We start from the raw sequence: 72,089 nt of genomic DNA, 5'->3' as shown, positions 1-72,089 counted from the left end.
AGTATTATTATTTTTTTGTAGTATCCATTGTTTGTATTGTATGAACATTCTGTTTTTATTACGAGTAATTCTTTTAGTTTCCTTTGGATGTAAAGGTTCCCGATTTGTCAATTTGTGGAGATTTGTGATTGGCTAGTCAATTCTTAAAAAAAACTTTTTCAATTTTGCTTAGAATAGACTCGTACTATTTAATTCTAAAGATATATATAAACATATATTTTTTTTGTCTGTGTAAGGATATATTTAAGTTCAAAGTTTTGATTAGATCAAGATTAAAAAAAAATCAATTTTTTTGTTCTTGAAAAGTTAGGCTGGAATAACCACTCCCATCAAGGTGACCCTCCTAAACCAATGGTGAGGCAAGTCCAATCTGATTTGAGAGCTAGAGGCTCTACTAGCAAGGAATCTACTAGCTCCATAGTTTCCTCATCATTGCTGAATGTTAATCAAGATGTTTTGCAATGGTTGCCTCAAAAATTTGAAACTCTAACACTTTATGATAGTGGTTCTAATGACCCTAACAGAATGCTGATTCTTGGAAATAGAGATTTGTTAGAGGTGTTAGAGAATGCTGAATTATGGCAAGGTGATGGAACATTTGACATTTGCCCAGCTGTTTTCTATCAACTGTACACCATACATGCTAAAATTGGAAATAGTTATCCTCCATGAGTGTACTTCTTGTTGACTAACAAATCTTAAGAGACATACATCAGAGCATTAGAGCAACTAAAATTGTTCATTCCTAATGCTAGTCCAAACACAATCCTTGTTGATTTTGAAAGGGCTCCCATCAATGCATTTGGTCAAGTATTTCCAACTTCAACATTGAAAAGATGTTATTTTTACCATGGGCAAAGCCTTAACAGAAAGGTAGGTGAATTGGGCCTTAAAACTTAATATAAAAATAATGCTGAGTTAAACCTATCAATGAAATATTTTCAAGCACTCTCATTTGTGCCTGAAGTAAGGGTATTAGATATTTTTCTAGAGCTAGCTGACACATTTCCTCAAGACATAGAGTTAATGAACTTTTATCTTATTTTGAAGTTACATATGTAAGAGAAAGAGAAAGAGCTATAGTCCTGGTTTTTGGAATCATTATACTGATGTTCAGAATAATATTCCAAGAACTACAAATGCAGTTGAAGGCTACCATACTGCTCTTAATGCTATCTTTTTATCCAAACATCCATCCCTTTGGAAACTATTAGAAGGGTTGGAAAAGGACATTGTGCTTCACTTAAAGACCCTAGCTGACGACAGTGTAGCCAACAATCCTCCTCAAAGGCAAAAGTACAAAGTAGTACTTAACCAGAGACTAGCAAGCAAAGTTGCCACCTTTGAGAATGCAGCTAACAAGATGCAATACTTGCGCTCCATTGCTCACATAAATAGCTCTGCTTAGTTATTGGTGAGATTTTTTTTTGAAAAAAAAATAAAAAGCATTAAATTAATGAAAATCACAAAAAAAACAATAAGAATTTTTTAAACAAAAAAAACAAAAAAATGGCTTACTATAATACTTGACCTCCTCGTGGTGTAAGCTGGATTTGACCAACAAACTTGCTCTTTAAAACTATTTTTTTCAATTTCAGGTGAAATCCTGGGGGCAATTCCATGTGGGTGCAGTTCAATAGTTAGAATCCTGGATTTTGGGTTCAAATCTGTTTTTTGTGGAATCATGTTTGGGTGCAATTCTGTGGGTGGAATCCTGAAGTATGGATGCAATTCCTTGGGTGGAATCCCATATGGGTGCAATTACATGGGTGGAATCCTGTATTGGTGCAATTCCATGGGTGGAATCCTGTATGGATGCAATTCTGTGGGTGGAATTCCATGGGTGGAGTCCCATATATGTGCAATTCCATGGGTGGAATTCCGTATGGGTGCAATTCCGTGGGTGGAATCCCATATGGGTGCAATTCCGTGGGTGGAGTCTTGTATGGGTGCAATTCTGTGGGTGGAATCCGGTATGGGTGCAATTCCATGGGTGGAATCCTATATGGGTGCAATTCTGTGGGTGGAGTCTTGTATGGGTGCAATTCTGTGGGTGGAATCCCGTATGGGTGCAATTCGGTTGTGTGCAATTCAGTTGGGTGGAGTCCTGCTGGGTGCAATTCTGTGGGTGGAATCCCGTGTGGGTGCAATCTTGTGGTTACCATGTTTTAGGAATAAAAACCTGTAATATTTGACTTTAGATGTTCTTTTGAAGGAAATCTCTAGACTTTTACCATCCTCCACGTAGAAGGGGGTACTTCTCATCTCCCCCCTGGCCTGGCTTTGAATATCTAGGATTTCATCTGGAGCAAAGGTAAAGGATAGGTAATATTTTCAGATAAATGTTGTGCAATCAAATTGTATTATTATTATGTTGGAGTATCTATTGTATGTATTGTATGAACATTCTCTTTTTTTTTCGAGTAATTCTATTGGTTACCTTTGGATGTAAAGCTTCCTTATTTGTCAATTTGTGGAGATTTTTGATTTACTAGACAATTCTTTTAAAAAAATATATTTTTAATTATATTTCTTAAAAACTTTTTCAATTTGCTTAGAATGGATTCATAATATTTTTCTGATTCTAAAGATATACATAAACATATATTTTTTATGTCTGTGGAAGGATATATTTAAGTTCAAAGTTTTGATTAGATTAGAATTTAAAAAATTGATTTTTTTGATAATTACTCAAAAGAAATTGAATAAGTAAGGTGTCAAATTATAGATCTTACTATTTTTGTTCATAATGGCAATTTTCTTCTTTTTTTGTTGCGTTTTAGTACCTTAAAACCGACTTAAATTTAAAAAAAAAAAAATTAAATTACTTCAAAAGTAAGATGTCTACAAAAAAAATGATTGCATATCTAAATTCTATGGACCATTTTACATCTACTACTTACTAAAAACACCAACTAGCTATTTTAAATAAAAATAAAAAAGTTAAGACACCTTCTTTAAGGAATTCTACTTACAAATATATACCAGTATATGAAAAAACGTTGAAATTATAAGAATTTTTTGAATTTTTTATATTAATTCGACGAAAAAGGCATATTTAGAAACTTGTAATTTTGTAAACATTTTCTTAATGTACTTTTAAATTTACAGAATTTGATGATTGTTTACTATGTTATCTTATTTTGTCTTTTTAATCCAATTTTGCACAATAAAATGCTTAACATTTTTTTAAAAAATTATTAGAACCACAGTGAAACTTAATTTTTTTAAATATTTATAATTTATTATATAACTTTACTAAACATAAAGCTAGTATGTTCACAAAAAAAATATTCATGATCACAGTTGGAAGGTGCTTTAACGTCTTGCTCTCGTTAGTGTGTAGTCCCCTTTTTAAAACAAATCCACATTGGAATATGATTGGCACTTTTTTAGGCACATATATGTTTTAGGAATAAAAACCTGTAATATTTGACTTTAGATGTTCTTTTAAAGGAAATCTCTAGACTTTCATCATCCTCCACGTAGGGGGTACTCCTCATCTCCCCCCTGGCCTGGCTTTGAATATCTAGGATTTCATCTGAGGCAAAGGTGAAGGATAGGTAATATCTTCAGACAAATGTTGTGCAATCTAGGAGAACTAAACTTTTTAGCCAAAGCTAAAAGGTCAACTAATGACAAACTTAAGTATATTTCTTATAGTAATTTATACAACTCTATATTAAAAAAAAGCAAAAGCCATTTACTATAGAGAGGCAATTGAAAATGCAAATGGGGACAGCAAGAAATTTTGGAGAACTATTAATGAGGCATTTAATAAAACCAATAATTTAAATAAGACTGATAAATTAGATGTAAATGGTGTAATCATTAATGACGAAACTGAAATAGCTAATGCTTTTAATAATCATTTTTCTCAGATAGGAGAAAAAGTTTCAGCTTTTATACCTAATAAAGATATTGATTTTAGACAATACCTAACAATTCCCACACTTTTTTTAGCTACTGTTAGCACTGGAGAAAACACATATTTTTAATTTGTTAATTGAAAAAGGTATTTTTCCTGCAAATCTAAAGACCTCAAAAGTTGTGGCAATTTAAAAATTCTGGCTCTCCGCTTGATGTTACGTAGTATAGAGGAATAGCAATCGTAAAGTATTTGAAAAATTGATTTGTAGGAGGTTACTAAATTATTTGTACACTAATGATTTCTTTGATGAGAATCAATTCGGTTTTCTTAAAGATAGGTCAACTAACCATGCAATTCTTAAAATAATTAACTATATTACTGAATCTATAAATCATGGAGACTATGTTGTTGGAGTATTCCTTGATGCAATGAAAGCTTTTGATTCTGTTAATCATGATATACTTTTATGTAAGATTGATAATGCTGGTATATGAGGTAATGCTCTTAAATGGTTCAAAAGCTTTCTGAGTGGCAGAAACCAGAAAGTTAAAGTTGGAGAATCTTGGTCTGAATTACAAAAAATTAACATTTCTTCAAGGTAGCATTTTAGGCGTAATCCTGTTTATAATATTCATTAACGATTTTTATAGAGCCTCTGATAAAGCCTTAACTGTATTGTTTGCTGATGATTCAACACCACTGTTTTCACATAGCAATTTAAATGAACTAAATGTATTAGTAATAAAGTAAAATCTGTGACTGGTATAGTGCTAATAAGCTTGCACTGCATCCAGATAAATCTAAATTTATTTTATTTAAATCTAAATATGACAATTTGGAACAATTATCTATTAACAATGCAAGCCCATATTTTCCCCTTTACCTTAACATGAATGACACTAATGAATGTAACATAACTAAAATTAAAATGATAAAGCATGTTCCTAATTCTGATGAAAAAAGTGTACGTGCACTAGGAGTTCTATTAGATCAAGATCTCACTCTAGTAGAACATATTAAATCCCTACATTTAAAATTATCCAGAAATTTATATTCCCTTAGACAAATAAGTAATCTATTTGCTACACCAATATTAAAACTGGTATATAATGCTAATTTCCAATCTCATATCAATTATTGTTCAAATATTCTGTCTATGTGTACTAAAACTACACTTGATCCTATTATTAAAATGCAGAAGAAAGCTATAAGATTAGTCTCAAAAGTAAAATATAATGAAAGCACTACATCTCTATTTAAGGAACATAATATCCTTCCAATAATGCAACAAATAGAATATTCATCTCTTATGACTATGCATGACTATTTAAATGAAACTCTTTCTCCTTCTCTTTATCCAACCTGGATTAGAAATAATCACCTAAATGGTAACTACAATCTTAGAAATGGCAATGATATTCACATAAGGCCTCATAGATATGAATATCTTAAAAAACATCCAATTTTCAACTTTGGCATCCTTTGGAATAATCTAAGTGATGAGCTTAAATCTATTGAAGATAGAAACTTTTTTTCTAAATCTATCAAGTCTAAACTAATTAATGCCTTGCAATAGCTATTTTTATCAAATAATCTAAATCTCCAGCTCTGTAAATTTTGCAATCTTTTTTATGTTATTTTATTTTGGCGATACTACCTAGGTTCTGAATCTGTAAGTTTAAAGGGATCCAGGATACCTTTGTTAAATATATTTTGGGCAAAGTAGACAGATCCATAGTGATCTATTCATGGTTACCTGGGCAGAACTGATTAGGGTTTAGGTTGTTTATTGTTATAGTAATTTTAATTGTATTCTATATATTTTTTTTTGATTTTATGACTATGTTTAATTTTTATGCCCAAATAAATATGTTTATATTTATGTTGTTTATGTAATCAAATTGATAGGCGTTTGACGATGAGATGAAATTAAATTTCCGAATGTGTACACAGTTTCCTTGGTGTTTCCTCATTCTATCTCAATATTTACTACTAGTTAACTTATAAAAAAATTCGAAATTTGAATGTACAAAGGATTTATACATTCAAAATTTAAATTTTTCAAATTTTGTTTTTTTTGTGGAAGTTTTAAGCTTTTTTAGCTAGTAGTAAATATTGAGATAAGATGAGGAAACACCGAGGAAACTGTGTACACATTCGGAAATTAAATTTCAGTTCATCCGTTTGACAACTTAACATCAAAGTTGCTGTGTAGCTATTTAAGAAATCCATATCCATGAACCTGACCTATACAATGTGAGGAATAAATGTAGAACAACTAGATAACCTAACCCTAATATTGGGCAAATAAAAAACACAATGTAAAGACAATCCCATTGCATTATTTTTACTTTACTTAACGAGTGACATTGCCGCTCCAAACCGGGGTGAACTGGATTGCCCCGGTTCAGCGCACCACTGAACGATTTAAAGATCCAGCTTAGCTGTTTTTTTTTTCATTTCATCCATACAATAAGTCAACTATGTATAGTAAAAATTGGAAATTATATCATCTAAAATTTCTTCGCTCGTATTATAGGATTAATTGATATGACTAAATTGAATTTGTAAGTTGGACACATCATTGAATCTAATTCTACATCCAGAGTAATAAATCTATTATGGAAGGTAAAAACAAGTTCATATATCCTTATATCCCTGGGTAAACCACATCGTGTATCATTTCAATAACTGGTTCAGAATTTAGATGCTCTAGCTTAAAGGGTCCCAACTTTAGGTAGGGGTCCTAATTGATATGGCAAGTTTTAAGGTGTTTGTAGCAGCTTAAATATACTCACAATCAACCGATTTAATGTGGTATCCTCTCTCTATGTGTTGGTTAAGGCTCGATTGGGTTAGAAATAGGAGAAAACCTACTGTAAAAATACCAGAAAACCTGCTACTTTGTTTTCTGTCCATGATCCGAAGCTTGTTATTACTGAGCCACTTATTTAAGGACAAAATAAATATTGTTATCATCTCAAGACGATAAAACTTGAACCATTCCTTGAAATGAAGGTCAGAGCAAATATTCTCATTTTTGGGGGTAACGCTAAAATTGGGTTGTACATTCAATTCCATAAACTTTATTATATTCGGAAGGTTTGATAGAAGTAGTTAATTCTTATGAGAAGGTATTCAAGGGGGTAAGACAAACCCTAGAGAAGTTTGATTTTCCATTGACAATAACAGAAAGACCAGCGGACCAAATGATTTATAAAGAACCACCCTCTGTTGTAATGAAATGGGGTTCTAAACATTAGTTAATGATTTGCTTAGTTAGTGCGGAATTGGATGTTAACCTGAGTTGTGGCTCAGCACATAGTTTTGTCGTAGTCCCAAATTCAAACAGGGTGTCACACAAGCTGACAGCCGAGTTTTGGCCCTCGGCAGTACACATTTTTAATTTCTCTGCCTCAAACACAGATCTAAATTATAGATCCTATGAAATAAGTTTGTAGATTTAGGTCTCTCTCTAATGATCTCAGAAAATACTGATCCAAATTTGGTGTCCTTTTTAGGGATGTTTAATAAATGTCTTAATTGTAAATTATGTACATACTTCCCCCACCTTTCCCAGGGGGTTGGGGCAAAGCAACTGGTATTTAATTAATATTTTAATGAAACAAAAGTATGGATCATTAATATTTAACATAAAATCATTTGACTTAAACTCATTACATATAAAACGTTTGACACAAAATCACTTCACATAAAAGTACATATGCGCTAAGGGTACATTTCAATTTTGGTTTTTAAATTATTTAAGAGATTGTGCTGTCAGCCGTTAGCTGTTTGTATAGTTATTTAGTCAGAATAGTGACCTTGTAATTTGGTGTTTATTTTTCCAAAATCAAACTTAATGAAAAAATAGGCTTTTCAGGCATAATATGTTGAAAACTTTTAAATATTTCTTCATGAACAAAGAAAATAAGATATTGATTGTCAATTGCAAGTAGGATAAATAAAGCAATAAATTGTTCCATTAAAAAAACACACTATAAAAAGAAGCAGGGTTGAATTTAGTGATTTTTTCTCCCCCAAATATATGATGTGAATGAAAATTTATTTAACGGAGGGATTGTTGTGTCTGATTAATCAACTAGAGTGATAAATCCATTGTAATTCTACCTGTAATTATAAGCTTCTTTAGGAGCATCTGTGTTGATAGGATCCAGGAAGGTTGTGGTAAATTTTTCCAATGTAGATTTGACGTCTACCAGAGCAAGGTCATGCTCCTGGTTACACACATTTAATATTAATTAGTATTCAGGAAAATATAAAGAAGTCCTCCGAGATGGGTTCTTAAAAGATAATGCCGCGTTTTTTCGACATTTTTTACGCTATGAATAACAAGCGCGGCATTCGCGAAATCTAAACATAATATACAACTATTTATTTAATCATTTCGCTTTTGTTGGTACAGCCTTTATAAAAGAAAAACAAATTATCTTAAATCCATTTTGCGGCATATTAATTGATATATCTTTTTAGAGCTATATTAGACATTATACAAATGGCTAAAGTAATAATTTTAAAATTTTGAACTCTTAAGTTGTATACTCTGTTTAGATTTCACGAATGCCGCGCTTGTTATTCATAGCGTAAAAATGTCGAAAAAACGCGGCATTATCTTTTAAGAACCCATCTCAGGATTTTTTTTCTGGACATTATAAATTAGAAGGAAAGCACCAGTAGAACTGCCACCCCTCCATCCCCCCGTAATATCCCATCCTCCAATTCATTGCTCTGCACAGGGGTTTGCCAGCAATTTGACATTGACAACCCCCTTACAATTTTTGAAAATCCCTTTAAACCAAAATGTAGGGGGGGGGGGCGGTTGAACAAGTGTAGTTTTATCTTATTGTCAGGGGGTGAGAGATTTAGGGTGTTCTAATTCAAATTGCTTAAAAAAGATGTCTTATAGTTAAGGGAGGGGAATATACACAAAAAAAAGCCTAAGCATGAAATAATATACTTAAATATAGTTATTTATTAAGACTGACTGACAACTACGGAAAAAATAATCTTTTATGAAAGGATTAGAAATTTTTTTTACACCAACCACATAATTTAAAGGGAGGTGTGACTTTTTACTTCATAACTCCTTTGGCTGCATTAAGGGGTGTAGAAAACTGGCAATAAAGGTGAAGGGGGTTGGTCCTCTAGGTTTGTGTATCAACCCCCCCCCCCCCCCCTTCCTCGAGATTTTGATTTAAGTTGCTGAGACAAAATGGTTCTGGTTTATAAATTGATATTAAATAACTTTCCTTGGTAGCTTCAGCATATTCTTCTATTAATTCTGGTAAAGCTTCAAGCCAAAATATTTGGTTACTCAACCAAAAATTATTTTTGGCCTCGGCTGCCAACATTTTCACGTCATCAGCTGTTAATTTTGATATGGATTTATACGTTCTGCCGCCATATTTGATTTCCCCATTGATCAAGTCTACAGGGTCGAAATTGTGGAATCTTTGGATGTTTAAAAGTCCGAGGGCAATTAATTTTCGACAAACAGACCAATCCTGGTAGTATGCCTCCAGAATAGTTCCTAAATTTAGAAAGTTTTTTTTAACAATCGTCGATTTTTGCATTAAATATTTGTCCATTCAGCGTAAAGAATAGCAAAAACTTAATTATCCTATTATTTAAAGAATACCAATATGAAACTAAATAACTATTCTAGCCATATGAAATGAAAATTGTGATCTATATGAAAACCAGTTACAATATGAAAAGTGTGGCATCTTTAAAAATATGACTCAAAAGATCTTGTCATCGTCATTGTTATATTTCTTACTACATTTAAATTTCTACAATAAGGTATTTTATTTAGTTCTAATGAAACAAGGATGACAACATCCATAAAAGCGAAGCATTGAAACGGTAGGACAAACGTGCATTAACACTTGTACAGTGTCAGAACTGAATAATCAGAATAAAAATATATAAGAGTCGAAGCAAAATTGTAAACAAATTTGATGAAATACTGCTGGATACAGGATAATGTTTATGGACATACTTACATTTTAGGACTTGATTATAGAGTTGCTTCGCTTATAACATTATACAGGAATCAACATATCAAAAATCAGATCAATCGGATGATTAGATCACATAAAAAGAAAGTAAAAAAATCAACATGTTTAAAATGGACGTACGGACATTCTTGTAATGATTATAGAGTTGCTACGCTTTCTAAATTGTACCTAACTACTACAGGAATCATCATCCAAAGTTTGGAATCGATAGGACAATTCTAACCTGTTTAAATTAACGAAAAATGCTATCCGTTTGTGACGGACGGACGGACCGACCCTAATTATAGAAAAGCTTCGCTTTTAAAAATATGAACTGTATTGAAAACATATATGATGTATGATTTCTTAGAGATTATCTACGGAAAGAACACATAATCAATAGTTTAAACCATATCCTGGTGGTACTGGAGGTCAAAGAATTAATTCTATGATTTTTCATTTTCCTATCCGCGGACAATACATTATATATAAAAACTGTCTAACCTAAGATATTTTTAATTCTTTTATCCTCAGTTTTCTCCTGAATAGCCTTCCAAGCTAAAGATATTCTTTTTAATAAATTAAAATTATCAATAGGATGGTTGGTATCACTCTTCAGTAATATTTCTACTGTAAATCCATGCTCTGCAATGAAAAATCTTTTATTTTTATACTTTTGTTGCTGTTGCCAAACTTATTTTGGCGGTTGCCCCTTAAAATGTCTAGTCGAGTACAGAATTCTCCTCTTATTTTTAAATATATTTAATGTAAAGGGGGGGGGGGATTTTTTATTTGTTTCTTTTTTGCTTTAGGTCAGATAGGGTTATATAAGGTTCTGGGTAACCCCGCAGAATTAGGGCCACCCGCAGGGATTAGGAATAGGCATAGGAATAAAACTAGCCCTTAAAGTAGACCACTGTGATTTGTACTTTAGTTTAATTTTTTTACTGCGCAAGTCATATTTTCTTTCAAACTTGCAAAGAAATATTAAGGATTTTCATTTCTCGTATTCATTCGAATCCGGTGGATAGGAAGCGGTTCTCATTCATACAAAAAAAAACTATGTCTAGCACCAAATTATATCCAGCTTTCTACGAATATAAAAATGTACAATCATAAGATTAAAACCAGTTTTAATCTTATAATTGTACATTCTATATCCGCGGAAAGCCGTTTATAATACGATGCGAGAAATAACTATTCTATCACTCTTTATTCTATGCTACCCCCCTCCCTCCCTCCCTTATTAATTCAAGTATTAAAAAATATCTTTAGGTTTAATAGAAGTGGAGCAACTCTATAAGTTATCATCCCTTTGAGTTCCAACAAAAAAACCAAATGTGTGTAATAAATAAGAGATTTTCCTTCAAAGACTTTATTCAATTCTTGTTCAGACAATTCTTGTAGCAGCTCTGTGACCGCAGTGACTTCATTTTTATGCAGAATTTGAATATCTTCATTACTCAGTGCCATATGTTTTCTTCAAAGAAAATATATAAATTAACAAGTAGGTATTGATTCTTATGAAAGCTTTTAAAATTTTAACAAGGATAATAACATTATTGGCAAAGCTAGTAAGAGCATGAATTGTTTACTTTTACTATTATTGATATAAAAATATTTAGATTTAGAAGAAGTTACTACATGTTTTCTTTTTATTAGGTTTGCACTATTATATACCATGAAAATATTTAAACTTTCTTTAAAAAATCAAGATTAAAGATTTATTTCTTTGATTTCCTTTTCAGTTCATCAATAAGACTAATATCACCATCTCCATAGAGAGCATAAAAATCATTGTCCTCAGAATTCTCAAAATCTTCTCTCCATCTGGTTTTCAAAAACATGCATTTTAAATTATGAGTATAAATACTATATACAAATTGAAATAATTTGAAAAAATATTTCTATTTTTATCTTACTTCGAATAAACTTAATGTATTATCTTGATCCCCCCCCCCTCTCCTTCTATAAACTGAAATAATTTGAAATAAGGGGGGGGGGGGGAGATAATTTTTCGCTTGCTCATTATTACTTTAGGTCAGGTTAGGTTGTATTGGATACTGGGTAGCCCAGGAGGTTCATACCTCGCAGGGTTAGTACGTTCCGAAGGGATTAGAAATAGGAAAAAACTACCCTTCATTTATTTTAATTTGTTTCAAAGAAAAGGGTGGTAAGGGGGGGGGGGTAATTCGTGCTCAATAGGCCATTTGTGGGAAAGCTCCATAAGCTGTCTTTTCTATATAAAGAGATTTATATTGAAAACTGGTCATGATTTCAAATTTACAATTCATTAAATCTTTAAATAAAATTACATAATGAGTACTTTTCTTTTTAAGATGAATATGATTTTGTCATTGAAGTGGGAATTTTATGATTAATTAATTAAATTTTATATTGAAAAGATTGTTTAGTATTTGAAAGTAAGAATTTTCTTATTATAATGCCCTTTTTGGTTTATTTTACTTTTTAAAAAGGTGTTAAAATAGACATTATCTATTTTTTCTCAAAATTTTCGTACAATTTACCTTAGACTACATGTCAATGAAACAAACTTTTTCTAAGTCATCATTATGAAAGATAAGACTATTATTCATTAAAATGATTTTCAATTAAAATGGATATTTTCCTAATTTTATCAACCGTCCACAAAGTATTTTTGTAATTTTCTTCAGTAACATAATCTTCACTAAATGCAGCTATTTCCTTTTTAATAGGTTAGGTAATGGTTATAAATTAGGGTTGGGCCGGATATCCGGTTTGGCCGGTTATCCGGCCGGATACCGGATATTAAAACTATCCGGTTCCAGGATATCCGGCTTGTTTTTGACGCCGGATATCCGGTTATCCGGTATCTGGCCAAAAAAGTATCCGGCCCAACCCTATTATAAATATTCTACTCTGTATCTATGTCTGTTCGTTTGTCATGCATATAAAATTAAGAGGTCTCACTCCCAACTCTTTCCCCAAAGAAATAGGTTTAAATCAGACGAGTATCTCTAGAGATATATAGAGATTTATTTACAATGCCTGTCAAATTATTAACTTTTTATTTGTTCCTCATGACTCGATTGCACGAAAAAAACTTTGCATTTCTGTTCTTTCTCATTGAAATGCTTTTATTGTCCTTGTTAATAGCAAATCTGCTCTATAAAATATTTTTAAAATCGCCCAACCATTCCTTGAAGTTTGGTCCGCCAAGATACTCTGGCATCCATTCGCCAGTCACTCCAAGATAGGTTTGGGTGGCAACATTATACATCTAGATATAGTTAGAAACATATAGCTAGATAGCTACTCAGACAAGTAGATAGCTACTCAGACAGATAGATAGCAACTCAGACAGATAGATAGCTACTCAGACAGATAGATAGCTACTCAGACAGATAGATAGCTACTCAGACAGATAGATAGCTACTCAGACAGATAGATAGCTACTCAGACAGAAAGATAGCTACTCAGACAAATATATAGAGACTCAGACAGATAGATAGCTACTCAGACAGATAGATAGCTACTCAGACAGATAGATAGCTACTCAGACAGATAGATAGCTACTCAGACAGATAGATAGCTACTCAGACAGATAGATAGCTACTCAGACAGATAGATAACTAATCAGACAGATAGATAGCTACTCAGACAGATAGATAGCTACTCAGACAGATAGATAGCTACTCAGACAGATAGATAGCTACTCAGACAGATAGATAGCTACTCAGACAGATAGATAGCTACTCAGACAGATAGATAGCTACTCAGACAGATAGATAACTACTCAGACAGATAAATAGCTACTCAGACAGATAGATAGCTACTCAGACAGATAGATAGCTACTCAGACAGATAGATAGCTACTCAGACAGATAGATAGCTACTCAGACAGATAGATAGCTACTCAGACAGATAGATAGCTACTCAGACATATAGATAGCTACTCAGACAGATAGATAGCTACTCAGACAGATAGATAGCTACTCAGACAGATAGATAGCTACTCAGACAGATAGATAGCTACTCAGACAGGTAGATAGCTACTCAGACAGGTAGATAGCTAATTAGACAGATAGATAGCTAATCAGACAGATAGATAGCTAATTAGACAGATAGATAGCTACTCAGACAGATAGATAGCTAATCATACAGGTAGATAGCTAATCAGACAGATAGATAGCTAATCAGACAGATAGATAGCTACTAATTGAAAAATTTATCGTGCAAAGTAGTAAGTTGCGCCTGTTTATAGGCCAAGGCATTTCCCCTACTCTTACTATTTATGTCGCGCACCAGACATAGTAGCAATAGGAACAATTTTGACGTTTTTAGTTTCCCTTTCATTCAAAAACTTAATAGTTTCACTTTATCCACAATCATTTTTAATCCTGAGAATTGTCACCTGAATAATCTGATTAGGTCTCAATTTATCTGTACCATTATTTTTTCCATTAATTTTTTCCTTGGCAAGAAAATAATAGATTACTGTTGTGATTTATATATTAACCATTTGAGAGCCAGAAAAAACTATAGCCTGTTTATTGTAAATTTGATACTATTATATAAAACAAGGATGACAACATCCATAAGTAGCGAAGCTCAAAAAATTTTAATGGATATTGGGAAAAATTTACTATTTAGCAGTGTCATAAATTAATCATTAAACCTGATAAAATAGGGAAATCACGAAGCCTTTAAAATCACACAACATTTGAAACTTAAAATCTAGAAATCGATCTAGCACCGAAATTAATAGACAAATCTTAAAGAAACTTGATGGAAATATGAAAAATATAAGCACAATCAATCTCTGGTAATTTCAGCCGTCAATCCTGAATAGAAATAGAGAAAATTACAAAACCTTAAAAATCTAGGAATCGATCTAGCACCCCAATTAATAAACAAATAATAATAAAACTTGGTGTAAAACAAATTAATCTCTGAAAATTTCAGTCTATTATCTTGAGAAAATCACAAAATCTTGAAAATCTAGGAATAAATCTAGCACCCCAAGTAACAGACAGATGGACAAAACAATGTATATATTAGATGGGCATAAGTCATAGGAATCTTCACTAAAAATTTCAGCTGTCTATCTTGAATAGGAGCAGAGAAATCACGTTTCCCCCATAGCGTTACAGACAGACTGACGGACAAAGTGAATTATTGAGTAGCTTCGATACTAAAAATTAATGTTTTGTTTGTATATAGCCTAAGATTTTTACAACTGCTAAACCGATTGTGTTCTCCATATTAGTGAAGCTTTACAGGTCCAAGGTTTTTTTTAAAAGGATGCTGGATCCAGACTGATTCATATAGGGTTAGAACTGATTAGGATTTAGGTTGTTAATTGTTATAGTCATTTTTATAGTAATGACTTTGTAGATTTAAATCTTGATAATGTTTTCAGCCTTTTTTTCTTTTCTTTCCCATTCCCTCTAATACAGTGCCCCTAGATACTAGGGACGCAATTGCTAGTAATTAACAAATAAAAACGTTGGAACTTGAAAATCATATTGAAATTCTTCTGATGAAGGCGTCTTAACTTTTTAAATTTTTATTTTAAATAGCTGGTTGGTGTTTTTAGTAAGTAGTAGATGTAAAATTTTCCATAGAATTTAGGTATGTAATTGTTTTTTTTTGTAGACCTCTTATTTTTTAAGTGATTTAATTTTTTTTTTAAAATAATTAAGTGGGTTTTAAGTGGGTTAAAGTAAGTGTTGCCTGTTTAATATAATATTTTAGGCCATTTCTTTAATTTAATTTTTTTTACTTATTTTTCAATTTTGCTTACAATGAATTCGTAATATTTTTCTGATTCTAAAGGTATATATGAACCCATATTTTTTATGCCTGTGTTAGGATATATTTGTGTTCAAAGTTTTGATTAATCCGAGGTTTTAAAAAATCGTTTTTTCCAATAAATAACTGACAGAATTCAAAAAGTAAGATGGCAAATTAAAGATCTTACATTATTTTTGTTCATAATGGCAATTTTCTTCTTTTTTTTGTTGCGTTTTAGTACCTTTAAACAGACTTAATTATTTTTTTTGAAAAAATTAAATTACTTAAAAAATAAGAGGTCTACAAAAAAAACCGATTGCATATCTAAATTCTTAGGAAAACTTTACATCTACTACTTACTAAAAACACCAGCTATCTATTCTAAATAAAAAGCAAAAAAGTTAAGACGCCTTCTTTAGAAAATATGTTACCTTGGAATAGTTATTTCTCGTATCGTATTATAAACTGCTTTCCGCGGATATAGAATGTACAATCATAAGATTAAAACTAGTTTTTTTGGCCCCGAGGTGCCGAAGGCACCGGCTAAAAAACTGGGTTTAATCTTATGATTATACATTTTTATATTCGTAGAAAGCTGGATATAATTCGGTGCTAGACATATTTTTTTCGTATGGATAAGAACCGGTTCATATCCACCGGATTCGAATAAATACGAGAAAACAATATTATTAAAGTTATTATTATGTTTACAAAAAGGGGAAAAATTTACAAAGATTAGGCTACCTGACCCATCATATAAAGTAATCTATGTGCCTGTGGTAAAATTATAATTTTCCAATTTGCTTCAGCCTTTGCGTGCGTTTGGTCTAAATCTGAGGATACTTGATGTAAGGATCTTGTTACTGGTGCTCTGAAATATTTTTTTTAGATGTCCAAAGTGGTTTTTTAATAGAAGATTTATAAAAGAATATATTATTTGAGTTTTAGAGATTTTCAACATTATTTTTGAAGATTTTTTACCTAAACAAACTTGTAATTTGGCTATTAAATATCCAAATTGGTTTTGCCTAATATCAATACTAGCCTAATAAAATAAAAGATAAAATTTAAAGCCTCCTAATGCAGCATAAAAGTAAGGCTAAAAATAATTTACTAAACATAATATCTGCATAAAATAACTGTGAAATACTTACTTATATTTTCTGACTTCCAGTCTTGTAAAGAAAGCTTTATTTGATGTCAACTGTCATAATTCATGTTCTTGTAAAATTCATTTAGAAAATATTCATTTTTATTGATTATGGCCTTTCGGTGCTTTCCCTCAAATCAATTTTTGATCAATGACAACCGCCCCAACCCCTTTTTCTCAAAAATACAGGGGGGAGGATGATTTTTTTTGTAAAAGTGATTGAAAACTATTTTAATTTTAAAAGTTACAGGTATGGTAATCCTAAGGACCCAATCTAACCTGACCATACCCAGAGTAAAACCTAAAAACAATTACTTTTACAAAAAAAAACACCCCTTCTTTCAGAGGGAAGGGGTGGAATTTTGTGGAATAACATTTGTCAATAATTAAAGAAAACCTTTTACTGTTTGTCCGCTTATCTAGGGAACCCAAAGGTATAATCCGCTTGATTGCATTACTTTTGTCTGTAAGTCCTAATTGTGCATGGTAATAAGTTGCACTTGCTTTCAGGACAAAGAATTCTACCAACTCTCACTATTAGTGTCCCATGCCGGACATAGCAGTAGCAGGTACCTTTCTTAACGTCTCCAGTATAACAAAGTATGGTCTAGACTTAAACCTGAAACCTTCCCGACAAACAGCAGACTGTGCGTATTGAGATGGCATAATGAGTGCAGGGATGGAAAAGTATAAGAACATTCCTGAATAACAGAGTTGTTGGCAAACAAAGTATCATTCCCAAAACCTGGATCCAGCATATTGTCATCTTGGCCGGGCAAATTTACCTAAAATAATACAATGTTGGCATACTACAAATAAATAATGCATATCTATCTCTAATAGGAGCTAGAAAAATCACATAAAAAAGAAGCCCCTTTTCCACTCTAGCATAACAAACGGATGGGCAGATAGTGTAAATTGTGGAGTAGGTGTTATTTAGTTCATTGTATTATAGACAGATTTCCGTTAATATTAAAATGAAAGATTATCAGATTAATTCCAGTTTAGTTGGACCCTAAAAAGTATTGATTTGATTGTCTATAAGACGATACAATACTTTATTTTTAACTACTAGCGGCTTCGCCCCTAGCCAATAGATCAAGAGATCAAACCAAATTTTCGTATTTTAGATTTTAAATATGAATGTAAAAAAAATTTCTTTTTTTTTTGGGGGGGGGGGGCGGGGGGTAGTCCATCACACTATTTAGTTTTAGTTTTAAAAATATATTTTTTTTTTGGGGGGGGGGGTATTTTTCATTTTTAGGGCGGTTTGGAGTGTCCTACCCCCCAAGAAAATAGTTATAAACCTTCCCGGGACCTATAACTAGGCTACCCTGTAAAGGAGAACCCGATCGGTTCAGCGGTTAGCGAGATACTTCGCTACAAACAAACAGACAAACAAACAGACAGACAGACATCGTTCTACTTTGTATTATAGATGGCTGAGAACCACTTTCTAATCCATTGAAAAATCATTAAAAATTTCAGACTTCCATCTCTTACAGTAGCCGAGAAAGTAACTTCATGACAATACCGACAGACAAAGTGAGCTACAGGGAAGCTTTACTCCTACTAACATACCTCAAGAAGAGGCCCATCCTGTTCGTACATCCAAAAATCATCGAAATCTTTGATATCAGTTCTCAGGTTTGGATTTATCCTCTCCGGGTAGGTGGGGATACAACCAGCTATTGGCCTGATAAATAAAGGAATATTTACTGGAGTAAAAGGTTAGGCTCTGAAGCATTAGAAATGTGGCTCGACTCTAGCTGCCTAAAAAGAGCGGCAAAGCAAAAAGGTACGTCTTGGCCATGGACAATCCTATATTTTTTTTTTTTGGGGGGGGGGAGGAGGATAGGGGTTACATCTTTATTTTATTTATCTATCTTTCTTATCTACATCAAACTATATCTAGTTATGTACCTAGCTATCTTACAAAAACCCATGACTGTGGCATAACACGTAGCCCATCCACTCATGGTTATAAAGGCATTAGGTTCGAATCTTGGCCCCTCTCCATCCATGTCATAACTGAAGACGTTAAAAATAGTGTCACCTTGCTTAATACCCTGGGTGATTTAGCGCATTGCACTGCAATTCAAACGCAGAGTATGTTCTAGGTGGCGTGGAGAGGACTTGTACCCGAAGTGTCACGAAGCCCCCAATAGATCATCTATGACACACAGAAAACTGTCCCGAATTTGTATTAATTTTGAGGAACAAGACTCCAGTTACGTCATATTTTTCTTTCCCGAAAAAGGGAAGGGGGAAAGAAAAAAAAGGGAAGGGGGAAAAAAAGAGATGGGAGAAAAGGGGGTTTTCCCCATCTCTTTTGAAGAGATTTTCTTCCCCCCTTCCCTTTTTCGGGAAAGAAAAATATGACGTCACTGGAGTCTTGTTCCTCAAAATTAATACAAATTCGGGACAGTTTTCTGTGTGTCGTCATCTATCTAACAATCTATCTATCTATCTACCTTTGTCCAGAAAGGCTGCCATCCTGATATCTTCCACGATAGGTTTCTTTCCTCATCTCCAGCCAACAATCGTTATGCACCGATTTTATCCTTAATAGATAGAATAGCTTAAACATTGCAAATCAGGGCTCGTCAGCTGCAGCTGCACCTGCTGTCGGGCGTCGCAGCTTTAGTTAGCTTGTGCGGTTTACAACCAGAGCCGTTTTCAAATACCTAGATAGCATTTACTTACCTATCAAAAAATATCTATTATCTAACTATTTTTTGATAAATTGAAAATATGGGAAGAGGGAAGAGGGAGTTTTTCATTATTTATTTACTACTTTAGTTCAGGTTAGATTCTGTTATACTAGGTAGCCCTGTATTCCAGTATGGCTTCCAAACTAATTAATATTCGCTTGACCAGAACCGGTTCTCAGCTGTAATGATAAATCATGTATAGCATCGTGTTACAAACAACACTGGTTTTAATCTCTAATTTTTCATTTTAATATCTATGGAAAGCTGTCTATAATACGATAAATAGCTATTATCTACCTACCTCAGCATTCCTCCAGCAAAAATAGCATTTTTAACTGGAGAAAACAACATATCTGGATATATTGAACCAGCAACAATCTAAAATTTACAAAAAAAAAAAAAAACTAAGAAATTTAAGCAGAGATGGGTTTTTAAAAGATGCCGTGTTTTTTCTCAACAATTTTTTACGCTATGAATAACAAGCGCGGCATTCGCGAAATCTAAACAGAGTATACAACTATTTATTTAATTATTTCGCTTTTGTTGGTACAGCCTTTTTAAAAGAAAAACAAATTATCTTAAATCCATTTTTGCTGCATATTAATTAATATATCTTTTTAGAGCTATATTAGACATTATACAAATGGCTAAAATAATAATTTTAAAATGTTGAATTCTTAAGTTGTATACTCTGTTTAGATTTCGCGAATGCCGCGCTTGTTATTCATAGCGTAAAAAATGTTGAGAAAAAACACGGAATCTTTTAAAAACCCATCTCAGGTACTTTAGATAGCTAATTAGGGGACATAAGAATTTGGTCATGTTGTGAAACCAACTTGTGAAAATCATTGACGAGAATATGAAAGATATTATAAAAATAATATTCATCCCAAAATTCTCAATACAATTTTTAAATTTAGTTTACAAAAAAAACTTTGAGAGCTTTTTGGAAGATATAGCAGAACAAGGATGACAACATCCATAAAAGCAAAGCACTGAAACAGTAGGACAAACGGACATTAACACTTATATAGTGTCAGAACTGAATAATCAGAAAAAATATATAAGAGTCGAAGCAAAATTGTAAACAAATTTGATGAAATACTGCTTGATACAGAATAATGTTCATGGACATACTTACATTTTTAGGACTTGATTATAGAGTTGCTTCGCTTATAACATAAAACTTTGTTGTCCCAGGAATCAATATACCAAAAATAAGATCAATCGGATGATTAGATCACATAAAAATTTGTTGTCAAAAAAGAATAAAATTCAACATGTTTAAAATGGACGTACGGACATTTTGGTAATGATTATAGAGTTGCTACGCTTTCTAAATCGTACCTAACTACTAAAGGAATCACCATGCAAAATTTGAAATCGATAGGACAATTCTAACATGTTTAAATTAACGAAAAAAGCTATCCGTGACGGACGGACCGACCCTAATTATAGAAAAGCTTCGATTTAAAAAAAGTTTGGTTCTCTATTGGGTATTGTTTTACCCAGTTACTTTAGGTGAATTATGCACTAAAGTCTTTTGATGATCGATTAAGGTCAAAAAAGGATCTTTATCTAATATCTAACACTAGCGGCTACGCCCCTAGAGGCCTCTAGTGGCACTTTAAATGTTTGATTTTTTTTGTTCAAGTCTCTACGATTTTGCGCTCAAGTATCTACGATACCTTGCTATGTTGCGTAGAAGTCTACGAATATTTAATGTTTTCTCGAATTTTTTTGTGATTTCTCTTGGGAGGGTGGTGGTACCCTCCTCCAAAATAATTACAAACCTTCCCAGGACCTATGAGAAGCTACCCTGTAAAGGAGAATCATATCGGTTCAGCAGTTAGCGAGATCCTTCAGTACAAACAAAAAAACACACAAACACACACACAAACACTCAGACAAACATCATGTTACTTTAGTATAAGGAAATCAGCCTAATACCCAACCCAGAAAAACTTGAAAATAGGGGGGGGGGGGGGTGGCCAGGAAAAAGTAAACTGGAAATAAACGTTGGGTGCTTTTTATACCTCCTTTTTAAAAGCGAAGCTTGTCTATAATTAGGGTCGTTTTGTCCGTCCGTAACGAATAGCTTTTTTCGTTAATTTAGGCATGTTAGAATTGTGCTATCTATTTCAAACTTTGCATGGTGATTCCTGCAGTAGTTAGGTACGATTTAGAAAGCGTAGCAACTCTATAATCATTACCAAAATGTCCGTTTTAAACTTGTTGATTTTTTTTTACTTTTTTAACAACAAATTTTTATGTGATCTAATCATCCGATTGATCTGTTTTTTGGTATATTGATTCCTGGGACAACAAAGTATAATGTTATAAGCGAAGCAACTCTATAATCAAGTCCTAAGTATGTCCATAAACATTATCCTGTATCAAGCAGTTTTTCAACAAATTTATTTACAATTTTGCATCGACTCTTATACATTTATATTCTGATTATTCAGTTCTGACACTATACAAGTGTTAATGTCCGTTTGTCCTACAGTATCAGTGCTTCGCTTTTATGGATGTCGTCATCCTTGTTTAATTTAAATTTAATTGTGAAGTCGGTTTTTTTCCAGTATCAAACGCTACAGTAGAACAAATTCTTCCTTGTTAAAAATTATTTTAAAAAGACCAAAATGATACTTACGTAAAAGTAATTTATAAAAAAGATAGAAATGTAGAACTCCATTTTTATTTTAGTATTTTAACATATCACAAAATAAAATCATAAGCTCTGAAAGAATATAAAACACTATGAAAATTAAAGATTAAAGCTATCCGTTACGTACGATAATTCCGACGCACAGTCTAACTGACGGACCGACCCTAATATTAGAAAATCTTCGCTTTTAAACATTCTTAGCGACTTTCCCAAAAAAGAACTTTTTTGACTTGTTTAAAAAAGAAATTGAGTATTTTTAACAGTTATAGGGTTTTTTTTGTAGGAGAGAAAAAAAACAACAAAATAAAATATTAAATATATGCTTTTTAGCTTTTAATACATTGAAAAATATAGGTATAAATATCACATAGAAATAAATTAAAAACTACACCATCACTTTTTATAAATATCACGTAACATTATATTTACATTTATGGTTTTGGCTTAATTTAAACTGAAAAATGACTCGCCAATCATAAGAAATTTCTCTTCCAGTCACCTACAGACGAAACTGACAAACAATTTTTAAGAAAATAATCTTTGGAAAGCGATAGATAGGACAGTATAAACCATGAACGTCCAAATAAAATTACCAAATAAAAACGCATAAGTCAGTGTCAACTCTGATTTTTGTCTGATGCTCGAAATGGCAGCTACGATTGGGAGTTGCTTTTCAGGGAAGATATATAGTTTTCTAGATAAGTTTCTCCCCCTCCCACATTTCCCTAAAGGCTAGTGTCGAAGAAATTTGTTAAAAAATTAAAAGTAATCCTATAATATAAATAGTTTCTTTTCTGAAGCTAAAGATTTTAATAAATACTGAACCGATTGATTTCTCCATTTTATGGGAAGCTTCACATAGGCTGGTTTTAGGCTATTTTCCTGCCTTTTCTTATACGCAGCCCCTAGAGCTATGGGTAGAGCTGCTAGTTTATGAAAAAGTCAAACATCTTTAAAAACTTATTTAGATTTTCACCTCAAAATACTTTTTTTATTGTTCTTTTATACAGGGCAAATTGTACTAAAATTTTGCTAAAATAAAAAATTTGCTGTAATGCATGGTTTCTGGTTTGTTAGGTTACGGGAAATTCATGTTCAGAAAAGCATATCAAAAAATGTATACGTAGTTGATTTTAAATACCACGCATGTAAAAAAAGTGTTTTTAGAAACCTGCAAAAATATTCTGCTTTTTTTTTATTTGATTCATCTTTCTATTTTTCTTTTCTCTCTTTCTTTCTTTCTTTCTTTCTCTTTCTCTCTCTATCTCTCTCTCTCTCCCTTTTTTCTCATTTTCTCTCTATCTATCTATACTTATTCTTCCTTCCTCTCTCTTTATGTATCTATCTATCTCTATTTTTAATCTATATTAATTTTATTTTTCATTTTTTTTTGTATTTTAATGATGAAGGGGCTCGGTAGTTTATTTGCTACTAGCGGTTACGCCCCTAGAGGCCTCTAGTGGCACTTTAAATGTTTTTGTTTGTTAAAGTCTCAATAAATAATTCTTTATGTTAGATACCTCTTTATGTTACGTTGAATTATCCCCTAAAATAGTTATAAACCTTCCCGGGACCCATGAGAATCTACCCTGTTAAGGAGAACCCGATCGGTTCAGCGGTTAGCGAGATCCTTCGGTACAGACACACAAACACACAAACATCCTGTTACTTTAGTATAAGGATAGTTATCCGATTTTTTTTCTTCACATTGCATGTATGCAAACTAGGGGAAAAAACTTCAGTACCCTCTAGCCGCGCCAGGTATATTTAAATTCGTAGTTTCACATAATGATTAAGCATAAATTTGTCAGAGGAAGATTAAAGTAAAACAATAGAGGTGGGGGGAGCTATATGTAACTCTATCCACGGAATGGGGACCCTGTACCGGTTTTCAATTGGGTCAGCCAAGAGCAGGAAGCAATTGCTAGCAGACTAAAAGCGTACCTACCACTTGGGCCAGGTAGTTCTATGGGTTATACATTTGTACTTTTACATTTATTGGAGTAAAATTTTATAATACATGATTTACTATTAAACCATGAAGATATATGTTTCTATGATACCTAGCATAACAAATGTCAGTCCATTTGATTGTAGCTTGATATCTCATTAACCGCTGAACCTATTAGGCTATGCTTATCGAAGAAATACCTAATGGGCTATTTTAAAGAATAGTTTACACCCCTTAATAGTTATTTCTCGCATCGTATTATAAACGGCTTTCCGCGGATATAGAATGTACATTTATAAGATTAAAACTAGTTTTTTTTTCGCCCCGAGGTGTCGGATTCGAATGAATACGAGAAATAACTTTCTTTTTTGATATGTTAATATCTTAGGATAACTAATGCGACAATTTACTAGAAATTTTTAAATTATAGAATCACATGGGTGAAAGCATTTTTTATAGTTTTTTAAAACTATAGAGAGAGAGAGAGAGAGAGAGAGAGGGAGAGAGAGAAAGAGAGAGAGAGAGAGAGAAAGAAAAACAGACAGATTTATAAACAGAAAAAGAGAGAGAAAGAGAGAGAGAGAGAGAGAGAGAGAGAGAGAGAGAGATAGAGAGACAGAGAGAAAGAGAAAGACAGAGAGAGACAGAGAGAAAGAGAAAGACAGAGAGAGACAGAGAGAGACAGAGAGAGAGAGAGAGACAGAGAGAGAGAGAGAGAGAGACAGAGAGAGAGAGAGAGACAGAGAGAGAGACAGAGAGAGACAGAGAGAGAGAGAGAGAGAGAGAGAGAGAGAGAGAGAAAGAGAGAGGGAGAGAGAGAAAGAGAGAGAGAGAGAGAGAGAGAGACAGAGGAAGAGAGAGATATTTATGTAACATCAGGTGCGATTTAGAAAGCATAGGAACTCTATAACCGTTACCAGAAAGTCCATTTAATATAAGTGATATAAGGCAAATAAATAAAGGAGGCAAAAAGACTTTAACGATTACAAGGAAGATATCGTTTGTTAAATATAAAAGGTAAAATGTCTGTTTTTATAGGATCTCGTTAGTCCTTTGAACTTTTTAGGGGAGCTCTACCTATGCATTTATGACCTCCCCCACCTGTAATTCTCTTTGAATGGGAAAGAAGGGGTGAATGAGAGAAAGAGAGAGAGAGATTCGTTTTTCTAAAATTCAAATGAATAGGATAATTATATCATATAAAATTTTTAAAAAAAGTTAAAGATCAGCATGTTTTAAATGGACTTACAAACTTTCTGGCAACGATTACCTTAGAGTTGCTTTACTTTTTAAGTTGTACCTGACTGTAACAAGAATAATAATGTAAAGTTTGAAAATAATAGGACAATTCTATATAGGGCCCTGATTAACGTAAGTAGCCATCAGGACGTAGTTATATTATGGACGTGTATGCCCTAATTATAGATAAGTCTCGCTTTAAAAAATTCATATGTTAGCGAGGCTAAAAAATAATTTAAATAACTGGTAGACCTCAACAGTTAGGCTCGGCTGCATATCAGTTCAGCGGTTAACGAGATCTTATGAAACAGACAGAAAACTATCCTGTTTTATTTTTAGATAATTATGTATACATTTGTATAACAATGATGATATCATCCTTATACTAAAGTAACAGGATGTTTGTCTGTTTGTGTATCTGTGTGTCTGTACCGAAGGATCTCGCTAACCTCTGAATCGATCGGGTTCTCCTTAACAGGGTAGCTTCTCATAGGTCCCGGGAAGGTTTATAACTATTTTCTTGGGGGGTGTGACATCTCCAACCCCACCAAAAATATAAAATACCCCCCCCCCTAATTTTTTTTTAATTTTGACTAAAAATGATGGGTGGGCAGGCACCCCCCCCCCAAAAAAAAAAAATATTTTTTTTACTTTTTCTTTTAAAATCTAAAATTAGAAATTGGGTTATCAAATTCGACTTCCCCCTCCTCAAGTGCCCCTAGAGGCCTCTAGGGGGCGTAGGCGCTAGTCTATATAGAAAGAGAAACACAACAAAATCATGAATTGACAAAAGGATTAAGTGAGCAGTTGATAAAAAGCATTGTGAAAATCACGTTTCCACCAAAACGTTTCCGAGAGAAGGACAGACATACCTTTGGAATTATTGAAAAGCTGTGCTTAGTGCCAATAACAGACCCTATATTTTTAGAGGAAAATCACCAAACCTTACAAAGAATGAAATCACGAAACCTCTATCAGAAATATAAAATTTTTATGACAAATCCTCTTTTTTGAATGAGGGGTAAAATAAGGCCGGGGTTTCAAAAGCTTGAAGGGGGTAAACAAAAGTCTTAGGGGGAGGTAAATCCCCAGTCCTCCTCGGACGCCTATGCTAGTAGTATTATAAATTGACATTATATAACCATTGAATCAATTGTAAAATTAACCATGACCTATTTAAAAAAAAACAAGGATAACAAGTTGATAACCTCAGTAAAAGCGAAGCGTTTGAAATATCTGTACTTTTCTTTTGGATAAAATTTTAAATGTTTAGTTTTAACATGTAATATAACAAATACTAGGGTTTTAAACTTGTTCCCAATTGTCCTAGGAATCACAATTTGAAAAATAAAGTTGTTGTTAAAAAAGCTTAAACAATAAATTTGTTAATACCTAATTTTTACAGGCATCCTTATGCAATTTTTAAAATATATTTGACGATTGCCCAATGTTGATAAGAGAATTCGGGAATAGTCCCTTTCAAAACATCGCCCCATATAGGGCGATTCGTCGTATTTTTAAAATGGCTTTTTATAGGTTAGGTTAGGTTATATTGGGTTAGGTGATTGCCCCACAAGGTTAGGTAATTGGCCCCGCAGGGCTAGAGCCCCCCGCAGTGGCTAGAAATAGGAGAAAAGCTACTGTGAAAAATACGAAGAATCGCCCAATAAGGGGCGATGTTACGAAAGGGACTATACACCCGAAAATTCTAACTAGTATATAATAATTAGTGGTTGAAAGGTTTATACACTGCTAGCTGGAACCAACCAATTAAGATTTTAAAAAGTACCCAAAGTTTAAGCCCATAAATGAGAGAATGTGTTTATAAAATTTGAGTACCTGTGTAATTTACATTCCAATGTATTCTCCCTTCTTAATCCTATTAAATAAACTAGCGGCTACGCCCCTAGAGGCCTCTAGGGGCACTTGAGGAGAGAGTCGAATTTAATAATTAAATTTCTTATTTTAGATTTTAAAAGAAAAAGTAAAAAAAAATTTTTGGGGGGGATTTTTCATTTTTTTGGGGGGTTGGGGGTGTCCCACCCTCTAAGAAAATAGTTATATAGGATCTCGCTAACCGATCGGTTCAGCGGTTAGCGAGATCCTTTGGTACAAACATACAAACATACAAACACACAAACACACAGACAAACATCCTGTTACTTTATTGTAAGGATTAGCAAGGTCTTTCGTCTGTAGCTTTAGAAATCGAAACTACTGAACCGATTGAGTTTTCCATTTTAGGTCCAGGGATGGTTTTCTGCCATTTTATTCTCAGATTTAAGTCTTGGGATTGTTTTAGGTTTTTTCTTCAAATTAAGAGTTCCCATATGCATGTGCAGCATAAGTAAATTATAGAGTAGCTCATCATTTAGCTAACAAAGATTTTGAAACAAAGCCTTTCAAAAGAAATACACATATATGGTGTGGTGTACAATCACTTCCGTATCATATTATCGGCGGTTTCCCCAAAAATGGTTTGTCGAGCACAAAACACCCCCCCCCCACAACAACAAAAAAAAAGGTTGAGGTTGGTTGTAATCACATTAGGTCAGGTTAGGTCAGGTTATATTGGATAAGTAGTAGACCCGCAGGGTTCGGCCATGAAAGAAAAATAACTACCCCCAAGCACTTTCTTGGAAAGTACTATTAAACCTTGATTTATCAACCCAATTCTTTTATAAAAGTAACTTGATTTCTGTGTATCTTAAATCTATCCATGCGGAAATGCATGCGCAATGCAATTGTAGAGTGCAGATGGAACTTTTTAAAAATAAAACTGGTTTCTTAGTCATAAAAAACATTCTGTCACAATAGAGTAAGGCTGTATCAAACACTAATATTATGATGTGATTTTCAGTGAAAGTAAGGCTTTTGTATTATAACTTCTGGGGAATAAAATTAGAATGCAGGGATCTTAAGGGATAGGACAATGGGCGATAATTTTATGTGCATACCCAATGATGAACAAAAATTCCCCTTTTTTTAGATCTTTTGGTTGAAACATTTGTCACTCAACGAGTCAACTTTAAGATTTGATAAAAGTACCCTAAGTACTAAAGCTAACGAATAAGAAAACGTAAAAATATAAAACTTTGGGTACTAGAATCATTAATAGTCCAATGCCCCCACCCTTCCTGTTAAAACAAGGATGGCAACAGCCATAAAAGCGAAGCGCTGAAACGGTAGGACAAACGGACATTAACACTTGTATAGTGTCAGAACTAAATAATCAGAATATAAATGTATAAGAGTCGATGCAAAATTGTAAGTAAATTTGTTGAAAAAATGTTTGATACAGAATAATGTTTAAGACATACTGACATTTTTAGGACTTAATTATAGAGTTGCTTCGCTTATAATATTGTATTTTGTTGTCCCAGGAATCAGTTTACAAAAAATCAAATCAATCGGATGATTAGATTACATCAAAATTTGTTGTTAAAAAAGTAAAAAAAATCAACATGTTTAAAATGGACGTACGGACATTTTGGTAATGATTATAGAGTTGCTACGCCTACGCTTTCTAAATCGTACCTAACTACTACAGGAATGACCATGCAAAGTCGATAGGACAATTCTGACATGCCTAAATTAACCAAAAAAGATATCCGTTACGGACGGACGGACGGACGAACGGACCGACCGACCCTAATTATAGAAAAGCTTCGCTTTTGATAAGAATATGTGTTCGTGTGTGTGATAAGAGTAAGGAGATAAAGGGATACGAAAAAAAATATTTTTTTCGGGGTTAGATTCCTTTTATGCTTAAATTCTGAAATTGTTTTTGTTAAGATTGAGATAATATCTAATTTTAGTGAATTAATTTTTCAGCATTTGAAATTCGCAACCAAATATGAAAATATAATGTTTAATTACAAAAAGGATTTCTATAATAAAACATTAAACCTATAAACATGACTTAGGACATACGCCTTGAGATATTAAAACTCCTTAATTACTATGGATAATTGTTTTTATAAAAAAATAAAACACGTTTTATCAGAAGACGTTTCTTATTCTATTAAATAGAGTTGTAAGTTTTTTTTTTTATGTTTGTCCGTTAGGAATAGAATTTTACTACCATTGAACTGACTGAGTTACCCATTTTAGGTAATTTTAACATATGTATGTCCAGAGATGGTTTCAGGCTATTTCCTAACTTCTCCCTCTAATTCGAATAAAAGTACTCTAGAGGCTGTAAGTGCTGATAGTATTTTTAAATCATATCTTTTTCTTACATTTTTGACAATTTACCTATCCCGCATAAAGCAAAAAAAGGAGATAGGGAAAAATAGAAAAATCAGGAAACGGGGAAAAAGGGGATTATGTATGTGTTATTATAAGAAAGAAAGAGTGGGAAGTTAGGGGGGGGGGGGATATGTAAAGGTATGCACTCAAAACCCCATTAAAACAAATCAGCATCGAGTTTCGCAATCGCAAAAATATACAAAATAAATTTGACTATACACGTAACTAGCAAAGCACATAAAATTATTGACGAACTTGCGGACAAAGTGATTTAAAGAGCAAATATTAAGTAATCAATCATAAATTTTTAGCAAATAGAGAGTCGCACATTTATAATTTAATATTTACATACTGACAGACGAACGGACAAAGTATATTACATACTGGATGGTCATTAGTTTAGGGAATATTCATCAGCTGTCTATAAAATTGACTGACGGACAGACAGACAGATGAAAAGATGAATTACAGAGAAGCTTTGTTAATAAAAACGCTCCTGTATAATGTCAGTGAAGCAAAGGGCTATTGGGAGTTTGTTTTGTTATAATAATATGAAATTCTTGCGATTTCATAATATTCTGTATGTGCGGGAGTGAAAGCACACCATATAAGTAATAGGCAGATGGATTGATAGTAAGTAAATACAGAAGTATATCTATATACTATATTAAAAAATACATTCTGTTTATCTATATACAATATAAATATGTTTATAAGATATAGTAATAGGTAGATGGATTAATAACGAAAATCATGAAAACTTAAAAATATAGGAATCGAACCCCAACCAATGAGCAAATCTCGATAAAACTTAATGAAAGTATGCAGAATATGAAAGTTTTTAATCCCTGAAAATTTCAGCCGTCTATCTTGAATAGGAGTTGAGAAAATCATGAAAACTTAAAAATGTAGGTATCGATCTAGCACCCCCCCCAATTGACGAATCTTAATGAAACTTTGTGAAAATATGAATAATGTTAACATAATTAAACCTTGAAAATTTAAGCTCTCTATCTTTTATAGGAGCCCAGAAAATCACGTTTCCCCTTTTCTGTCTATGACAGACGGACGGACATTTCGAATTATAGAGTAGCCCCGCTACTAACAAGGAGGCTTACCTCCAATAATAGCATAATAAAGTTGTTTGAAATAAAATAGGCAATATTGAGATATTTAGAGAAAGAAGGAATCTCCCCCCTCTGAAAATAGTTTGAAACTATCACATAAACTGTATGTATGTATATTCCCTGAAAACCATGACCAATATACCAAAAATCAGATCAAACGGATAAATAGATCACATAAAATTTGTTGTTAAAAAAGTAGAAAAATCAACATGTTTAAAATGGACATATGGACATTCTGGTAATGATTAAAGAGTTGCTACGCTTTCTAAATAGTACCTAACTACTACAGGAATCATCATGCAAAGTTTGAAATCAATAGGACAATTCTAACATGCCTAAATTAACGAATAAAAGCTATCTATCTCGGACGGACGGACGGACGGACGGTCGGACCCTAATTATAAAAAAGCTTCGCTTTTAAAAATAAAAAAAATTACAAAAAATACTAATGTTTATCTATTCCTTCAGTAGATATTTTACTAAACAAGGATGACAACATCCATAAAAGCGAAGCACTGAAACGGTAGGACAAACGGACATTAACACTTGTATAGTATCTGAACTGAAAAATCGGAACATAAATGTATAAATGTCAAATCAAAATTGTAGGTAAATTTGTTGAAACTGCTTAAAAACAGGATAATGTTTATGGACATACTTACTTTTTTGGACTTGATTATAGAGTTGCTTCGCTTATAATATTGTTCTTTGTTGTCCCAGGAATCAATATACCAAAAATCAGATCAAACGGATAATTAAAACACTTGAAAATTTGTTGTTAAAAAGTAGAAAAATCAACATGTTTAAAATGGACGTTCGGACATTCTGGTAATGATTATAGAGTTGCTACGCTTTCTAAATCGTACCCAACTACTACAGGAATCATCATGCAAAGTTTGAAATCGATAGGACAATTCTAACATGCCTAAATTAACAAATAAAAGCTATCTATCTCGGACGGACGGACGTACGGACGGACGTACGGACGTACGGACGGACGGACCGACCCTAATTATAGAAAAGCTTCGCTTTTAAAAATTAATTTTAAGGAGAATTGTTATATCATATCTTCTCGTGTTTAAGACAAAATGCTAATTTTAAAAAGCGAAGCTTTTCTATGATTATTAAAAGCGAAGCTTGTATATAATTAGGGTCGGTCCGTCCGTCCGTCCGAGATAGATAGATTTTATTCGTTAATTTAGGCATGTTAGAATTTTCCAATCGATTTCAAACTTTGCATGGTGATTCCTGTAGTAGTTAGGTACAATTTAGAAAGCGTAGCAACTCTAAAATTATTACCAGAATGTCCGTACGTTCATTTTAAACATGTTGATTTTTTACTTTTTTAACAACAAATTTTTATGTGGTCTAATTATCCGTTTAATCTGATTTTTGGTATATTGATTTCTGGGACAACAAAGTACAATATTTTAAGTGAAGCAACTATATAATCAAGTCCTAAAAATGTCCATAAACATTATCCTGTACCAAGCAGTTATTCAACAAATTTACTTACAATTTTGCTTCGACTCTTATACTTTTATATTCTGATTATTTAGTTCTGACACTATACAAGTGTTAATGTCTGTTTGTCCTACCGTTTCAGTGCTTCGCTTTTATGGATGTTGTCATCCTTGTTTTGTTAAGATTTACTAAAACCGAGTAGAATATAAATGTTAATTTCTAAAAATTATCATTTTGTGTTATAATCAATTTACATTTTTCAGCTTCTGGGAGCATATGCAGTATCTCCAGGGATCTCAAGTGATAAGACAATGGAAAATTGGTACACCGACAAACGTCCTAATACGACAAACGTCCTAATGCGACAAACGTCCTAAACGACAAACCTTCTAAACGACAAACGTCCTACCGCGACAAACGTCCTACTGCGACATCTCTTTAGTAAAACGTCCTAAAAATTTTCAAAAATTATGAAATAAAAAAAATCTTCCAAATTTAAGGACAAAATCCTCTAATTGTAAGAATACTTATCAATATAAAATTCAAAATGGCGATAAAACACAGGAAAATAATCTTTAATTGAAATTTATTTTTTGAATAACTTTAACCATAGGCTAAATTTTAAAAATCTGTCCGACAGTTTTCCCAAAGTCTGTGTTGGCTATCAAATGGTATGGTTTCGAACCCGATACATCCTTGCATTACAAAATTCGACCTTTAAATTTTTAGGACGTTTTACTTAAGAGATGTCGCAGTAGGACGTTTGTCGCTTAGGACGTTTGTCGCGTAGGACGTTTGTCGTAGTAGGACGTTTGTCGCGGTAGGACGTTTGTCGGTGTACCGGAAAATTTGATTTACATCCCCAATTATGATTTTAAAGATTAGCCCTTCTGTAGATTAGAATTAATTGTAGTTTGGACAATATCTGTGTACATGTAACTCTGGGAACCCGTATAATTTACAGTCCAATGTCCCCTCCCCTACCTTTCATCATCACATATGCCACATGTGGCATGCCAATAGACGCGTAGCTAGTGAGATTACTTCAATTAATCATTCATATACATATTTACTTGATGTATTGTATAGCAACTTCCCTTTAACCTCACGTTATATACAGGGATATGTTTATAGAAGATAAATTCATCTTAAAACTAAACTAGAATCACATTTTAAAGTAACCTAAAGACGTTTAGAATTTTTAAGAAGAGGTGGGGTGAACTGAGCTGGATCTTTAAATCATTTCAATGGTGCGCTAAATCGGGGTGCGCAAAATTTCAGCCAATCACAGCGTGCCCAAAATTTTTACCTTAATTTTTGGTTTTTGGGATGGGGAATAAAAATTAAATTCATACAGTATGAATATTCTTAAATACACAAGTTTTATTAAAATTATGGGCTTTTTTGATTCAAGGTGCGAGGGTTTAAATAATCCTTTCATTTTTTTTAGATGAGTTGTCCCTAATCTTAGAAGCTTCATATGTATCAAAGTGAAATAAAAAGAAAGCATGGGAGGTGAAGAATTTTATAATTAGGCAAAATATTATCCAGATAATTTTAGAAGCAAAACTTTTCTATGTTCTTGTATCTATTAATGTCCGTATGGAGGTATAGTTGACTTTGACTTTTAATTTTGGCATGTTAGAATCGTCCCTACGATTTCAAACTTTGGATAAAAATTGTAAAAAAAGCGACGAAACTCTATAGATGTAATCAAAAGGTTTGTAAGTCCATTATAAAAATGTTAATTTGATCTTGGAAAAAGTGATTCTTATGGCTACAAGGCAAAATGCTTCAAGCGAGGCTTCTCTATAATTTAGGGTTTGAAATTATGACGCCTAGGTGAATGCTTTTTTATTCTAATAAATTTGTCATTAAATAAACAATTGGTAACTATTCTGTGTTTAAAATATAATGAATTTCTACTCTATAATTGTTATATTTTTCTCTTGATTATTTGTTGAGCTTCGCTTATGTGAATGTTAACATCCTTGTTGTAATAGAAGTTATTATATAATTGGGTACTACGGGGATTTAAATCCCTAAAGCAGCATTTTAAAGAGATACTTCAAAACTATGTCATATCTGTAATCATAACAATCTATAATACATGGTAGTACGATGTCCGTCTGTCTGTCCGTCTTTCTGTCTGTCTGAAGCTTAAGATCTCAGTAACCACTGAACCGATAAATTTTAAATTTAAATAACACAAAAATGGGTTGATCAAATCTCTTGGGGCAAAGCCCCGGCCCTAGAGGCTAGGGGCGAAGCCGCTGATCATAATATATAAAAAGTAACAAGATGCCTTTTTGTCTGTCTGTTGCGAAGGATATCGCTAACCACTGAACTAAAATGGTTCTCATTTACAGTGAAGCTTCTTATTGGTTTAGTTAAAATTTTGTGACTATTTTGTAACAGGTTTCCTCCACACTTCAAAAAGAATTGCATCTTAAAATCACCCCCCTCCCCCCCAAAAAACCACCAATTTTTTAACCTTAATTTTAATACCTACAATATTGGAGGATTAAACTCCCCCCCACTCTATGGGCCTCCTTATACCGTATCATTTATGTAGTTTGTTTACATTCGCTTCTAAACTATCGAAAGTAAGATTTTTTAAAGCTAAGCATTTTTACAAGTATGAACTAAATGTCTTCAAAATGGGTGGACCAAAAAGAGATTTTGCTTTTCTTAGCAGCTTCGTACATATACATGAGTTGCTTTTAGCTATTCTTTAAATCCCTAATCATGAAAATTTAAGCCCAAGTTGACTAGAGAAGGGGAAAACGTAAATAAGGAAATAGGAAGCAAAAAAAAGAAAGAAGAAAAAATCGCGCAACCTACAATTGAAAAAATCACCAAACCTATACATTTGAAATTCAAATCTTTTGTAATTTAAAGTAGAACGCGATGGTGGCTATAGATCTTGATAATCGGTAGACCGATGAATTTCTGCTTTTCAGAGAAATTATTATGGTTTTGGGCCATTTCTATGGCAGTGTTAGAAACCTACCTTCCTGGAAAAAAAACCTAAACTGCGTGCAAAACCTTCCTTTTAGACAAAGCCCCAAAAGGCTAGGAGCTTAACTTCTAGCCTATCACATTCAATCCAGGGAGTAAGGGAGGGGACAATGGGCAATTAATTCAATATAAGAGTTATCAAAGAAAGGGCATGAAATCCAGTTTAATCCAATAAATTTGTAGGAAATTATAAAGGGATTGTTAATTGAATAATAGATTTCCATAGCGTCATGTAAAGTGAAATCACAACTTGTTTTTGATGAAATATATTGAGGTTTTTTGGTGTGATTTTTGTATTAAAAGATTATTGGACCCGGCCAGCTGCTAGCAAGAATATGACTGCCCCTTTTTATTCTGTTTATTTCCCTTGCCCCTTGCCCCCACCTCCCTTCTCCCTTCTCCCCGTCTGCTACATTCCAAACTAACACAACGAGTGTTTATTTCCCTTGCCCCCACTTCCCTTATCCCTTCTCCCCGTCTGCAATATTCAAAACATACATAAGGAGTAGCGGCATTTCATGCGCAAGTCCCCAAACTCAGTCAGAAACTGCTAAATTCTTGCACATTCCCTTTAAGCCAGTACCCAAAGTCTGAGACTCCTAAAAATTGAATATTCGATCCATTGTCCCCTCCCTTACTCCCTGCATTCAATCATAGCTTTAAACTCCTATTTATATTATATTATTTTGTTCAATTTGGCAAAAAACTATCTGTATGTCCGTTACACTAGGGGGTACCTGGCAGCACCAAAAAAACACTTTGGTAGAAAAGTAGTTTTCTCGGTATTTAATGCTTAATTTTTAAAAGCATCCATAATAAAACTTACTTAGTTCGTTAGTTTGAAATATTTGCTTCGTTATCATAGATGTGTCATCCTTGTTTATTTGTCTATCAATAAGCCTGTAATTATAATCATAATCCTGTAAAATTTGAATTATAATGAATTATACAAATAAACCTTATCAAAAAAGACCAAAATTTCAACCCCTCCTCCATTCAATACAGCGCAACTGCTCTATAATAGGATTTCTTAAATACATCTTGGAGTTAATATACTGTTTGAGAGAGATATGACACTAAGAAATCAGAAAGAGAGGGGACAATTGGATGTTTATTACACGAGTCCCCAAAGTTTTATAAAAACGTTTTCTTATTGATTTGCTGAACAACTTTGGGGTATTCAGTGAATTTTGATTGGTTGGTTTATTAAGTTGAGCGTTCAAACGTATCAACCACTAATTTTAATCTACAGAAGGGGTAATTTTGTGTTTCATTATTGGGGATGAGCATAAATTTATCGGTCATCGTCTTATCCCTTTAGATACCTGCAAAGAAAAAGTATTTTGTTTCCAATATTTCTTATCCTATTATATGAAGTATATGAAGAAGTATGTTTTTTTTGTCTGTAGCGAAGAATCTCGCTAACCGCTAAACCGAAATGTTTTTTTTTTACAAGGAAGCTTCTTATAGTTTTACTGAAGTTTTTTAAAACTAATTTAAAATGCAATTCTAAAACATATCCCAATGAAGGGATTAAGAATAAAAAGAGATAAGGGCAAATGACTTGCACACCACGGCTCAAAAAAAACTGCCCTATAGCTATGCAAATAATTGATCTTGTTTTAATCTTAAATATCACTAAGTCAAAGACTTTCCGACTTTATTCTAATCTTATTAATAGTATCACATGATATATGTATTAAATTTTTCAGTGTTCTATCATTTACGCAAATATTTCACAATGTTTTATATATTTGCAAAAAGACACAATAGCAAATTAATCGTGGTTTGAAGTTTAAAAGGTAAAAACATATTTGTGCCGTTGTAATAATTTGCGGTTTTGATGATTTGAAAATATAAGACATTTACGTGAGTGGATGAACACCCCGTACATGTATTCAGGGAGGGTGGGGACATTGGGCTGTAAATTATACTTGGGGTCCACAGTTTAATAAACATTCGTTGGGTACTTTCTTTAAATCTTGATTTGTTTGACAAACCAGCAATGCCCGTACTTCTCATACAAAAATTATAATCTACGAAAGGGGTAATTTTGTTTATCATCATTGGGACTATCTGTCTATCTTTTTTATCATCTATTGTCTTATCCCTTAAGATCCCTGTGTGTATTAAAATTTATAATCTTGTTAATATGATAAGGATTAGTTTTTAAAAGCGAAGCTTTTCTATAATTAGGGTTGGTTAGTACGTACGTCCGTACGTCCGTCACAGAGAGATAGCTCTTTTTGTTAATCTAAATAGGTTAGAATTGTCCTATCGATTCCAAATTTTGCAAGGTGATTGTAGTAGTTAGGTACGATTTAGAAAGCGTAGCAACTCTATAACCGTTACCAGAATGTCCGTACGTCCATTTTAAACATGTTAATTTTTTTTACTTTTTTAACAACAAATTTTTATGTGATCTAATCATCCGATTGATCTGATTTTTGGTATATTGATTCCTGGGACAATAAAGTATGATGTTTTAAGCGAAGCAACTCTATAATCAAGTCCGAAAAATGTAAGTATGTCCATAAACATTATATATCCTGTATCAAGCAGTTTTTCAACAAATTTACTTACAATTTTGCTTCGACTCTTTTATACATTTATATTCTGATTATTCAGTTCTTACACTATACAAGTGTTAATGTCCGTTTGTCCTACCGTTTCAGTGCTTCGCTTTTATGGAGGTTGTCATCCTTGTTGAAACTGCATAGCAAACCTGTAACTTACTTTGTCCGTCTTGTGGGAAAGTAGTGGGACAAAGTGTCTTAAAAATCAGCCATGTGACGTCATACAAATGAGGGATTATCCAATTCTTTTTTTGGGGGGTTTTCTTTCCCACTTCTCCTCTCATCTCCCTCATTTTTATGACGTCACATGGCTGAATTTTGAGACATTTTGTCCGTCTTGTGACATCGGGACATACAAAGGTTTAAATATATATTCTTATTCAATTTCTAGGGGGAAAAATAGCGGTTCCCTCTCAACCCCCCCCCCCCTCCTCATATTGCATTTTTGAAAATTGTTATTTATAATTAATTATTTTAAGTTTAGGTTAGGTTAAAAAGTTAGGAGAACCCTGCAGTGGTTAGAAATAACAAATAATTTAAAAAATTCTAATATGCCTCTAACTTTTCCGCAATCTTAAGAAATGTCATATTTTCATTTTCCATTTTTATTAAAGAATTTTGTGCTTTATTGCATTATTATTAACAAAAAAAAAACGATTGTTATGATAAAGTAACTTTTTTATTTGTATTTCTTTCTCTTTTTTTTCATTTTTAATAAAATTATCCTTGTTTAATATATTTATAGCTTTGCATATATATCATATTCTCTTATGAGAGAAATTTTGATAGGGCTGAAATGAGGGAAAAATTAGGGGGTATAAGGGGCAAGGGGAGTTTGTCGGACGAGCAATAGAAAAGGGGGGGAGGAGAATTGTAACAGTGGTTGCTGAAATACGTTGTAGTATTAATGGGAGCATTATATGGGAGGGGGGGGGGGGGGGATTATTCCCCAAAAGCCATCTGCCGTAGCGCAGAGCATTGCTTCGCTACTAGCTAGCTAGCCCGAGTGGCTTAAGAATTGCGTGACTGTACAACACAATTTAGTTGTAGAATCAATATTTTCGGACTTTTTCCGATTAGTTTTTATTAAGCTATAGTGGCGTAGACATGTACAACTTCTAGTGTCAAATTTATGTTAAAATTAATATAAAATGGATAATAGTAATAATAAAGTGAAAATGGATAAAAAATCAGCAAATGTTAAAAATATGAATAGTTTGCCCAAACATTTAAGAAATCGCCAAAATAATAATGATAAAGAAAATCAGAGTCCTACGCGGCCCAAAAATGGATTTGTCAAAGATATGTGTAAATTTTATTCTGATATTCTGACAAGTCCAGCCGCCATTCGGCGGCAGCAGCGCAAATTTAGCAGCAGTCCTGTGGCCATTTCATCGCCGAGGACAATCCGCCGCCGGCCGAAACCAATTGTTCTTCCTCCGCCCTCCCAAAAAGATAGCATAGACGAAGAAGAAACTATAGACAATATCAACAATGATTGTTTAGACGGCGGCGTGGTTATAAATAACGGTGAAAATGGCATTCGGCGGTCGCGGACGGAAACTTCGCCTACGTGGCAGAGTGTTCGAAGCCAGGACAGCGGGTTTTCTGACTCATGTGAGAGTGGCAACGGTGCGGATAATTCTCCAGACTTTAATGTCTATCAGGTAAAAATTTGATTATTTTATTTTTTGTTAAATTTTTATGTGCTTTATATTCACAATACAAACAAACAATCACTCTTTTTATTTCTTATTTTCTCCCCTAAAACAGATATTGAAAAACTCATAATTACTCAAAATTTTCAATTCTATACGATTCCATAAATTTCATTTAAAAGGTTATTAATTAAAAATCTAACTACATAAATATCCATATGTAGTTTAGTATCCACGTGGATATTTAAATATAATTGACACAAAATTTTTATTTTCCCATCTATTACAATATATTCTCAAATCTTTAAATATGTTACTTTAAATTAATTTTAAAATTCACGAAACCTTTAAAAAAAAACGCAAAAAGAATTAAAGCACCAAAATACATGTTTAAATGAGAACTATCAGGGTAGTGGGCATTGTTAAAAAAATACCTTGTAAGTCTTTTGCTTTGTTAATTATCTTAAAGAAATTTAACTCTGTCAATAAACAAGGATAAAATAATTTTAGTGAGGAGTCAAGTAGCATTTGTGAAAATTTTCACATTTTCAAATAAAATGAATTTAATTTTCAGGTTCAAGAGTCTGTTTTGTTTCGTGGCAAAATTCAAGATTCCTACGACCGAATATGCTCCATGGAGACTGGGCTCCATATGAAGCTGCAGGACGACAGCCGCAGCCTCGCCTACCAGCAGCGTATTCAGGCGGCTAAATCCGCTTTCAAGGCGGACTGCAACTCCGCCTCTAAATTGATTCATTATATAAATTCTAGAAATAGAGCGAGAATTTTGAACAGCCGGTCTCAATTAAACGGGTCACCTTCCTTTGTTACATCCCCACAATCTAGTGATTTAACGGCTGAACAGCAGTCAGAAACTGCTGAACAGCAGCCACAAACTTTGAGCAGTCAAATTAGGCCGTTGCCAATTCGGCTACGCCGCTGTCATTCTGTTCACTACAGCAGTGAAGAAAATAATGAGAATGAATCATTTGCAAACGGCTCATTGGCCGCTGTACCGCCGTCAGTGGCAATTAACGGTCCTGGTGCCTTTAGCACGCCTGTAAGACGTTCCCTGAGAATAAACAACCGCCAACGGCCGCGGACAATTGTCGGCCTAGAAGATTTAGAACTTGCAGACCATCAATTTGGAGCTATATCAGATAGGCTAGCTGCTGGCGAAGCCAGCCGCCAAGAAGACAACATTCTAGTCACTAGATTTCCTAGCAATCCTGGCCTAGCAGCCATTCTCCCAGCCGGCCAGCCAGCCTCTGGCCTTCCAGGTTTAAGAAACAGCCTCCAGAGACAAACATCCGCTAGTCTAACCCACGATGATAGTTATGCATCCAATGCTCCCACTGTTATAAGACATGGTGACACTACCATAGTGTCCAGCCAAGGTATCTGTGATCTCAGCTCCCCATACCACGACGGGACACGGCTCAGCCCCGAGGGCCGGTCGCTGGTCAGCAGCCAGGGCATGGCGGCGGTCATGAGCGGGTCACGCGCGAGTCCCGGCCGCCACAGCCTGCTGTCAACGTGCAGCATGAGCACGGATCCTGTTTACTACTGGTGGAAGGATTTGCTGGTGTTGACAGATTCTGAGTGCATGACATATCTACAGAGCAAACCTATTGACTCAGGTGATTATTATTAAAAAAATCTTTTAGAAGAAATTTAAAAGAAGACTTTTTATAATAAACACATCCACTTTAAATGTATCTCACATATTCTATTTTTTTCAGGGTAAAATCTTTTAAATAAGTTGTAGTTTTTTTTACTAGCGTCTACGCCCCTAGAGGCCTCTAGTGGCACTTTAAATGTTTTTTTTTTATATTTAAAATATGTCTGTGTTGCGTTCGACGTTTATGTTTATGTTGAACTCTCTTTCTAAAATCTAGAAACGTCTTTTTTTTTATTTTTTGTGATTTCTCTTGGGAGGGTGGTGGTACCCCCCCCTCAAATAGTTATCTATTAGAATATACCCTGTTAAGAAGAACCCGATCGGTTCTGCGGTTAGCGAGATCCTTCAGTACAGACAAACATCCTGTTACTTTAGTATAAGGATTTTTTTTTTGGTGGTTCTATGCTATTTAAATAATAAATTGTCACATTTTATCAATTTATTTAATTTTTCAGGGAACCATTCTAGTCCAAACGAAGTAGGTTATCCAACTAGTCTAAGCCAGGCAAGTCAACAGACCAGTACCAGCTGCCAAGCTAACGAGTTGAACAGCTTGCGCCTTGTCAAAGAGAGGATGGAAAAGCTTATGGAGTCCAGTTTACTAGTCCTAGAAGATATTAATAATTTATCCAGGTATGTTAATGTTTTCTAGTCATTGAAAAAAGGTTAATTGGAGTACAGTTTACTAGTCCTAGAAGATATTAATTACATATCAATCTAGGAATGTTTTTGTTTTCTAGTCATTAAAAAAGATTAATTGGAGTTTAGTTTACTTGTCCTAGACGATATTAATAACTTATCCAGGTTTAATATTCCTTAGGTGTCCAGTTTTCTAGTCATTGTAAAAAAGGTTAATTGGAGTCCAGTTTACCAGTCCTAGTGTATTGTTAACTTATCCAGGTATAAGATTCCTTCGGTGTCCAGTTTTCTAGTCATTGAAAAAAGGTTAATTGGAGTCCAGTTTACTAGTCCTAGTATATTGTCAACTTATCCAGGTATAATATTCCTTAGGAGTCCAGTTTTCTAGTCATTGAACAAGGTTAATTGAAGTTTAGTTTTCTAATCTTAGTATATATTGATAATTTCTATAGATATAATATTGGCTAAGGAGTCCAGTTTTCTAGTCATTGGAAAAAGGTTAATTGGAGTACAGTTTACTAGTCCTAGAAGATATTAATAACTTATCTAGGGATGTTATTGTTTTCTAGTCATTGAACAAGGTTAATTGGAGTCCAGTTTACTAGTCCTAGAAGATATTAATAACTTATCCAGGTATAATATTCCTTAGGAGTCCAATTTTCTAGTCATTGAAAAAAGGTTAATTGGAGTCCAGTTTACTAGTCCTAGTGTATTGTCAACTTATCCAGGTAAAATATTCCTTAGGTGTCCAGTTTTCTAGTCATTGAACAAGGTTAATTTTAGTATAGTTTACTAGTCCTAGAAGATTTTAATAACTTATCCAGAAATGTTACTGTAGTCTAGTTTTCTAGTCTTTAAAAAAAGGTTAATTGGAGTTTAGTTTACTATTCCTAGTATATTGTCAACTTATCCACCAGGTATAATATTTCTTAGGAGTCCAATTTTCTAGTCATTGAAAAAGGTTAATTAGAGTAAAGTTTACTAATCTAAGTATATATTGATAATTTCTATAGTTATAATATTGGATAGGTGTCTAGTTTTCTAGCTATTGGAAAAATGTTTTAACAATTTTTATGTTTTTGAATTTAATTGGAGTCCAGTTTTTTGCCTTTAATTTTAGAATTTTAAACTCCTATTGACCTATCCCTGTAGTCTATATTTTGACCAGGTGACACCTCTTCCTTACTGCTGCTCTAATAAGCACTCATACTAAATACATAAATGGTGTTTTTCAAATGTTCATAATTTAGAGTTATAGCATAAATATATATTAAATACTTATGATGGATTACAATATTCTGTCTTTGATAGCAGTGTTTATTTAATTCAACATTGTAATTAAACAACCTTTGTTTGTAAGTCCTATCTGTGCTTTAAAAACTAAGACATTTTTTCTAGTACTTAATGATTGTCACACGTCTATTATAACAGATTCTGTTACCTTTTTAACGTCTCTAACTACAACGATTGAGAATATAAATGTAAAAACTAAAAATCATACAAATATTTACTAAAAACCAAAGCAATTTTTATAGGAACATTTTTCTTGCATGTTCAAAAGTTTTAACTCGCCAATTAACAGCCCATTACATGCTCTGTTGGGCGAGTGGACGTGTATTCTTTTAAAACAAATTCAAAGTTTTAAAGGTGTGATACTTAAATCCTTGGCTGTTCTGTTTGTTGAAATGATAATTCATAGGACAATTAGAAAGAAAATAAATAGGTTAAATCAATCTTCTTCGCAATATTAGGCATATAAAAAAAAATATTAAATTTCTCAATGTCAAAACACTTCTAATCAAAATTTTACATTGTTTAATTTGTTGAGGTTCGCTTTACATTAATGTTGTCATCCTTGTTTTTAGCAAAAATAACATGATACTTGTCCCTTACCCGTGTGTGTGTGTGTGTGTGTGTGTCAGGTGCACGGTAAGGTAAATTGATATTTCAGCTGTCCCTTAGCCTTGGCTGGGATAGGGTTGCCCAATTTAACCAGCTGTGGTCAAGAAAATGATCAATTATGAATAAAACTCGATATAAAATTACTTGAAAGTTGCACTATATTTTTTCCTACTCTAATAAAATAGTCCTTACAGCTGGCTAATATAACAATACCCCCCATCCACCCCTTTTGTTCCATTCCCTCCCCTCCTACTGGAGGAAAGTGCTGACCAATAAATGAGGACTGAAGTAGCATTCTAAATTGACAACAAAAATTCCCCTGTCAAATATCCATGTATATATTTATGTCCATTTGAATATATGAAGAGTCAGGTAGCTTAGTTTAAATGGTCTGATTCATGACTGGCATAATATCAAAAAATATGTATATAATATAAAAAAAATAACAACAGAATCTTAAAAGTCGGCAACCGTCTTTATGCAAATAAAAAGAGTAATTACATACAGCTCTGAATTCTTAGTTTAAAAAACTCCCTAATTTTATTCTAATTTTAAGCAAAGCCATTCTATAAAACCGTTTAATTGAAATTTTTAGTAGCAAAGCTACTCTATAATTTTAAATATTCGTCTGTTAAAAACAGTTTGGATAATTTTTCCAGTATCTATTCAAGATAGACGACTGAATTTTGCGCTTTCTCTTTACCAATCAGCATCTAGTATATAATTCACTTTGTTAGTTAGTATGTCGGTTATGTCTCTCTCTCTCTTTTGTATTTTATGTCTACTGAACATCTGCATTATAATTCAGCTTGTCAATGTTCATTTGCCCATTCATGTTTTGTTTGTACTTTACTACTTATGAATGATGCGATCCTTGTTTTTAACAAATTTTAAAAAAGAAATTTGCGTTTTTAATTTGAAAAAAAAACTTGTTTATCAAAATACATAAAAAATATTGATTAGCTTAAAAAGATAATTTCTTGTTTATCTAAATATTTTTCATTATGAAATTGCAAAAAAATGTCAAAAACATTTTTCAATAACAAATCAAATGAATAAATTAACTAGAATATCAAAATGCAATGAAACCAAAGCGTTTACAGAATCTTAAATAAATAAAAAGCTTTTTTGCTTTAAAATTTTACTTTTTTGTTAAAAAAATGGACAAAATACAATATTTTTGAAATTAATAAAGTATTTTAACCCTAGTAGTTTTTACCCCTTTTCGGTCAGATTAGAAATTCACAGTCACTAGATTTCAGATTTAAATCTGTCTCAATATGACTCTTTGTTACCAAAGTTCAGATATGACAAAATTTGACCAAAGTTCAGATTTCAATCTGAAATTTAGTGACATTATGTCAGGTTATTTTCTCATTTTTGGCAATGCAAACAAATCTGACACAATATCACCAAAAGTCATATATGACATTTAGTGACATAGAGTCAGAGTTGGGGAAATTACCTAATCTGACACATTATTGCCAAAAGTCATATATGACATTTAGTGAAATAGAGTCAGAGTTGAGAAAATTACCTAATCTGACACAATATCACTAAAAGTCATATATGACATTTAGTGACATAGAGTCAGAGTTGGGGAAATTACCTAATCTGACACAATATCACTAAAAGTCATATATGACATTTAGTGACATAGAGTCAGAGTTGAGGAAATTACCCAATCTGACACAATATCACCAAAGGTCATATATGACATTTAGTGACAAAGAGTCAGAGTTGGGGCAATTACCATATCTGACACATTGTTATCAGAATTCATATATGACATTTAGTGACATAGAGTCAGAGTTGGGGCAATTACCATATCTGGCACATTATTACCAAAAGTCATATATGACATTTAGTGAGATAGAGTCAGAGTTGGGGAAATTACCTAATCTGACACATTGTTACCAGAATTCATATATGACATTTAGTGACATAGAGTCAGAGTTGGGGCAATCACCATATCTGACACATTGTTACCAAAAGTTATATATGACATTTAGTGAAATAGAGTCAGAGTTGAGAAAATTACCTAATCTGACACATTGTTGCCAAAAGTCAGATATGACATTTAGTGACATAGAGTCAGATTTTAGAAAATTACCTAATCTGACACATTATTACCAAAAGTCATATATGACATTTAGTGACATAGAGTCAGAGTTGGGGAAATTACCTAATCTGACACATTGTTACTAAAAGTCATATATGACATTTAGTGACATAAAGTCATAGTTCAGGAATATACCTAATCTGACACATTGTTACCAATAGTCATATATGACATTTAGTGACATAGAGTCAGAGTTGGGGAAGTTACCTAATCTGACACATTCTTACCAAAAGTCATATATGACATTTAGTGACATAGAGTCAGAGTTGGGGAAGTTACCTAATCTGACACATTGTTACAAAAAATCATATAGGACATTTAGTGACATAGAGTTAGAGTTGAGAAAACTACCTAATCTGACACATTGTAGCCAAAAGTCAGATATGACATTTAGTGACATAGAGTCAGAGTTGGGGCAATTACCATATCTGACACATTGTTACCAAAATTCATATATGACATTTAGTGACAAAGAGTCAGAGTTGGGGAAGTTACCTAATATGACACATTCTTACCAGAATTCATATATGACATTTAGTGACATAGAGTCTGAGTTGAGAAAACTACCTAATCTGACACATTGTTATTAGAATTCATATATGACATTTAGTGACATAGAGTTAGAGTTGGTGAAATTACAATCCTACCCCATATCTATAAAATAGCCACATTGTCACAGAAACACTGACAAATTATCATGGGCCTATGCTCCCCCTGTGGATTGAAACATCTTGTTACTGTTTATTTTACTAATAGTGTTATCCTTATTTTTTATAAATCAATCTTAAAAGATTGAAACATACTTAGATTTGTAAGCATGACAAATTCCAAAAGTATCACAGCACATTGAAAGACGTTAGCTTTAAAAAAAAGCAAAGAAACCTTTTAAAAATTAGTAGTTTTGACTTTTGAGGTCTGAGGAGTAACATACAGATTGGAAAAATGTGCAAAGGTTTTTGAATCTTGACAGAAAGTTTTAGCTGTCTATCTTAAATAAAGGCTGAGAAAAGGCTGTAATGAACACAGACTGAATGTTGCACAGAAAAACACACAGATAATGTGAAATTTACAGTAACCTCACTACTGAAAAGGATATTTTGTCAGTCTTTCATTTTTTTTATCTAGAATTTTATTTTTTAGCTATTGTTCTTCATTGATAGCAGCAAAGCTACTTGGTATTTCATTCATAACATAGCTACTCTATAATTTACTTTTTCTGTCTGTCCACCAGTGGATCAGTGAGGAAATGTGCAGACATTACACTCAAATGCCAGGTCCAACAACAATGGATAAATTTTAACATCTTTAGTTATGAAGCGTACCTAACTATGATTTGAACCTATCACTTTTCATTGACAAGCAGTGTGTTTTTAGTAGTGAAGCTACTCTATAATTGAATTAAAGTTCCGACTTAAACGTCAAATCCAGGCTTACATGGAGAAATACCTTGAGGCAGAACCTGCAGATGTGCGTAATTGGCTCAAAGAAGGAAAACAGGATGTTTATCTTACAAATATCAAGGCAAACATTCTGAAAAGCTTTGTTTTGTATCAAGTAAAAAAGTTTAAGAGTGGAATTGACGTTACCCTTTATGCTGGCAATTATGGCAGGCCTAACATTCCAGGTGCAAAGCAGGCAAAGATTCGTTCTTTGGCACTAAACAAGAGGCACAGGGGACTCAGACCTGTTAGTGCTAGGGTAGGGGTTAGCTATAATACAGTTCGAAATGTTTTAAAGAAACAAGGAGCTAAACCCTTACATAGGTATAAAACACAGAAGATTAACCAAAGCCATATGGAGCGAAGAGTTAATTTCTCTACCTGGATGTTAAAAAATTTTAAATGTGTCAGATCCAATACAAATTTTGTCTTTCTGGTCAATAATGACTTTAGTGCCAAGATCAGGATACATCCCTCTAGAAATTCTAAGAATGATATAGTCTGGACAATGTCAAGAAATGAAGCAGGTGATGTCTTGGAGTCAAAAGAAGAAAAATTTAGTATCCTGGAGAGGATTGGTACCTGCTAGAGCACCTGTATTCATGAGTGACTTTTAGAAGAACTATTCCGATTCACCCAAACATATGACAGGAGTGCTGTATGCCAACCTTGTGAAAGAGTATGCTCTGCCTGCTGTACAGGAGCTGTTTCCCAGTGGCGATGCCATATGGCAAGATGACCCTGCTTCCATCCACAGGGGCGCTTGTGCTCTGGAAACTGTAGATGCTTGTTTTTCCAGAAGGATTGACCATCACATACAATGACCCAAATTTTCAGATGTGTGGCCAATTCACAATGGCATAGACTCGAAATAAAGTATTACCAAACTTTACCAATAAACTGTAAAGAGATATGATAAATATACAACCAAAATAACAAGTTAATGTTGAAATTCAAATCCTTCTCGTTCCTTCTTGAATATAAAATGAATTTGAAAATTTAGAAGATATATTTTAATTTCCTTATCAGGATGATGTTTTTATATGTCGTCTTTATGACAGGTTATTATATTATGAATATATTTCTTAAATTATGTATATAAAAAAATATTGTACGATAATATCAAATTAAATTAAAAATAATTTATTTTTTATGTTTTTTTTGTTCCAAAATCATCCCTGCATTAAAGAAAGAAAAATGTGTGTTTTGTTTTACAAAGCAGACTAAATATATTATGATAATATACAACGTCTCTTTGTGAGTTCATATTTATAATATTGATTTTTATAAATGAATTAATGAAAAAATATTTGTTTGAAATTTGACTAAATATCATATCGTATAATTTACTTAACCCTTTTATTTAATATTTCAAACAGCTGCCTTTTTTTATCTTTAAAGTTAGAAAAACTATTTTTTCAGAAGATGTTTATCTTTATTATTATTTTATATTAGAAATCTCAAAATTTATTAGCGGAACCATAAAGTATTTTGAATTTGGGCTGTGGTAAAAAATCTTGATAGTGGACATAAAAATGCACATGAAGCTCTCTAAAATTTTTTTAGGATTATTTTTTTTGGGGGGGGATATTTAACCCCCAATTAAAAAAACTGTTTTGGGGGGTAAATTTTATATGGGGGGGGGGGGAATAATCACCCCTTTACCCCCTCCCCTTGGACGTCCTTGTAGTTGTTACAAAATGGGTGAAATTGCACCACAGTTCTGATCCCACAATGTAAAAATTTCAAGTTCGAAACAGCATTTTGACACTTGAGTATCATTTTACCCACAAACCTGTCGCATAACTTTTTTTTTTTTATTTGAATCCCAAAATAAAGCTTGAACGCCTTTGATTTTTTTATCCTTATAAAAAAGTATCATGATAACTATTTATCTATTTGTCTCAAAGAATCTTGCTAACTTCTAGACAGATATGGTTTTTCTTTACATTAAAGCTTTTTATATGTCCTGGCAATGTTTATAACTATTTTGGGAAGGGTGCCTCCACCATATAAAAAATTGCTCCTGAACAAAAAATAACCCCCTAAAAATTTTGAAAAACAATCATCTTAAGTATAGTTAGGACTCTCCACCCCCTCCCCCTCCCCTCCCTATCCCCAAGTGCACCTAGAGACTTTAAGGGTACATAGCCGATAGTCCTTATATGGAAATAATTAGATGTATGTATATCTGTCTGTAACAAAGGAACTCGCTATCCACTGAACAGATATAGTCCTTGGTTTTTTTTTGTAAAACTTAAATTTAAAAATGGAGGGGATCAAATTCTAGTGCCCCTAATGAGCGCTGGGGGCGTAGCTGCTTGTTTAAAGTATGTCAAGCATCATTTTAAAATTAAAAAGAAAATAAATGTTTCAGATAATAACAACCCAACAAATTATGTCTATAGCAATTTGATCAGCTGATTGGTTTGAATACTAGATGTTTTTTTAAGTAGCGCAGCTACTCTAAATCTAGGGGATAAATCTAATTTTGCTTAGAATTTGCTTTCAGGTGTTTTAAACGTTGTAAATTGAAGATTTTATTTTGATAATTAATATTTTACAACAATATCTGCTATAAACTGTGAGTAAGTTTGATAAAATTACGTTTTTTTTGCAAGCTTTTTGGAAAATACTTCATTATTTTTATAATTCTGACAAAATAGAATTTCTGTTTAAGTAAATAACATAGCCACAAAAAGGTTTAAGTGGTTATTGAAATATTTTATTACCATTCTTGATAATTAAATAGTCGTTAACTATGTTTAATTTGCATTTTTTAAAAAGACAAGTAAAATATCCTACTTTAATGCTACTTTTATGAAGTTATCTTAAACCTTTTTCAAAAGTTTATTTTATTAAACTATTTTATTTTTCATTGATTTTATTGATTCAAAATATTAAAAGTATTTTTTAAAGGCTATAGATTAATTCTAATTAATTCCGATTTTTAATTTTTTAAATTTTTTTCAAATCTGAAATAATATGCATGTCTTTTCAAAGAATAGATTAAATAAAAAACGAAATTAAACATATTCAGGCTATCAAAAAGCAAAAAATATTCTTTTTAACCATTAAATCGCAAATATTTAAAATCATTAGATTTTAAGCTTATTTTGCATGGAAACACATTTTTTCAGTTATTTCTTCTCAACAATGGATCTTAAATGAGTATTACTGAAAATTTTTATGAAAATGTTATTAACAAAAACTTCGAATAAAGGAAATAATTGCTGTTTGCAAAAATGTGTGCAAAAAGTTGCCAATATCTCGTTAGAAGGGACTTAATAGATTTTAATTCTTACTGCTTATGACTCAGTGGACTATAAACTATTAGAAAAGTATCACTTTGAGGGTCAACTTTTTTTCTTTAGAAATTCGCAGTGAATTGAGAACGTCTGGGGCATCGTTAAGGAAAGGGTGGCCAAAATTGATTGCACTAATCTAGCCTAACTTAAAAGGGAGATAACTAAAGTATGGAGATCCATCCATGACAACAAGGCACTGTGCCATAGGCTTATTTCCTCCATATCTTCCAGATGCCAAGCTGTGGTTGCCAATGGAGGGAAGCAAATAACTTAAACGACTATTGTATGTTTTTGTAAATATATAAGGATGATTTATATTAACTTTTATTAATTTTAGACCAAAAAAAAAGATTTTATGAAAAAAAATTCTGATCAATCGTTTTTTTTAACACCCTTTATATACAGACAAACAGATGGACATACCTACAGACATATGGTCAGACAGACAGCAAACACATGGACAGACTGATGAACAGATGATTTTTTGGTAGCTACTTGTAGAGAAGCTTTGCTTTTAAAAAAAAATTCCAAAGGGGAAAGAGAAATTTTGAGCCAGTTTAAGTGGAGAAAAGGTTGTCTTGTAGACTTTTTGAAAAATTATCATGAAGTATTTTTTTAAAATCTATATCACATAAACATTATTTAATATTTTTCCAAATATAAGAAATTGACCATTTTCTAATTGAAACAGATGAACAGACATACAGACAATAGACAGACAGAAAAACAGACAGAAGGATAGACAGATGGACACACAGACGGACAGAAAGACGGACAGAAAGACAGACATACGGACAGACAGACAGACACACAAATAGTCAGACAAACATACAGAAGAACTGACAGAAAAACGGACAGACATACAGACAGACAGACAGATAGATGGACAGACAGACAGACAGAGTCCCACCTCACACCCAATATTCATTTTGTTTTGAAAACATGGATTACAACATCCATAAGTTGTGAAACTCTTCTATTTCTATAAATCTTATTTCATTAGTAAGTCAATCTATCTAAGTAACAAGGATGACAACATACATAAGAAACAAAGCACAAAAAAATCGTGGATTAGAATACATACAAATAGATTTAAAGAAAATTTGTTAAAGGGCGAATATAGGTTGAATATGATATGGGCTCAAAAAAACCGTGCCATTCCATAGATTATAAATAACTTAAAGATATTGACATATCTAATTGTATAAGTCTGTTTATAGCTTAAAACCTGTCAAACTCAAGATAATATTATGTAATTAGTGTGGTTCCCTAAGAACTCAAACACCCTAGCATCACACAAGGCTTCGTGGCAAGGTTAAATTAAAAAGCTTTCGTTAAAGGATAGTCGTAATAACGTGAAAAACAATTAATCAGGGGTAAATATACCAATCTTCTACCTTCATACAAATTATATAAAGTAAAATATTTTTTAAAAAGTTTAAAAAAACATCAAATAATGTAAAAAGTAAAAAAAAAATAATCGATATAATTTTCTTGGAGGAAGAATGATTTCAAATCCCTGTTTTTTTAAGGTTCGTGTGTGTGTGTGTTAAAAATGCGTACTTGAGGGTATTTATATTTTCAAGAATTAACCAATAATCTTTGTACAGAAACTGTACTATAAGACGTATTATTTACCCTAGTCAATACTATTGGCGCACTTTTACGCAAATTATTTTTACGCTTTTTAAAAATTGAATTAAAGAGTATATAATCTAAAATAATAAACATTTAAATTATCATTTAAGATGCGTGCCATTGTAATAGTCAATCAAACTTAAGCAAAATAGTCAAAAATGTCTTGTAAAGGGCTAAAATAAACGGTTTGTTGTCAATCTGATTTATCATATGTTCAATTGAAACAGAAAATTGAAAAATCTACTTAAGGATTTTTTGAATTTTTAAATTTGGCATAGATATTCTAAAAGTATGAAATGGCACCTTTCATATAAGCTCATATCATATCAAACCTATATTCACCCTTTAAACCAAGAAAAGATTTCTGGGAAAAAATAAACACTAAGCATTATATCATTTTGTATGATCACTGACAGACTGAAAGTCAAAGTAAATTACATACCGGATGTTCAGAGCATTGGGAAAATTTTTTTTTTGTTAATGTCATCCAAAAAAAGTTTAGCCAATACCCTGCTAATACCCTCTATGTCACTAAATATCATATATGAATTCTGATATCAATGTGTCAGATTAGATAATTCCACCAACTCTGACTCAATGTCACTAAATGTCATATATGAATTCTGGTAACAATGTGTAAGATTAGGTAATTGCCCAACTCTGACTCTATGTCACTAAATGTCATATATGACTTTTGATAACAATGTGTCAGATTAGGTAATTTCCCCAACTCTGACTCTATGTCACTAAATGTCATATATGACTTTTGGTAACAATGTGTCAGATTAGGTAATTTCCCTAACTCTGACTCTATGTCACTAAATGTCATATATGACTTTTGGTAACAATGTGTCAGATATGGTAATTTCCCCAACTCTGACTCTATATCACTAAATGTCATATATGACTTTTGATAACAATGTGTCAGATTAGGTAATTTCTCCCACTCTGGCTATTTGTCACTAAATGTCATATATGAATTCTGATAAAAAAGTGTCAGATTAGGCATTTTCCTCAACTCTGACTCTATGTCACTAAATGTCATTTATGACTTTCAGTAACAATGTGTCAGATTAGGCAATTTCCTCAACCCTGACTACATTCACTAAATATCATATATGACTTTTGGTGATATTGTGTCAGATTTGATTGCATCGCCAAAAATGAGAAAATAACCTGACATATTGTCACTAAATTACAAATTGAAATCTGAATATTAGTAAATTTTCGTCATATCTGAATATTGATAACAAAGAGTCATATTGCGACAGATTTAAATCTGACATCTGGGGACAGTGACTTTCTAAGCTGACCGAAAAGGGGTAAAAACTACTAGGGTATCATTTTGTATTATGACTGAGAGACTGAAAGTCAAAGTAAATTACATACTGGATGCTCTCAGCAATGGAAAAAAATATTTTGATACTGTCATCCAAAAAAAGTTTAACCAATACCCTGCTAAAAGGCAGTCCGACTGCCATGGATGCTTTCTGTAAACGAAAGGAAATTTAATTTTGATATGATTAACTACAAAAATTTTGAAAATTTTGAAAACTTAAGATATGGGGAAACATGTGAAAAATAAAAAAATAAAGATAAACACCAGAAATATTGGGGAAAATATAAAAATAGTCAAAAACCTGCTAAAAAGCAGTCGAACCGCCATGGCTATTCAACAGTTGATTATGCTCCTTAATGATGGTAATGTTGTCAAAAAAGTTTCAACCTTCTATCTTATATAGGAGTTGAGAAAATCATGTTTTCCCCACTTTGTCAAACAGACAGACAGACAGACAAACGTTTGGAATTATAGAGTATCTTCGCTGCTAAAAAAATAAGAAAATATTATCATGGGAGAATGTTTGTGTGGGTGTTGTGGTGTGTGTGTGTGTTTCTCTGCGCGCATCTTTACGGTCAAACAGTAGTGCGATAGCTGTTACAGTGAAGACACATAGATTGTTTAGATGCTAAAATTCAAAGTAAAGTTATTTTTAATAATAAGTTAATAGAAACCAAAAAGAAATCCCATGAAGATCAAATTATTTCTCTATTCTTTATTTAAATATTGCTTTAAACAGTTCAATCCAAATACTGAAATGAAAATGTTTGAGTTTTAATTGTTTTATTAGCAATATTTAAACATAATTCTTTAATCGTAATCAAAGACAAAAAAAAATCTGGAACGAAAAAAACCGTCAAAATCGACTTTTTAGAGCGCCTGAAAGGTAAGAATTATTTAGTAAATGAATCTTATAATTAATTTTAAATATGTACATATAACAATATTGAAAACGTTTTGAATGCTAAGAGGGAAATGGGCGGAGTTAAAATTGGCTTGGGTTAGGTAAAGTGTGAAATGGATAGGGATGTAATTCTACTCATTTGTGTATTATTTGAATTTTCAAATCTAGAAAATAGTCATATCTAATGTTTTATAAAGTTGTTTAAAAACTTCAGCATGCATTTAGAATAACCACACTACTTTTTAAAAATCAATACAAAGGTTAGGTTTATTTGTAAATGTGTCTCCTCGTATTCATAAACTTTATCTAAGTTAAGTTTAAATGTACAAATGTATAAATTAAGTTAAAAAACATCATTTAAAACATGTTTTGGTTTTCAATCTTAGGTTAGGTTTTGGCTTTAATTATGACTATTTGACTATATGGATTGTTTATATATTTCAACAGAGACTAATATTCTAAAAACTAAAAGTTGAATTTTCAATAAGTTCATTATTATTTAGTTTGATTAACCTATTAAATAAACCTGCAAATGTACTGTACCGGTAACGCATCTGCTCACTCATTGTCGAAAATGTTTTAATCTTGGCCCAACTGTGCATTATAACTAGAGATGGTAAAAATGGTTCATGCTGCTGCTGTCAGGTGCGCGACATAAAGCAATTGAGGCTGTCATCCTTATACTAAAGTAACAGGATGTTTGTGTATCTGTGTGTCTGTCTGTACCGAAAGATCTCGCTAACCGCTGAACCGCTCGGGTTCTCCTTAACAGGGTAGTTTCTCATAGGTCCCGGGAAGGTTTATAACTATTTTCTCAAGGGGGGGGGGGGGACACCCCCAACCCCCCCCCAAAAAATGAAAAATACCCCCCCCCCAAAAAAAACAGAAAAAAATTATTTTTTAACTACAAATAAAAATGATGGGGGGGGGGGGCATCCCCCCTCCCCCCCAAAAAAAATTTCCACCCCCCAAAATATTTTTTTACTTTTTCTTTTAAAATCTAAAATAAGAAATTGGGTTATCAAATTCGACTCCCCCTCCTCAAGTGCCCCTAGAGGCCTCTAGGGGCGTAGCCGCTAGTATTAAATATAGTAGTAAGGTTTTTAAAAGCGAAGCTTTTCTATAATTAGGGTACGTCCGTCCGTAACGGATAGCTTTTTACGTAATTCAGGCACATTAGAATTGTCCCATCAACTACAAATTTTGCATGGTGATCCCTGTAGTAGTTAGGTACAATTTAGAAAGCAATTAGACTATAAAAGTTTTAAAGATTTTTAATCAATATAATAGATTTGAAATCTGCATAAAATTTTAAAGATTTTTTATAAAATTCGTTTTTTATATAATTCTTTATTTAAAGGCGCAAATACGATTTAAGTTAATAAATTTTGACCAATAGGATAGCTGGATTGGAAACTACCTACGCTCTAATTGGTTGAATGATGTACGTCACTTAAGCTTCTCCAATCAGAGCGCAGATAGTTTTCAATCCACCAATCACAGATCTCAAAATTATTTAACTTAATTTGTATTTGCGCCTTTAAATAAAGAATTACATAAAAAACTAATTTTATAAAAAATCCTTAAAATTTTATGCAGATTTCAAATCTATTATATTGATTAAAAATCTTTAAAACTTTTATAGTCTAATAGCAATGCTATAATCGTTACCAGAATGTCCGTACGTCCATTTTCAACATGTTGATTTTTTCACTTTTTAACAACAAAATATGATCTAATTATCCGATTTTTGGTATACTGATTCCTGGGACAACAAAGTACAATATCATTAGCGAAGCAACTCTATAATCAAGTCATAAAAATGTAAGTATGTCCTTAAACATTATCCCGCATCAAGCAATTTTAACAAATTTACTTATAATTTTGCTTCGACTATTATACATTTATATTCTGATGACTAAAAACCTTACAAGTGTTAATGCCCTTTTTCCTACCGTTTCAGAGCTTCACTTTTGTGAATGTTGCCATCCTTGTTTTGTTTGTAACCTAAGATTTTGAAAGCTACAGAACTGATTGAGTTCTTTATTTTAGAGAATCTTCACATTGGTCTTACTTTTTAGGATGGTTTTATGCTATTTTGTTTCCTCCCTACCCCTTTAAATACAAAGTTTCTAAATGTTAGGTATGCAGCCGCTAGTATATCAAGTGTCAAGTAATTAATAGATTAACACAAGGATGACAACATCCATAAAAGCGAAGCACTGAAATGGAAAGACAAACGGACATTAACACTTATATAGTGTCAGAACTGAATAATCAGAATATAAATGTATAAGAGTCGAAGCAAAATTGTAAGTAAATTTGTTAAAAAACTGCTTTATACAGGATAATGTTTATGGACATACTTACATATTTAGGACTTGATTATAGAGTTGTTTCGCTTATAACATTATACTTTGTTGTCCCAGGAATCGATATATCAAAAATCAAATCAATCAGATGATTAGATCATATAAAAATTTGTTGTTAAAAAAGTTATAAAATCAACATGTTTAAAATGGACGTACGGAAATTTTGGTAATGATTATAGAGTTGCTACGCTTTCTAAATCACCATGCAAAATTTGAATTCGATAGGACAATTCTAACATGCCTAAATTATCGAAAAAAGCTATCCATTACGGACGGACGGACGGACCGACCCTAATTATAGAAAAGCTTTGCTTTTAATAAGAACACAAAAGCTTACACTTTTCTTCGATTCATTGTTTTTTTCATTGATCTATCCCTACTCAACTTAGATTTGTTATGTAAATAAACCACACGGACGCATTTAACAAGGACAACATCTACACTTTACTTAAGAACAAGGATGACAACATCCATAAAAACGAAGCTCTGGAACGTTATGACAGACGAACATTAACTTTTATAGAGTATCAGAATTGAATTTACAAAATATAAATATAAAAGTTTTGACAAAATTATATGTATTTTTTTTAAATACAGAATTCTGTTTAAGGACATACTGACTTTTTTTAGGACTTGATTATAGAGATGCTTCGCTTATAACATTGTGTTTTATTGTATTAGGAATCAGTACTTTAAATTTCAGATCAATCGGATGATTATATCAAATAAAAATTAAAATATGTTGTTACTTATGCATAGCAAACTTCTATTCAGGGATCGAAAGGGATAAGACAATGGCCGATGATTTGATGTACATCCCCAATGATGGTACACAAAATTACCCCTTCTGTAGATTACAATTATTGGTTGAAAGTCCCCAAAGTTTTTAACTAAGTTTGCAATGAATAAGAAAACATTATCATAAGACTTTGGGGACTATAGTAATAAACAGCATAATGTCCCCTCCCTCCCCAACTACTATACTGTTTTTTTTTCAAAGAAAGAGGGGACAATGGGTTGTTTATTACACTAGTCCTCAAATTATTATAAAAATGTTTTCTTATTCTTTGGGCTCTTTAGTTAATTTAAATTTGTTGTTTCATTAAGTTGAAAGTTCAAACGTTTCAACCAATAATTTTAATCTAATTCTACGGAAACGGTGATTTTGTGTATAATCATTGGGGAAGTACATCAATTTATCAGCCATTGTCTTATCCCTTTAGATCCCTGTTTTTTTTTAAAGCGACTTTGTATAATTAGAGTCGGTCCGGTTAGCTAGAATTATCCTATTGATAATCAACAAATATTAATTTTTTTTATAAATATGTTGTTGGCATAGAGTTGGCGTAAAACTTGTTTCTTGATGTAAATGAAGGGAAGTGGGTAATAACTTCAGAAAAAGGGGAAGGAGATTGTGGGGAAATTTTCACCTAGAATTGTTTGTTAGTATCCAATCCCTTTTCCCTGGTTTTACTACTTTGGAGCTTCGCTTTTGTATGTTTCCTCGTCAAAAGAGAAGCTTTTTATATAGTTAGGGTCTGTTTGTCCGTACATAATGGTTATATTTCATTAATTTTACATGTTAGAATGTTCTATCCATTTCAAACTTTTCATAATCATTTTATAAATGTTATCAGAAAGTCCACAATCCATTTAAAACATTTTATTTTTATCAATTAGTTCAAGTGTCCTTTGGTATGTTTGTTTAGGTGAAATTTTGGAAAGTTAAATATAAGGGGGGGGGGGGCTGAGGTGCATTTCTGATATTCATTTTAGTAGACTGATTTTTAGATGATGCTCTTACTTGAAGTAGCCTAGCTAAAAGATGACCAATAGCATTGGTCAACTGTCTATAATTAATACTACAATTAATCCTTCACAGCTTAGAATATACCTGCTTTTCAGAGACGTATAACATTGTCAGTGATAAAAGGGATAAAACAATGGATGATACATCAAAATACCCCTTCTAAATTCTATAATTATTGGTTAAAACGTTTGGACACTGCACCCAAAGTTATCTTTGGTTGACAACACTTACAGGTTTTTCTTATTAAATTTTGAATGTTTTTATTACATTAGAAGAGTGCAAATTTTCCACCAATAATTTTATTCTACAGTAGGATTATCTTGTTTATCATCATTTGGGATATGAATAAATGTTTTGTCCATTGGTTTATCCCTTGAATTCCTGTTAAATCTTTAACGTTTTTTCATTCATTGGCACAACAACTTTAGGGACTTTTTTACTCATTTTGAGTCTCCAAATGTTTTAACTACTAATTATAATTTACAGAAGGGGTAATTTTGTGCATCATCATTGGAGATGTATGTTAAGGCGGGTTGATTTTCCACTTTTTTGTTTACACAATTTTTTTAGTAAAAGTTCCCAAAGTAGTTAAATCAGCGAATGAGTAAACGTTATTAAAAAACTTTGGGGACCAGTGTAATAAATAGCTCATTGTTTCCTCTCTCTCTGGACAATGTGGTGATAAAACTTTGGGTACTTTCTTATTCCCTACTTTGACATTGGGCTGTTTATAACACTGGTACCCAAAGTTTTATGATAATGTTTTCTCATTCGTTGGTTTAATAACTTTTACAAAATTATGATTAGTTGATTTATTAAATTGAGTGTTCAAACGTTTCAACCACTAATTTTAATCTTCAGAAGGTGTAATTTTGTGTGCCATTGATATGTACATCCATTTATCTGCCATTGTCTTATCCCTGTGTTTCATTAGATATTGCTATTTTCTTCAGGGATCTAAAGGGATAAGGCAAGGGCCGATAAATTGTTGTTGTATATCCCCAATGATAATACACAAAATTAACCCATCTGTAGATTGAAATAAGTGGTTGAAACGTTTGAACACTCAACTTTATGAACCAATCAATAAAAATACAATAAATATCCCTAGAGCTGGCGAGACAAAGAACAAGGAAAGGTTATTATAAAACTTTGGGGAATAGTGTATTAAAATGCCCATGGTTTTACCCTCCCTGTATTTTGTTTCTAATTAGCGGGTACACCCCTAAAAGCCTCTAATGGGGGGGGGGGGACGAATCAACTCCCCTTAATATTCAATTTTAGTTTTATAAAAAAAAAGGGAAAAAACATCTTTTCAGGACCTATGAGAAGCTACATTGTTAATTAGAACCATACTGGTTCAGCAGTTAGAGAGATCCCATTGTATTAACAGACAAACTGACACTCTCATATAGACATCCTGTTACTTTTATATAAGGAGAAACAAATATATGAATTGTTACTTTCAATAGATAGATAGTAAAGTTTAAGTTTTAAAAGTTTTATGTTGTGTTGTATCTTTTTTAGATATCCTTTCCGGTTAGTTTTTTTTCTAGATAATCGTTTTTGTGGTTAAATATTTGTGTTATATAACAATCAAGTTATTTGCATAAACCACAGAGGGAGTGGACATTGGACTGGAAATTATACTGGTTCTATAATCTCTAATTTGTTGGCTTAAAATCTTTGAATATGATTTAAAAATATTGATTGGATGTTACATGCCAAACATACAGACTGAAAGTTTTAAAAATTTTCATTAAAAATTGTGTAAAAGTTAGAAGAACACTTTAGATTATAAGTACTGAGTCATTTAAAAAAAGGTTTTAGTAGGATTATAATCAATGTTACTTTGTGTTTCGTGCAAAAAAATTGGTGACAGCTAGGAGTAAAAAAAATAAAGTAAAGGTTGCATAGTTGTGTAATTTAAAAAGAAATTTTGTAAATCTAACATTCAAAATAAGAGACAAAAAACTTTATGGGGGGGAGGATATTAAAAAAATATAGGGTGCTTGCTTACATGTGAAGACCGGAGCACCGAAACCCCCCCCCCCGCTTAGTTTTGACAAAAATCAAAAATAAGGGGGGGGTAGTTTTTAACCCCCCGCTTAGTTTTGACAAAAATCAAAAATAAGGGGGGGGTATTTTTGATTTATTTTTTCTTGATTTACCTCACTCAACTTTCTGGCGTGTGTACAGTGAAAAAACTACCCCCCCCTTATTTTTGATTTTCTTAAAAATTAAGGGGGGGGGGGTTAAGTCTTTGCCTTGCTGAGCTTTTTTCCTCCTTGCCGTTTTCCAGACATTAAAAAACTACCCCCCCCTTATTTTTGATTTTTGTCAAAACTAAGCGGGGGGGGGGGGGTTTTCGGTGCTCCAGTCTACCACATGTAAGCAAGTACCAAATATAGAAACCACTTCAAAATATATCACAATATAAATCTTGATCTTAGCTACATTTTATTGCATATTCTGTGTTTTTTAGTTTTTTTTCTGATATATTATTACTATTTAGTTTAATAAATTGTGTAATTTGTAAAATTGAATTTTGAAATCAAGTATTCATAGATATCTAATTAAAAGTATTGAATTTTTCCTTATTTTTTGCATCAAAGGGGTAGTTGCAAGAATTGCATTTAAACTTGAATTTAGTGAACTGCATATTTTTTATGTTCAATAGTTTATCTAGAGGACATACATTTGTAATAATTTCAATTTTCTACCAGGTAGCTTTAAAAATATCTAGACTTGAAAATTATATATGTTAGATGGTATTTTTGTAACTTATGCTTGCCATCAAACTTTTTTAATGCACTTTATGCAACTATCCCTTTAGATATTATATGTTGATTTGTAATCATTTCTAATTAGTATACATATTGTCAAAAATTAATTTAACACAAAATTTTAGAATCACTTCTATGTCAGGTTGTTAATTTTTTTAGTCTGGTGTTGAGGTGGTTTTGAAAATCTTAAAACTACATCATAACTTATTTTTAAATTGTTGATGAACAGTTTTTGATGCAGTTACCACACAAACAAAGAAATGAGAAACCAAGAAAGAGACAATTTTCAATAGAATAACTTAATTAAAAGATTGTTACATAAGTACAAAATCGTTTATGATAGTTACTTCTGTTGACCCATTTGCACAACTAGAACAACCAGAATCTTTTGAAGAGTACCATCATTTAATTTTATAGTTTTATATTTTTAAATTAAATATTTTTTAATTTTGTAAAATTTATTGCTATTAAAATCAAAATATCAGAATTATTATTTGTTTAAATAAAGAGTATGACTACTTGTCATTAAGAGTCAGATTAGAGTATGACTATTTTTCACTTGAAATAGATTAGAGTATGACTGTTTGTCACTAAAAGGCAGTTTAGAGTATGACTGTTTGTCACTAAAAGTCAGTATGGAGTATGACTGTTTGTCACTAAAAGTCAGATTAGAGTATGACTATTTGTCATCAAATATCAGATTAGAGTATGACTGTTTGTCATCAAAAGTCAGGTTAGAGTATGACTGTTTGTCATCAAATGTCAGATTAGAGTATGACTGTTTGTCATCAAATGTCAGATTAGAGTATGACTGTTTGTCATCAAATGTCAGATTTGAGTATGACTGTTTGTCTTCAAATGTCAGATTAAAGTATGGCTGTTTGTCATCAATTGTCAGATTAGAGTATGACTGTTTGTCATCATATGTCAGATTAGAGTATGACTAATTGTCTTCAAATGTCAGATTGGAGTATGACTGTTTGTCATCAATTGTCAGATTAGAGTATGACTGTTTGTCATCAAATGTCAGATTAGAGTATGACTGTTTGTCATCAACTGTCAGATTAGAGTATGACTGTTTGTCATCAAATGTCAGATAAGAGTATGACTGCTTGTCATCAAATGTCAGATTAGAGTATGACTGTTTGTCTTCAAATGTCAGATTAGAGTAGGACTGTTTGTCATCAATTGTCAGATTAGAGTATGACTGTTTGTCATCAAATGTCAGATTAGAGTATGACTGTTTGTCATCAATTGTCAGATTAGAGTATGACTGTTTGTCATCAAATGTCAGATTAGAGTATGACTGTTTGTCATCAATTGTCAGATTAGAGTATGACTGTTTGTCATCAAATGTCAGATTAGAGTATGACTGTTTGTCATCAAATGTCAGATTAAAATATGACTGTTTGTCACTAAAAGTCAGTTAGGAGTATGACCATTTGTTATCAAATGTCAGATTAGAGTATGACTGTTTGTCATCAAATGTCAGATTAGAGTATGTCTGTTTGTCACTAAAAGTCAGTTAGGAGTATGACCATTTGTTATCAAATGTCAGATTAGAGTATGACTGTTTGTCATCAAATGTCAGATTAGAGTATGACTGTTTGTAATCAAATGTCAGATTAGAGTATGACTGTTTGTCATCAAATGTCAGATTAAAGTATGACTGTTTGTCTTCAAATGTCAGATTAGAGTATGACTGTTTGTCATCAATTGTCAGATTAGAGTATGACTGTTTGTCATCAAATGTCAGATTAGAGTATGACTGTTTGTCATCAAATGTCAGATTAAAGTATGACTGTTTGTCACTAAAAGTCAGTTAGGAGTATGACCATTTGTTATCAAATGTCAGATTAGAGTAGGACTGTTTGTTATCAAATGTCAGATTACAGTATGACTGTTTGTCATCAAATGTCAGATTAGAGTATGACTGTTTGTCATCAAATGTCAGATTAAAGTATGACTGTTTGTCATCAAATGTCAGATTAGAGTATGACTGTTTGTCATCAATTGTCAGATTAGAGTATGACTGTTTGTCATCAAATGTCAGGTTAGAGTATGACTGTTTGTCATCAAATGTCAGATAAGGGATTAACTGGGCAAATTTTGAGGGTCAATTTAATCACAGATTACGATCTTAATCACCTGAACTTTGCTCACATTGAGTCAGATTCGTCAGATTTTAATCTGAAATCCCCCCTGACAGATTAAAAATTTGGCGGCAAATCCTGAGTAATCTGAGTTTTAGTACCTTTTTGCGCTAAAACACAGGTTTCGTCAGATTACAATCTGACTAAATGGAATCAAATGTCAGAGTTGATTGATGAGGGGCGGGCAGATTAAAACCTGAGGAAAACCTGTCAAAATTCAGATTAGACAAGGTTTTGTCACTACTTGTCAGATTTAAAAACTACTAGGGTAAGTTAGGTCAAGTTTAGCTAGGGCTAAACTATTTTTCTATAAAAAATGAGATTTTATGTGGTAAAGCGTCGAGTGTTGGATTATTACCGTCTCCTATATTAACTCAGTGGAGTTATAAATTAAACACACATACAAATCAGATGATAGAGTTGCAGCGCTTGATATATTATGCAACGTTTCTCTGTGCCCAAATTTTGCACCCACTTTCTCGTGTAAATATGTCGCTGTGCAAAAAAAATACATTGTAAGTAGCGCAGCTACTCTATACTTGTGTTTGTATGTTCGTGGTAAAATAAAAGTGGTTAAAACTGACATGTCAACACAACGTTTTACAATTACATTATGAATATACAATAAATAAATTAACTCCAATAGGGAAATAATTACCTCTGCCATTTTTTTAACGTTGTCATCCTTGTTTATTTTAATAAAAATCATCTAATTGATTTTTTTCTAAAAGGAAGCTAAAATAAAATTCGTTTAATTTTTTAATATATCTTAATATATTTAGACCTTATTAAACTTGAAATTTAATGACAAAAATGGTCATATATTTGCTAATTATCCACTAATTACAGCCTCTGGTAGCTGCGCCCTGCGTTCATTTAATTATTCTTGTTTAATTAGGGGGTAATTAGGGCACTTATTATGTTATGGGAGGGTAGGGCGACTACTTGCCTTTGGGGCATAACTTCCTAGCAGTTTTGCAAATGAGAAGTGGTTAAGTGAAAAGTAGCACAATTTTTAAAAGCGAAGCTTTTCTATAATTAGGGTCGGTCCGTCCGTCCGTCACAGAGAGTTAGCTCTTTTCGTTAATTTAAACAGGTTAGAATTGTCCTATCGATTCCAAACTTTGCATGATGATTCCTAAAGTAGTTAGGTACAATTTAGAAAGCGTAGCAACTCTATAAACAATACCAGAATGACCGTACGTCCATTTTAAACATGTCGATTTTTATCTTTTTTAAGAACAAATTTTTGTATGTTAAAATCATCCGATTCTTCTGATTTTTTTAAAACTGATTCCTATTACAACAAGGTACAATGTTATAAGCGAAGCATCTCTATAAACAAGTCTCAAAAATGTAAGTATGTCCTTAAACAGTATCATCTATTTATGCAGTTTTGCAACAAATTTTCTTAAAATATTGTTTGTACTGATGCATTAATATTCTGCTAATTCAGTTCTGACAATCTACAAGTGTTCGTTTGTCCTTCCATTTCAGAGCTTCGCTTATATGAATGTTGTCATCCTTGTTAAGAAATGCAATGCAATAGAACCTTTTTAAATTTCGGGAATAACAAAACTGGGTTAAATATTTTTTCTTTTTAATTTCCGCGGAAAGCTGTCTATAATGCCAAAATGTTCCTTTTTAAAGTTTCTTAATTTGAAATATTTCAATGTTATTTTCTTTAATTTTCTTATACAGTTTTGGGCTATTAGATTTAACCTAAGGCTCTTGATCTTTCAGGGTTGAATTTCAATTTTTAAAAACTTTCTTAGGGCTTTAAAAAAGATAGTTAACATTTATATTAATTGATTGTTTATGTATTTTTCTAACATAACTATACAGGAATCACTTTAACTGATAATGGTGTAATGATTATAGAGATTTTAATATACCCAAATAAACAATCACACATATACGTTAGAGACAGACAGGCCGTAAATGTAGAAAAGATTACCTTTTAACAAGAAACGCAGAAAATATAAAAAGTAAAAGAAAATTAATTAATATGTTCTTTTCTGTTTCAGAGATGTGAGCAGTGAATCATGCTGGACGAACCATGGCCGCTCCATCCTGGACCTTGCCTCCAGGGTCACAGAATTTGTATTCAACATCAACCTGGACAGCGACCAGGACCTGTTGGCTGCCGGCGGCGGTCGGTCAGACAGCCAAGGCCCCGTAGACGCCAATGATAACCACCAAGTTAATAATAACAAAAGTGAAAATAATAACAAAACTTGTTTTATTCCGGATACATCAAGCATGAACCGCAACCTGCCCGGCCTAAAAACAGGAGTTATTATCAACAACTATGCCAGCCAGGAGCCTATTCCGACAGAATCTACCCAGAAAATTGACGGTATGTACGAAGTTCTGTTACTCCAAGAAAAAGTGGTTCTCCAAGTGGTAGACAGGCTGAAGCTCTGCTCTCACAGATCTCAGTACACCCCGCAAAAGCCGAAACGCGATACTATCCGCGTTTTGGATCATCTCCACCTATCCTTCATGAAACTATATCATCTCAGCCTATTTCGTGAGATGCGTCAGCTGCTCAGTTTTGTGACAAAAAGCAGCGGTGCCCGCGGCAGCAGCTTAGTGCTGAGTGAAAGCCTGAGTGTCCTCATTGAATTGGGTAAAAGCCAACAGGACGATGTTGTTTTTGCTGTTATTTCCCAATTAGACATTGTCAGCGCGCTGGTCAAGCTGTGCCAGGTAAAGTCAAGAACCAAAGAAATTAAGCTACTTATTCTACGCGCGCTCAGCTCCCTGTGCTGTACCGAGGCTAGCATCCGCCAGCTGGAGGCTGCCGGCGGCGTACAACTTATCTGCTCCCTGTTGACCTCCAGCACAACCCTGGAGGTGAAGGTTGAAGCTGCCGGTGTTCTGGCACAAATTACCTCGCCCTGGATTACTGAAAATCATCGAGTCGCCGGCTTAACAGCCGCCATTCCCGAAATAGTTCTTCAATTGTCAACCCTGGCCAGTTTGGAGTGCGGCGAAGACAGCTTTCTGCTTGTGTCTGCGGCTTTGGCTAACTTAACATTCATGGAGCCAACCTCTTTGGACATAATTCTAGAGCACAATATCTGGCGGCTGCTGACCTCAAGAGTCGACATGGTTATGAATGGCAGCGGCGGTTCGACCGCCGAAAACGGCGTCATTTCTGTTTTTGTCCGTGATCAAGTTGTCACAATTTTAGCCAATCTAGCCGCTAAAGATAAGGGCCGCGACAGTCTAATCGCCTACGGCGGAATCAAGTATTTAGTCCGCGAGCTGGCAACGCCAATTTATTGCGTCGACAGTCAGCAAGAAATGGACGCGGTTGAGCGCATCATCAAAAAATCCGCCATCGCCCTGTGCCGCCTCTGTGTTGGGGAAAAGGAGTGCGGGGAGCTTGAATTGTCCGGCGGCGTGGAGCGGTCAGTGCAACTGTGCGAAGATGCAGTTTCTCGCAACTACAATGATTCTATTCTAGTGGCGTGTCTGGCGCTTCTACGGAGGGCGGCCAATTTTATCAAAATTGAACAGAGTTTTGTTCATGATAACTTGGTGGATTCGTTCAGAGAGCTCACTCAAGCACAAGAAAGCTATGTGTAAAACAACAGTACAAAGTGTGTTGAGGAGTAGCTTCACTACTGAAAAAAGACATAAATTTATTAAAGTGTATAAGGTCTAGCACCTATAAAAACAAGGCATTCAGGATATATTATATCATTCGATTTTCTAATTTTAAAAATTGTTAATAATAAAAAAAAATTTATTATGTGATAACTTATCCCAAAGATATTGTCAATACCTCAAGTAAATAATATTAAAATAAATTTTATCATTATTTTATAATATTGGTTTTTTTTTATCGTCAAACTATTCTATAAAAGTCGTCTGTCTGTGTGTTTGTACCGAAGGATCTCGCTAACCGCTTAACCGATTGGGTTCTCCTTAACAGGGTAGATTCTCATATGTCCTGGGAAGGTTTATAACTATTTTGGGGGAGGGTACCACCACCCTCCCTAGAGAAATTAAATTTTTTAAAAATTTCTCGATTTTAAAAAGAGAGAAACATAAATGTCAAACGCAAAATAGCCATATTTTAAATATAAAAAAAACATTTAAAGTGCCACTAGAGGCCTCTAGGGGCGTAGCCGCTAGTGAATATAATAAAGGAACAGTTTAGCTAACAAGTAACGCAGAAAATATTTATTTCAAAATTAGACCACATACAAACGGTTAAAAAAGTTAAGTTCAATTAGTATAGGTTAAAAAGAGTTAGAAACAAAGTTCTGAAAATTAGAACAATATTCTTTAGACATCATTGTTAGATACATATGTTGATGTCTAATTAAAGAATATTTTTTGTGAATAATTAAAAGTATTTATAGGTCTATTTCGTTTAAAGCAAATTATTCTTGAACTTAGAGACGGACTTACTGAGTGAGCTAAAGAGTAGCTACCCAGCTTGTAAAATTGATGCTTACAAACAATTAATTTCTCAAAAATTAAAGGGTAGGGCCTTTTTAAAAAAACATCATTCTTTTCAGAAAAGGGACAGCTATTAGAAAAAAAACACTTTATTTTAAGAATTATTTTTAAAAAAATTATTCTTTTTTTCGTGTGTACTTAATTTTTGTAGTATATTACTTTCTTTTTCAGTATAATATTTCATGTTCCTTTAAATTTATTCTCTTAAATCAAGTATTTAACATTTTCGAGCAAAACAATGTTTTTAAGTAGCAGTGCTACTCTATAGACCAGAGGTGGATTCTTAAAAAAAATTTGCCCCACTAATAGCTTAGTGGGGCAAAATTGTTTTCGTGAAAAATCCACTAAAATCACATTATTTAAAAATCTACAAAAATTAAACAAAATCATAGAAGGGTTATTAACATAAGATTTTATTTAATTTTTGTAGATTTTTTCTGTGATTTTAGAAGATTTTTCACGAAAACAATTTTGCCCCACTAAGCGATTAGTGTTAAATAGACTTCACGAGACCTAAAAAATGGACTTGAGCAAAATTTTCATCTGAGCACACTGTGCTTGTATATGAGTTGGTATTGGAAAATCTTGCTAATCAAGAGAACCTATGAGAATATATTGGGTATCAATGTAATTTCCATTCTATTGGTCCAAAGACATCCAAAGAGGAGGGAGTGGTCATTTGGCTGTTTAATACACATGTCCTCATTGTTTTAAAATAACGTTTTCTCATTCGTTGGTCAAACAACTTTGGTGACGAACCTAGTAATAGTGTCTAACTTTTATTGGTTGGTTCATTAGGTTTCAACTTTTTATTGTTATTTACAGAAGGGGTAATTCATTAAGTATGTTGTACATTAGTTTATCGACCATTGTCTAATCCCTGCTTTGCTTATGAACACAATTATCTTCGTTTTCATTAAAACTATAATAGCTAATAATAATTAATTACAAAAATGCACTAGGACCCTAATTTGTTACTTTGTTTATTTATATCTCATAAACGTCGAGAGTTGTATGATAATGGATATAATATATACGTGGACATATTAACAGTGGGGAAATTGTCGTCAATTTAGCTTGCTAATATGGACCTCATTTATTGGTCAGTTGGTTCATCTAGAAGGAGGGGAGGGTTTAGGATAAAGGGTGTGAATGGTGGGGGGGGGGGGGGGGGATCTTTATTTTAGTTAGCAACAACCATCCCTTTATGAGAGTACATGAAAATCTGGTGCAACATCCAAGTAATAATACATCCATTTATATGATATAATATAGTTTTTTAATAAAATTATTTTCTATTTTTCCTGTGACAATTTGACATAGGGCCATTGTCTAATTTTTCGCATTAAAATTTTTCCTAGGCAAAGCTTTTAAACAATACAGTCCACACATCCCCGTATCATTAGCAAAGTTTGTCTCTTAATACTTGATTTTTAAACAGTGCTGGATCTTTAAATGTGAAGCCGTTGCCGTAGCCGTTGCCGTAGCCACTGCCAGTGCTGCCAATAAAACATGGATTTTTAAATGTTTGAAGTTTTACGTATTATTATTATAATTTTTTTCATATTTTTACTGAAAATTCGAAAATTTAAGAATTTAAAGACGTGGCAACGCATAGCCAATTTGATTTAAAGATCACTATTAGGTTAGTGACTGTCCCTCTGGCAGCGGCAACGGCTACACATTTAAAGATCCAGCTCAGAGCAATGAAAATATGAAATTTTGTAGAACACTAGATAAATTCAAACTGTGAAATGCTAATTATTTATAAAATTCATTTAGTTGTGAATGTGATAGAGATTACTCTGGCGAATCAGCATAATTAGCGATAAAAGCCATCCGTTACAGACGTTTGTACGGACCTACGGACCAATCATAATGTAGAGAAGCTTCGCTTTAAAAAATTGTGGACCATTGTGGTTTTAAATTGGGACATAGATATTTTTAAACAAATCTATTTTTGCTATGACATCACAAATATTTTATCCCCATAAAAATGGGGAGGGCTGCTAAGTGACAAATTTCCGGAAATGATACCCCACCATTTTTTTGTGCTTCACTTGCGTATAAAATTACAGTCTAGCGTCCACGCCCATAAAGGCCTCTAAGGGCATTTTAGTTTTAAAAGAAAAAAGTAAAAATATAAATTTATGGGGGAAAGATATTTTTTTCTAGGGGAGATTTCTCATAAGAAGGTTTTAGTACCACCCTAAAAAATAGTTTTCTAACCTTCCCAAGACCTATGAGAAGCTACATTGTTAAGGAGAACCATACCGGTTCAGTGGTTAGTAAGATCCTTCAGTACAGACACACACACATAGACATCCTGTTACTTTAATAAAAAGATTGTTAATTCCTTTCCAAGTTACAAATAAATTTCAAGTCCAAGACACAAAAATTCTAAGAAATTGTTAAAATTCTAAATACTTTGACATGTGTATTGTTTACAGTTTTTTGTTTCAATATTTTGTCAAATCATCTTCTAATAGATGGTTCAATAATAAATTTTTTTAGAGTAGGTGTTAATAGGAAAAGTTCACATAAAAGTTTAATGGCAGCCATTTACAAAAACCTCTATGGACAGACGAACGGGCAAATTAAGTTGCAGAATAAATGCTATCAGGAGCGAATCTTTAATAGCAGCCAAGCAATTTTTATAAGTAAGGTTAGGTTTAGTAAAGATCAAAAGAGCCCCATAAAGATAGAACCCCTATAGGAATAGGGCTTCGCATGGTTAGCCCCCCCCCCCCTGGCTGAAAAAAAAGAGGGGATGGGGTTTTTGGTGCTCCATTTATATTTACAAGTGAAAGCATAAAAATACTAAAGAACCTGACCATAAAATTCTGATTATTAAAAACAGTTGTCGCGTCTTTAATACTATATTATTCTTAAAGCAGTGTTGCGGAGCCGGGAGCCGTTTTTTTTGCTGGAGCCGGAGCCATAATTATCGTTAAAAAACGGCTCCGGCTCCGGACTAGATAAATAAAGAGACTTTTTAGAATTATAATTTGGTAACTCTGTTTATTCATGTGCAAATGCCCCTTTAAGTTTTTCAAGTCATTTTTATCAATAATTGAACTTTTAAAACCTTCAAAAGTCAAAAATAGACGGGTGAAAAAAATATGAGGTCGGAGTCGGAGCCGCCATCATCACAGACGGCTCCGCGGAGCCATAGCCGCACCAAAATCAAACGGCTCCGCAACGCTGCTTAAAAGTCAAGCACTTACATAGAAAACAAGGATGATATATTTTAATATGAGTGTATCATTAATTTAGGATACAGCCAGTAAGTGATCCATCTTGAATAGCATCCGAGAAAATCACAGTTCCTCCATTGAAATTCTTCATTTGTGGGCTCAAAAACTTTGGGGACTTGATTTATAAACACTTGCTGTCCTAACTTTTTAAAAGCGAAGCTTTTCTATAATTAGGGTCGGTCCGTACGTCCGTCCGAGATAGTTAGCTTTTATTCGTTAATTTAGGCATGTTAGAATTGTCCTATCGATTTCAAACTTTGCATGGTGATTCCTGTAGTAGTTAGGTACGATTTAGAAAGCATAGCAACTCTATAATCATTACCAGAATGTCCGTACGTCCATTTTAATTCATATTTTGTATATTCAGTTCTGTTACTCAACAAAAGTTAATATTCGTCTGTCATATCGTTTCAGAGCTTCGCATTTATGGATGTTGTCATCCTTGTTAACTAATAATTATAAGTTGATCAAGGTGCAATTTTATTTGGGTGAACCACTATTTACTGTCCATTGTCTTATCCCTTAAGATCCTTAAAAAAATACAGTCCAATGTCCCCTCCCTCCCTCCCTTAGCACACCTATGACAAAGAGATTCATTAGTATGCAATTTTGATAAAGAAATTAGACGTGTGATATTTGTAATAGTAACCCGTTACCAAGATATACAATGAATAAAACAATAAAATAACAAGGATGACAACATCCATATAAGCGAAGTTATACATTAAGAAAGAAGGGCGTCTGAACTTAATAAACAGAATATTAATTT

The 72,089-nt window shown here is 32.9% G+C and overlaps 3 protein-coding genes and 1 long non-coding RNA gene across 4 annotated transcripts in view; 1 reads left to right on the top strand and 3 right to left on the bottom strand.

The window, feature by feature from the left end:
* The window catches only part of LOC145319892 (prolyl 4-hydroxylase subunit alpha-3-like), a 10,410-nt gene extending 2,283 nt beyond the window's left edge, over positions 1–8,127 (bottom strand). Inside the window, exons 1-5 of the mRNA XM_080162296.1 lie at positions 8,003–8,127; positions 7,174–7,299; positions 6,880–6,923; positions 6,533–6,619; positions 3,424–3,544 (exon numbers count right to left, since the gene is read on the bottom strand). Coding sequence (XP_080018422.1) covers positions 3,424–3,544; positions 6,533–6,619; positions 6,880–6,923; positions 7,174–7,271 — 350 coding nt within the window. The 5' untranslated portion in view covers positions 7,272–7,299; positions 8,003–8,127. The remainder of the gene's footprint in view (positions 1–3,423; positions 3,545–6,532; positions 6,620–6,879; positions 6,924–7,173; positions 7,300–8,002) is intronic.
* Positions 8,128–16,442: 8,315 nt separating this feature from the next.
* On the bottom strand, positions 16,443–16,876 carry LOC145320210 (uncharacterized). The gene is made up of 2 exons (XR_013880120.1): positions 16,824–16,876; positions 16,443–16,540 (listed from the first exon to the last, which is right to left on the bottom strand). It is a non-coding gene; the product is annotated as an uncharacterized LOC145320210 (long non-coding RNA).
* Positions 16,877–17,397: 521 nt separating this feature from the next.
* Positions 17,398–22,278, bottom strand: LOC145319891 (uncharacterized). Its single transcript, XM_080162295.1, has 5 exons — positions 22,190–22,278; positions 19,835–19,911; positions 19,294–19,383; positions 18,401–18,515; positions 17,398–17,604 (listed from the first exon to the last, which is right to left on the bottom strand). The coding sequence occupies exons 1-5, from the start codon at positions 22,229–22,231 to the stop codon at positions 17,398–17,400; spliced, it is 531 nt and encodes a 176-aa protein (XP_080018421.1). The 5' UTR covers positions 22,232–22,278.
* Positions 22,279–38,840: 16,562 nt separating this feature from the next.
* LOC145318515 (uncharacterized) lies at positions 38,841–67,421 on the top strand. Its single transcript, XM_080159813.1, has 4 exons — positions 38,841–39,500; positions 40,066–41,131; positions 41,628–41,805; positions 65,612–67,421. The coding sequence occupies exons 1-4, from the start codon at positions 38,985–38,987 to the stop codon at positions 67,179–67,181; spliced, it is 3,330 nt and encodes a 1,109-aa protein (XP_080015939.1). The 5' UTR covers positions 38,841–38,984; the 3' UTR covers positions 67,182–67,421.
* The last annotated feature ends 4,668 nt before the right edge of the window (positions 67,422–72,089 follow it).

The sequence above is a fragment of the Acartia tonsa genome, chromosome 5 (assembly GCF_053477335.1).
Source record: "Acartia tonsa isolate MP-2025a chromosome 5, ASM5347733v1, whole genome shotgun sequence".
NCBI classification, from domain to species: domain Eukaryota; kingdom Metazoa; phylum Arthropoda; class Copepoda; order Calanoida; family Acartiidae; genus Acartia; species Acartia tonsa.
Note: the sequence above shows the minus strand (reverse complement) of the source record. Positions and strands in the feature narration are given on the sequence as shown.

Coding starts and splice junctions, on each gene's coding strand:
- LOC145319891 (XM_080162295.1), bottom strand. CDS start 22,231: ATGGAGTTCTACATTTCTATCTTTTTTATAAATTACTTTTAC. Junction 19,912..22,189: donor TTTTTATAAATTACTTTTAC/GTAAGTATCATT, acceptor TGTAAATTTTAG/ATTGTTGCTGGTTCAATATA. Junction 18,516..19,293: donor GGCAGCCTTTCTGGACAAAG/GTAGATAGATAG, acceptor TTTATTTATCAG/GCCAATAGCTGGTTGTATCC.
- LOC145318515 (XM_080159813.1), top strand. CDS start 38,985: ATGGATAATAGTAATAATAAAGTGAAAATGGATAAAAAATCAGCAAAT. Junction 41,132..41,627: donor GAGCAAACCTATTGACTCAG/GTGATTATTATT, acceptor TTAATTTTTCAG/GGAACCATTCTAGTCCAAAC. Junction 41,806..65,611: donor GATATTAATAATTTATCCAG/GTATGTTAATGT, acceptor TTTCTGTTTCAG/AGATGTGAGCAGTGAATCAT.